The 70,932-nt window shown below is 51.9% G+C and overlaps 1 protein-coding gene across 1 annotated transcript; it reads right to left on the bottom strand.

The window, feature by feature from the left end:
• Positions 1-38,604: 38,604 nt before the first annotated feature.
• Positions 38,605-67,269, bottom strand: RND2 (Rho family GTPase 2). The gene is made up of 5 exons (XM_073325772.1): positions 67,072-67,269; positions 66,247-66,334; positions 48,289-48,398; positions 43,160-43,294; positions 38,605-40,123 (listed from the first exon to the last, which is right to left on the bottom strand). The coding sequence occupies exons 1-5, from the start codon at positions 67,168-67,170 to the stop codon at positions 39,875-39,877; spliced, it is 681 nt and encodes a 226-aa protein (XP_073181873.1). The 5' UTR covers positions 67,171-67,269; the 3' UTR covers positions 38,605-39,874.
• Between the last annotated feature and the right edge of the window lie 3,663 nt (positions 67,270-70,932).

Genomic DNA, 70,932 nt, shown 5'->3' with positions numbered 1-70,932 from the left:
CTTTCAGTTAAAGAACAAAGGTGTGTTTCTAGCCCTCTGAATTGTGGAACAAAGCTTGAAACTGTGAATGAAGTGAACCCTAAAGGCTCAGACACTAGACAGCAAATCAAAATAGCACAAACTGAGTGTGTTTGTTTCCAGTATCTCCTGGGCTTTAAGCTGGTCTCCTGAGTTTCGGGGGCCTGACTTGTGATTGCTGAGTGCTGCTGATGGCGACACTGCGTTACGGCGTGTGCAAGTGGGGTGTGAGGAGGGTTCTTTGGTGTTTGTCCTTGTGCAGTTTATTGATGTTGGGTACCCAGGACTGGAGCCCCTGGAACATGGGCTGGGTGGGAGTGTGTCTGACAGGCCTCTGAGCCATTAGGATACCAGCTGCACCTTTTGCTCCCCTTAATGGACCATGAGACAATTATGGTTAGATTTATGGAAGCTGCTGAAGCAGGAGACTCCCAGCAATAGTGCTGAGCAGCTCTCACTTCGGAGCCAGCCAGGTCATCGCTCTCTGCTCCCCCACCACGGAAGAAGCCATTCTTGTGTGGGGCTGATACTCATTCAGTCACTTTGAAGACCGTCTCTCTGCATGGTTCTGTGCTAGCCCACATGAGTAGGGCAGACTGACTGCTAGGCAAAGTCAGGAGGCTGTGAGCCCTATGGGGGCCAACCCCAGAGAGAGTCAGCTGAATATCAGGCTCCCTGCAGCAAGCACACGCCTCACAGCTAACGGGCGGTTCTGCAGTACCCCTCCATGCCTGCAGACGATAGCGGAAGTTGCATCTCCGGTCCTAGTAGACACTATTCTCTGTGGGTGGACAGCACTGACTGCCAGAAGTAAAGGCTAAACCATTGGTCAAAACTGCAGTGACACAGAAAGACTCCTTGGCACCCAACATGAGCACGAAACAAGCTGTGAGAAAGGCATGAAGCCCTAAAATGCAAATCCTTTCCTGGTGAGCTGTCCCACTGCTAGAGAAAGGACGAGAATCTGACATTTTTAATATAAATGTCACATGACTGTTCATTAGAAAAACCCAACATTAAGTTCTGCGGTGGCCTGGTGTGAGTGGTCAGAACCCAGCTTGGGAAGCTGCATAATAAGTTAGGAACGAAACAGAGGAAGCAAAGAGCAGTGTTGGCGTGACTCTGGCAATCTCATAGACAAATATACAGGTAGACACACCAATACATAGGTAAACACTGCTCTGTTCAGTGTACTCAGTAATTATTTTGGGGATCACCTAATCTGTGCCAGAATTCTCTCCAATTTAGCTCAGTTCCCAACTGTTCCATAAAAACATTCACCAGGTTATTTCTGATCATCAGATCCAATACTTGGCCTCTCGGATGAATAAATGACCCCATGCCTGTGAGCATGCTCCTTCAACCGCGAGATTGTGGGTGGACGTTCCACATGTGCCTGGCTGGAGCCACGCACCAGTGGTGCTGCCTGCTAGATGTTCTAAGACCAGGGGATTTGCTGCCAAACGTACCCGCTATGTCCAGATAGAATGCACCTGCTCTGCTGCCTGCTACGTATTCCAAATAGGTACAGGCAGAAGGTTTATATGGTGCTGACTGTACCAGCTGTGCCCAGGTACATCCCCCCTGATGCTCTGATACTGAACAGACTCTTTAGAATGACAGCAAGGTTGGTTTGTGGATAGGACGTTGGGCAGGGACTCTGGAGATTCTACGTCACCCTCCTCACCGTAGTATCTGACGGGATTGCCTATCGCTGGCATTTGTCAGGTGTGATTCTTTCTTTCTCCTTCCTCGCCCCAGGAAGAAACTGTCTGGGGCTGTGTTTTTAAATGCATTCTATGTCTCCTGTGAGGCGTGATTATATTAGAAAAGACAGGTCAGAGAAATGTGCCTCACACCAAGAGCAGAAGGGTCGGAGGTTTGTGATGGTTCTGAGATCCTGCAGGTGTTCCTTCCACAGTCTCACACGAGCCACCGAGAAAGCTCCGTCTCCTGCAAAGACCAGCTTTACTCCTGCAGTGGGCAGTTCAATTTTCCAGTCTTCAGGAGATCTGGGTTCTGTCTCTGGCAATGCCACAGACTGCATGTGTGATCCTGGGTTCATCACCTCATCTCTCTTTGCCTCCATGCCTATCAGTAAAGAGGTGAGAATGACACTTCCTTAACCCCAGGAGGATATGAGGATACATTAATTCCTGTTTGTGAGGCACTCAGATCCGAAGGTGACAGGGGTCACAGAAATAAAGTCAGTAATTTGGGTATGTCCAGATAGAACCAGGCTGTCACACTGCAAAATGTACCCGATGCATTTCACACCTTATGATTTCCATAGCGTTTAGCCATCTCCTCCTTGCTTGAGTGCTCCAGCATTATTCATGATGGCACTCTTATAGCTAATACTGACCACTGATGCAGAGGAGTATATGCTGGCTTAATGATGTCAGCTCCGTCCGTTAATTATCCCCCCAACAGGCTTTAAGGTTGACTATAAAGACTGATGATTTTAATTTCCTTACAGTCCACTTGGCTGAAGGAGGTTCCTCCTGTTACACACGAAATGAGTTAAGCCACTTCTGACAGCAATTACACAGCAGCTCATACTTATGTTCCCTCTTCAGACAAAGACCAAGGTCAATACAGTAATTAAACCTTATCAGGGAGCCCATATGAGAGAGAGCCAGAGAGAGGGCTGCTCTCACTTATGCTGTAGATGCATTTCCACTCAGACACCTTATTGATGTGTGTAACACTCAGAAATTGCTAAGCAGTCTGTTCTGTTATGAACTAAAGAGATAATGCAAACAAATCACAGGGAAATAATTCAGAGAGTCCACACTCTGTGGTTCTTGCACTTTGACCTCTTCTAATACTTTGCTGTGCTAATGAACTGGGAAGAAATATTCTCCCTTAGAGTCAATAACATGTTTCCAAAAGCGTGCAGCGCAGTGCAGAAAGGTTACTTTGTGCTGTCTGATTAGCTTGCACTTGTTCTGCATTGCATCATCATCTAGTGGCAGCAGGTGGCTCCGCTGTGCAGATACATCTGAACTGTAGATGTCTGCCCTCGGATCCATGGAAGCCAAAAGGACACCATTCTATAGTGGCAAAGGGAACAGGTTAGATGTGACCTTACAGAGGACAGATTTGCATTTACACTATGGCTCCTTTTCAGAGTAATGGGTGCTTTAGAATCAGCATAAATGTAATTTAATGCCAGAGTAGTGTAAACAGGCCTTAGTGTACATGAGAATCAAGCCCTAGGTTTTTTCCATCTCTGATTCCTGTGATCCTCTGATTAGATAGATATACTGACCGCTAATATGTTAATGTGTTACACTGAGAACGGGACAAGTTCCATATTAAGGTACCAAGCTAGCGCCAAGTGTCTGCAGAGTCTGATGTAATGGTGGCAGGAAATTATCCAGTAAGTTGTACCCCAATCCACCTGGCAGCGGTACCCAAATGAGAACTTTGGCATACAGAGAAATGTCTGCTTTGGATACTGCACAGCTGGGCTTTCTCTGAGACCTGTTCTTTTGCTGCACTGAAATGTCATTGTGAAATTATGGCATTGTTGGGATTTTTTCAGAGCTTAGCTGTAATTCGGTATAAGATTATTGTTAAAGTCCTTCAGAAACACTGCTGTGCATCTGACGCAGGCAGAGAACAGCATGAATTGTACTCGTTTTGAAGAACTATGAATTTCTCCCATTGGTTTCAGTTTTTGTTGCTGCCTCTGTAGCAAAAAGTTGTCAGCAAGGATGGCCCATCTCCAGGGCTGTGTCTACACTATCCATTTCCCCTTCTGTTGCTGGCGGTGCCATATATACACTACATCTTCTAACAATGGAGCTGCACTGGGATTAGCAGGGTCCAGAACAGCAACTGAAAATTTTAGGGGTGGGAAGGAAAGGCCTAGGAAATATAGTGGTATGTTCCTGCAGAGCCAGCAGGGGGCGCTCTCACATTGGTTTTGCGGGCATCATAAAGCGATGGGTGTGGCTGCTGCTTCCCTCTCAGCTTCTCAGCAAAGGAGTAGGGGTTTGGCGTGTGGAGGTAGATGTTCACTGTGGGCCAATTCGCAAGCTCAAGGTGCTTCCGAGGCTGCTGTGCCTTCCCTGCACCTGCCTGCTAAGCATCCCGTGGCTGATAAAAACTGCAGGAAACTTTTAAAAGCACAATCACACCTTGTATCGAGGTTCCATTTCCAAAGGGTGAATGGATTGTTAAGATGTGTTGAAAGCATGTTACAAACCGGAGTAGTGTGTGTTAGAGATGGTTATAAGCACATTGCTAGAAGGCATTGCCGATATAAGCTGCCCGTTGGACTCTGATGAGCTATTCATTAAAACATCGGTTGATAATTTATTAGCCCTTTACAACCTTAGTATAAAGTGTGGCCCAGAAGGTTTAGTGATAATGTACCTGCTGCTGCTGAAGTCAGTGGATACCAGCCCTTGCCAGGTGAGAGGGATATAACAAGTTGTCACTATGCCCATGTCAGGTGGAAAGGCTATGGGATAAAAAGCAGCCCCTTGCCAGCGCTTCTGTGTGTCACACTCTTCTTGCAAATAACTCCACTGTTCTGTCCGCCTTCCCTTTCCTCCCCACAGAGTGAAAGACACTAATGGAAAATATTCATTGCTCCGCATGGGATGTTATTGATGGCCCAGTGGCTGCTGAAATGGCACACGCAAACTCTCTCTGCAGGTATTCAGCTCACTGATGAATAATATGCTTGGGGACCCAGGCTGTAAAAGATGCAGTAGAAATGTCAATGAAACACAAACCAGGAGATGGACAGGGCGGTAGTGACAGACGCATGCACTCAAATCAAAGCTGAGGAAAGGGTTAGCATATGACTATGCATCGTTTCTGCATACAGGGGTGTGTATCAGTGCAGAGGGGGCTATTGTGTATCTGTGCATGTCTTTGGGTGGCAGTAGGCATTATGTGAAGTAGAGTGTGGATATTTGTGTATTGCGTACATACAAACTATGAGATGTTTCACTTGGTCCTGGTCCAGAGAACATGGCCAAAGGTAAAAACCATATCCAATTTGGGAACCAACTTTTATTCTTTCTCTGCAAAGGTGGAACAATGGGGCTGTGTATTCTCAGAAAGGGAAAAGGGGGTTGGCTTGTTGGTTGTTTCTCAGGTGTCTTGCCTGTTTGACTTCACTTCCTCCACTGGAAGAAAATCAGACCCCAAGGCAAAGCAGAAGCTTGGCAAAAGCTTCCTATCCCTCCCTGTCCCTGATCATCCTGGGGTTCACATTTCAATCAAGTTCAAACAACAGCCACTGAGTAAGCCACTGAGTGGCATTGATTGAGGTAAAATTCCCAGGGGCCAGTGCCCGGCCCCCATGGCCCAAGCAGAGGCTCCTGCCCTCGGGGCTGGCCAGACTCTGACTCAGGCTGTGGGGGCTCAGCCCGTCAGCCCAACTAGACCACAGCGCCGGCACCCAGCGAGGTCAGAGAGGTGATGTGCTTGGCAGGGGAAGGGCAGGAATGAAGCAAGGGCCTCAGTGGGACTTAGCACAAGCTGTGCTGACAAGCTCGCCAGCACTGGGGCTGTGATTTGTTGGGAGCCTTCGAGTGCATTCACATGCTCGTCATGGGGTCTGTAAACCAGCCCGAGTCTGCTGCTGACCTGGACAGTCCTCTATTGCTCTTCAAGCTGAACAGAGCAGCCTGACTGCCGCTGTTCCCAATGCCGGCTGTTTACTGCCAAGTCACACGGGAAGTGGGTGGCATCTGATATGTCTGTGGAAAGAGACTTACTAACGCATGTGATGCTGACTCACCTGGCGTGAGAGACCTGCCAGAAATTCTTCCCTCTAGCAAACCTGTCAAAGCAGAGCCTGATTGGCAGAGACCTGGGACCTCAGGGCCTCTGTGTGTGAAATATTTCACATTGAGTGGCGGGGGGAGGCCTGGAAAGGGCATTGCTATAATTATGGAAACTTCCTTTCTGCCCCCCTGATACCACTGGGGAATGTGAGGGCACTCTGGCCATCCTGCTTCCTTGCCCGCTAACAGGGCAGTCTGCCCCTGTAAGGGCCTGCAGAGCCAGGGAGCAGCAAGCTCTGGCCCAGGGAGAAGCCCAGGAGGCCAGGCAGGTGTAGGGAACCAGCTGATCCAGATAAGCAGCAGCTAGTGATTGGCTCGAATTCCCAGCTGGAAGAGATAAGTAAGGACCCAGCTGTAAGCAAGAGGGTGAATGTTTTCACAAGTAGTAGTGGAAGGTTGCAACAGGGCAGGCAGGGCTTGTGGTCCCCAGAAGGCAAAGGGAGGGTTGTGACCCTTGAGCTATTGGGGTGTAGAGGATCCGGTCGTACCAGTCCAGGCCATTTTTGTTTCTTTTAATTATTTCTTGAGTTTGTGTGGCAGAGCACTAAGAGAGCCTGCCTGTACTGTAGCTAAGGTGGAGTTGGGAGTGGCTGACTGTCCTGTTCCCAAGCTGGTGGACAGGACTGCTAGACTACCCACTCCTCCAGTCCCCTCGAGTCCTCTGAAGGCTCCTGGAATCCCTAGTGGGATGCCCTGGGGTTTCTGTTGGTGTGTAGAATACTCAGGTGGCGTTTTTACATTCATTTCTAGCAGCCAGTTTAAACACAGACTGACCATCTTGGAAAAGGATCTTGTTAAATATGTTTAAAGCAAATATTTATTAAACAAAATTAAAAAAATCACAGAAAGTGGCTTCCAATTGTGTGATAACTTGTATTAAAAGATGTTAAAATAAGCATTGCTAACATCCACCAACGCAAGAAGAGTGAATGGAAACTGCCTAATGTTAATTGCTTGGTTCAGTTCCAAAGACAGCTTATAAAATGTACAGACATTTTCCATATATGTGAATATCGGCTGCCTTTTTTCTCCCATTTTAAAACACACCAGACTGCATGTTTATTTGCATGCATGGTACTAAATATCAGAGTAATGCTAGGCCCCAGTGCTTTCAAATGCTACAAACTTAAGTGCTCTGACTTCTTCACATTAACTCCTCACAGTGACAAGAAACACAGAAAAAAAGATTAGAAAAAAATGAGAAGGATAAAAATTAAGTAACTGCAACTACAAAACACAGCCCCTGCTTTTTGTTCGCTTAAAACCTGTTTGCACTTTTGGGTAATCTACTTTATCAAAGATAGGAGAGCACCCTGCTTTCTCCTGCATTTTCACAATTTGGCCTTCAAATTAAATTTCTCTTGGAATGAATACATATCTCTGCGAACTTAGAGATCAGTTGAATATATTTTGGCAAAATTCTGTTTACCTAAAATGTATGATTAGATGCATTGGGATCTATTTCAGCCCCTCTTTATGCTGAATTCTTTCCCTAAGAAGCCAGCTCTGAGAGAAGATCTCTCCTCTTTGACTCAGCTGCTCCTTGCTGCTATGTATTCCTCTGCACATTAGGGTTCCCATCTGTGGAGCCTTCTTTGTTCCTTTGTTTCGATGGCTGGAGAAGGTGTGAGGTTTGTTTTGGTTTTTTGTTCCAGAACTGAAATGACTCAGCCCTGGCCCATCCTTCCCCATCCCCTAGCAAGTGTTGACTCTTATGGGAAATTTTCTAGGAGAGAAGGGCTCCTAAGAACTGCTCCAAAGAACAGAAAATACTTCCCAAGAAAAACAGGTCCATCTTTTGCAGTGGCTCCAGTTTAGTAGTTGGAGCAGCCAAGTCTGCAGAAGAATTTACCTCCCTCCAGCAGATTAGGGCAATGGGAGACAGAGAGGTGGGAGGAGGGCAGAGAGGCTCACAAAAGAAAAGTGGATTTAAAATTACAATGAAATTTTCTAGCTTTATTATTTGTATTAGGGTAGCACCTGGACAACCCAGCCAACATCAGGGCTCCATTGTGCTGGGTGCTATACAAACACACAGCGAAAGACAGTCCCTGGCATGAAGAGCTTCAATTCTGAATTGACAAAGGCTAGGAGAGGAAACAGAGAAGAGAAGTGACTTGCCTACGGTCAGGCAGCTAGTTAGTATCAGAGCCAGAAGCAGAACCCAGGTCTCCTGACCCCCAGCCTACTGCTCTGTCCACAGGGCCATGTTGGCTTCTTTCTGTCCTGTTAGAAATTCCCCAACACTGTCAGGTCCCTTCACGGCTGACTCTGAGAAGTATCTTTAGCACATGAGTATATCAGGGCTCCTCTGGCCTCTTTCCAAAGGAAACAGAACGGAAAGGCTACACTTGAGGAAAGCAGGAATTACTATGTGTGCTAAGGGGAAGGACCATAGAATCATAGAAGATTAGGGCTGGAAGAGACCTCAGGAGGTCATCTAGTCCAACCTCCTGCTCAAAGCAGGACCAACCCCAGCTAAATCATCCCAGCCAGGGCTTTGTCAAGCTGGGCTTTTGTCAAGCCAGGACCAGTAGAAACAGACTTTGGATGGGCTGTGGCGATTAGCATGCTGCCTGGGGATAAAGACAGAAAAAGATATTTTGGCCAGTGAAGCACCTTCCCTAAGTCAGGGAAGCAAAGTGACAGATTGTATTTTTGTCTGGTACTGGGAGTGCCTTCAGGCTGGGAATGTTTGTCAGGTTTGAATTACGCTGACTCCATCCCTGGGCCACATAGTCCCTTCATGGCTCCGTCATTGGAGAAATACTCTGATAATGCTCCATCACCCTAGTCTACTACATCACCAAGAGTGACTGGTGGTTAGACTGATGAATTAGTGTAATACATCATCCCAGTTAGGCACCCTGGGCACGTACCTATCACCAGCAGCTTTCCCCAGGGAAGCAAACGTCCATAAATAATCTGTTTAATCACAGAGTCGCAGTCAGTCCCCACACTGCAAGCTGGGCACTGCTTCGCTAGTGCCAGCTAAAAATCTTGGCATGCAACCAGCTTTCTCCTGGGTACGAGTTGGGCATCATATTTGCAGCCTTTTCACAAGCCTTATGTTCCCCTGTAGATAGGATTTCTTTTTCCTCATCTGAAGTTTACAGGAGACATAATTCAGGTGGCCATTGCTATTAAATCCAAGCACTCTGTGAATAGTAATGAGATTAATAAATAATGGGCTTTATGTGTCATGCGTTCTGCCTCTGCAGCCCCACAGGTTGGCAGAGAAAATCCATCCTACTGGGAACAGATTTGCAAAGGAGATTGGGGGAAAAAGGAACCAGGGTCTTTGCTATTTATGAACTTAGGAATTATTTGCAATGTGGTAGCATATCCTATTTCCTGTCATACCAGAGCAGGCCAGTGGTCCTGATATCCCATTTCTTACTACGCTGCAAACCAGAGCCCCACTGGACTCTGTAGCCTCATATCCTGCCTCCAGCAATTACCAGCAGCCAGTGCTTCGAAGGAAAGCAAACCTCTTACAAAGGCACAGAGTGCAGTTCGAGTGAAGGGAAAGGGAAAACTCTCTTGACCTCACCTGACACATTGAACCATGAGGGCTGGAAGCTCTGCTACATTTCGTACCTACCTTTTGAGTCCTGTGCAGCTGCCAGCATGACACTTGGTCATGTCAACATCCCATCTCCTCTTCAATCATTCTCATTAAGCTGTTTGTCTCACCAATTTCCCAGGCAACAGATGCGACAGATTTACTGCACTCTGCTTAAAGAGCCATCAGCCTGGATACAGGAAACAGTACGCTCTACCTGTGGCAGCTAGCCTGCTTCCTAGAACAAGACAGCACCCATAGCCAGTGCAGGGTTAGGAACCCATTCCAGTAAGTCCCTGCACGCCCTGGTACCCACAGCCTGGGCTAGGGTCAGTCACCCCTTGCAACTGTCCATCGTAAAAAGAAGCACAAACCTCCGAGGGCTGAGTGCCTGTAGCCAGTGAGTGGCAATCCAGAAGCAGGGCAGCAAAGGTTCAGACTGGGTGAAGAAAATGACCTGCCTCACATGAATGGGCTGCAAGGGTTGGTTGGATAATGTTGGTAAAGCATTTTGAGTTTCCGTGAGGTGGAAGGAGCCACCAGAGATGGGCAAGGCTCTGAAGTAATCTCTGTCTGACTAACTCCTGAAATGTCCTTGCTCCGTGGGAGAAGCTGCCTGTGCTGAAGATCTGACAAGGCCCCAGTCACATCCATCACTGACTTTTTCCCTCTCCATAATCACCGTTTCCTCATTAGCACTTTGGATGCTTGCAGGCATCAGTGTCAGAACGCAGAATGTGAGAGAGGAGGTCACTGATTTCAGAGGAGAAACGCCATCAGAATAAGCAGGGCAGGGCTGGTCAGAGACAATTCTCTCCTGTAATTTGTGGAAATTTTTGTTAGAGACAAAGGATGTCTGTAATGATCCGTTTCTCACTCCTGAGGAGGTGGGCAGCTGAGCAGGAGGCATGTCCAAGTTCCACGATAGACAACTGCCTTGCATGGCATGAGTTTGTTTTCCTGCCTCTCTGTACTGATTCTCTGAACTGTTGTGGAAATTTGACATTTCCAGTCTATTTACCCATTGCAGGAGCCCTGCCTGGATGTCTGCTACACTAAGTAGCCAGTTTGTACAAGACAAGATAATGCCCCCACCCTGAGGAAATCAAATCATCCAGTGAGTTAGCAAAGGGCAGAGCTAACTGCAGACTCTCCCAGCAGAACCCCTGTGCAAGGCATTGAGGAGCACATCCACCGTTGAACCAAATCTTTGAATTGCTGGGAGATGGAGCCAGCGGTCAGTGAGGAAAGATGTTCCCCCAGAGTTCTTAATGTAAGAGAAATAAACCATTCACAGAGGCGTAACCGTGGCAATCTGTAATTCACAAGTGAATTGTTCTAACAGCCAGGGGTGGCCACCATCAGAGGGCTTAGACGGACGCTTAGCACATTCAGAGCCAGCCAAAGCAACAATAAGAGCTATGTCAGAGTGTCGTGCCCAGAGCATCTCAGACATTCCCGCAAGAGTGAGCACCTTAGACTATCCAGTCCCACCTTTCTGGACTATGATGTGTGGTCCAGAGGACATCAGAAGGCCTGCAGCTTATTCCAGCATAGCTGTGCTCCCGGGTGAATGCCTGGAGAGAGATGCCCACGGTCCCCTTGCTTCTCAAACAGTGGCAACACATTTAGCAAGTCTCCCCCAGGAAACCTGGCTAACAAGCCTGGAGCTGAGCAGGTGCACTGGGTCTCCTTATCATTCGAAATCCCGCACTGACCGGCTAGATTCCTCCTCTTAACCAGGGCATTTTGTAAATCAGTTTTAACACACAGTAAGTGTGGTGAGCCATGGTCAAATCTCCCTTTAGATGGTCCATTTGAAGGGCCTTTGATGTAAGTTCCAGTTCAATATCAAGAAGTGAAAGGCTGTTTTATATTCAGGTAGGTGTTATGCGCAACGAGCATCACCAGTCTCTCTGCAGCCCAGCCTGTCTATGCAGCATGACCCTGACTCCGTGGTGAAATCTAGCTGTACAGGAAGACTCTAATGATCCTCCTGCACTTTGCTCACTTGAAAGTAAACTAAAAGAGAAGAAAATAATTTGCTAATTCCTTTGGCTTGTTTATATTTGCGCCTCGGTTCTATTCCCTTTCCTCTCGGCCTTCCTGCTAGTTAATTTTACAGATTAAGGAGCTTTATTAAAGTAATACACCAGGAAGATGCTATTAATGATTAATAAAGGCTTCATATAGTTCATATTAATAATTTAGGCTCATTATGGTCAGTGCTATTACACTAAATCCCAGATTAATTAATAATGATGGAATTGCGCTGACAGGAAATTGTCACTGACGTGTCTTGGAAGGTGCCCATTAATTAACACTTTAAAAACAATTTGGAATCATAATGGAGCTTTTATTAAGGTTCCTGCCATTCTTGCATGCAGCAATGATTTGCCTATGATCAGCAAAGTTACTGGAAAGACAGTCACGCAGCCGAGGGTGATTCGGTACCGCGGTGTGGAAGGCCAGATTCCGCCCCACCTACCCTGGCACAACTGTTCAATCCGCTCAGATAGGAAATGCCAGGACCAGAGAGGGCATTCTGAATTGAGATCTTTATTAAGGAAGGTGAGGGGAGACTAACTCTAGCATATTGCTCGTTATTAACAACCCTAACTCGTTTAGGTTCATTCGTACTGCCTGGGACTCGCCAATTAGGCATTGCTGACCTCAACTGTTCCGGAATCATGAGCCAGGCCTCAGAAACTCCTGAGATGTCTAGAAAGAATAAATGTTGGGTTCTTCTTAAGGGCCTTCTGGTTTCTGAGACTTTGGGGGGGTCACATTTTCAAGCTACCCCAGTGTTCCATGGAAGAGGGCGAGACGCTGGCTATGGTTCCCAGGGCGCAGCTGCCAATGGCATGGCAGATGCAGTTCACCTGGCCTCATGTGACCAGGCTAGATGGTGAGAACTGTGATGTTATAAGCCCAGTGTTGCTGTTACTGCCCCATCCCGGGGCTCTAATCCGAACAGGTGTTACCCGTGCTTTGAGTTCAGGTCTGATCCCATCACCTTATCTTCAGGCCTCAGCAGGGCCAGAGGAGAGGCCAAAAGGAAGGCCGACCGCCTGCGATGCCATCCTCCAGGCCAGCATACCACTGTTATTCCCGATCGAAGAGACAGGTTCTGCTTGTGTACTGGCTCCAAGGGGCCATATTTTCAGGTTGTAAAGTCAATCCAGGCCAGGAAAGGGTTAGCATAAGCACATCCACTGACTCAGATCTTTGGCTGGGAATCCTACACGCACACATGGGCTTCCCAGGACCTCATGGCTCCCTCGAGACCCAGGGCCCTTACGTTAGGGTGGCAAAATTCTCATTCTGCCCCTCTCTCTCTCTCTCATCCCAGTGCTGCAGGGCGCCATGCATTGGCCCTCTCTGCCATCCCTCCAACAATGCAGGGAACCTGGTGCTCTGGGAGAGCCTGGAAACCACAAAGGCATAAACAATTAACATTCTGATTTCCCTGCCCCCACCCCAAGAAGTGACATTTCCAGTGAATGAGTGGGGGAGGGGCCCCGGCGAGGTGTTGAAATGGCATGCGAAGTATGATCCCAGGGAGTCCCGGCGAGAGCTTTTGTGTCTTTTAATAGTATATGCAGTTCTCTCCTAGCCCTGGAACAAGATGTCACCGAGTCTCTTTATTCCTGCCCTTTTCCCCAAGGGATATTAACATATAAACCATGTGGCAATGACTCAGAGAGCAGAAGGGAGTGCCTCCCCAGCCCTGGGTGTAAAGGGCACCTCTCCATCCCCACACTGAGACACCCCCCAGTCCCCGGACAGCATCTTGGGTGACACATACTCGCCAGCGCTGCTAGGCATGCACGGTACATGCAGAGAGCCTGCGCTTGTTTTAGTGTCAGGGCTTGCTCTCGCCAGGTTGGGCTGCAAGATCTGGAAAACGTAAGGCCTGGGTAAGACTTCTGTTCCAAGGTCAAACAGAACCAGAACCTGTATGACAAGAGGCTTGGAAGAATCCAAGAACCTTTCCCCAGTGCTGGCTGTCCTAGATTTAATGCCCCTGCATTTTCTAGCTTCAGCCATAAGCAGAAATCCTGGGATATCATGAAAGAGATTATTTTCCAACCTTTATGAAACCTGGGACTGGTGGAAATCTCACAACAGAGCCTGATTTGGGTCTCATACTAAGGTGATGGGCATGGTCTAAGAACTAGAATAGATGTCATGGGGGTTTCCAGACTGAAGAACCTGGGAAATGTATCAATTTCTTTGGGTTCTTAGCTGAACTGAACATGTTGGATCTGTCTTGTCAACAGTTTTTAAAGAGCCTTAACATCATATCAGGGCACTCATTAGGAATGTGTTCTCATCTCCAGCGTTCATATTGGATAATTCAGTAAGCATACTGAAAATGCAAAGCTTTTGTGGCCGTATTTAGGTATGGGTATGTGGCAGCTCTAAGCCATTCTGGAGGTTTGTATTCACATTTAGACATAAGCCAAAAAATGTTGCCATACAAGAAATTATCAAGCATTTGGGGCCCTTCAAATACAACACATAACTACTGTGGAATGTGCTTATTCATTAACTGCACTTCACTGTGACGTCAAAGAACTCATTATATTTATTATTTCTTTCAACAAGCTTCCAGCACTGTTAAAAATAGGTAACATAGCTGCAAGAGGGGGGAAAAAACTTCCTTTAATCAGTCTACATTGTTGAATCAGTGTCTTTACGACATCTCCTTTCCAAAGGCTACAGGGACTGTAAAAACTAATCTGAGACAATATTTCCAGTATGATAGGGTCCTGAGAAATTTTTAAAGCTGTGTTTTAAATGCTGTCCTCAAACAGGGGCAGATGTTAACGTAATGATACTCTGCTTGGAGAAATTAGGGTTTCATTCATGTGAGACCTGGAGGGGCAGCAAGGGGCTCAGTCTGTACCATTCTTGGAATGCAGCATTGACTGGGATCTGGGATTGAAGAAGCCACATCTTGGATGCATAGGGTGAAAGGCTGGCCCCATTGAAGTCAACGGCAAAACTCCCACTGACCTCAGCGGGGGTCAAGATTTCACCCATAGACACACAAGAAGGTTCTGATTCCGTAGCGAGAGAGGAGGGAGCAGCACATGCTGGGCTGACATCTGCATTGTGATTCAGTGACAGCAGGAATGTGCCAGCTAAATCAGCCATTATTTTCCGTTGAGATTTACAATGTACTATTTCCATTCTCCTAATTCAAGCAATGTTTGGTCAAATCACAAACAGTCTCTCAAGGAAGAAGGAAAAATTACCCCCTTAATCATAATGCTTAGCACTTACATGTTCAGAGCACTTTCCAAACATTAACCATTAGTTCTCCCAGCACTCAGGTGAGGCAGTTAAGCCTGACTATTCCTCTTTGACCAATGGGGAGTTGTGGCAGTGGTTAAGAGCCACATTTTTAGAAGTGGTCTCTAAGTTTGGAGGTTCAACTTGAGATATCAGGGGCCAGCTGTTCAAAAGTGCTACACACCTACAATGTGAGGGGAAGTTAGTGGGAGCCACTGTATCCTCAGCACCTTTGGAAATCAAGCTGAAGATGGCTCAAGTCTGACATTTTAAATTTGAGGCACCCAAAATTAGAGGGCACTTTTGAAAAATTAGCCCTTGTGTTCAGTGTTGCCAGTTCCCACAGTTTTATAGCAAGTCTCTGGATAGGAAAAGGCATGTGATGATGTGACAATCCCTGCTTTATTGATTTATTCTTAAAGTATGTTTCTGGCCGTCATGGTTGTGGAGAAAAGTTTGAAAATATAACCCAAGTGCAGTGTAAAGGCTCAGAAACGAGGATGCAAAGAAAAAGAACCCAACATTTAAGGATTTATTTGTTTTAATCTCATGATTTTAAAACCACTCACAAGTTTTTTAGGCCTGAATCGTTGGGGCTGGCAATTTTGCTGCCCCTTCTGCAGAGGGGAGAATTGTTCAGGTCATTTAAGTGGTAAGCTCTCTGCACAGGAGTGACTTTACTGCCATCTGCAGAATTCAATTTGGGGGGCTAACATGACTGCTAGCATAGCTCATGCAGTATAGCATGCGGACACTGGTTATACACACAGATGTCTCTCCACTCAGTCACCAGCACCTTTCCTGCATAGACCAGCCAAGCTGATAGTCCAATGTGAACACCTCAGCTCTTGCAGCAAATAAAACTAAGAAACTGCAGAATCTCATCAGCAAGTCTTATGAGGAAATTTATGCGCAAGCAAATCAGATAATAAAATTTGTAACCCAGACAAATCAGCCCAATAGACCAGGGACATATGATACATAATTCACCTTTACCATGAATAGTGTTTCACTGGCTTTCCACAGAATTCATGGTTATAATATCACTCGCCCAAGGCAATATTAAAATACTGTAATGAAAAGGGAGTGCGAATGATCAGGCTGTGCTTAAAGGGAATTTTTTGCTTTTCTTGTAGAAATCAGAGCAAAGTGGCCAAAGCATGGACTGTTCACATCTAATTTTTAAGTGAACGTCTTGCAGGTAAAAGGTGCCAGATTAGCAGCCCAGGAACCAAAATCCTGGTTTAATCCATGTGGCAGGAACAGCCTGGGATCGGGCAGGTCAAGCTTTCTACATACATGCATGGCCGCTCACGCATGCATACTGCCCCTGCCATCTGATCCTGGTGATTTAGTGGGATCTTTAGGGGTGAAATGGAATTCAGTCTCCGGCTCCTACACCCCTGGCTCTGAACAGACTGCCGGCAAAGAAGCTGATAACTGCTCCTTTGGCAGTTCTTGGCGTGGGGATGCCTTATCTCTGAACGACTCAAGATACCTGCAGCCAGTGGTGTGTGGATTAGCAGTTGATCCCTAGCTGGCACTGCTTCCGAACCAGAGACCCAGGAGTGAGGGAAGTGAGCCACCCAGCCTTATAACCAGCTTTCTGGGGGGATTCCCAAATTGTAGCTTTCAAGGGAAACCACAACGGGTGGAGTCAGGTCGCACCTACAGCTCCATTCAGTGTCAATGGGAGATGGGGGTGCTCGGCACTTGCCTCTGAAAATCAAGCCCTCAACCCACTCTCCACATTCTCAGGAATCAGAGACAGCAAAGTGGCAACCAGCTGGCAACTGCCTCTGACAAATAATGATTGTTTATTAATGAATAACAGTCTTACATTGACATGGTGCCTTTTGTTTCAAAGGGTCCCTGATGGCGTCACACACTTAACAAGTTGATACACAGGGATCACTTCACCTCTCCCTTCAGTGAAATGCAGCCACCTCTGGGGTGCAACGTATCTGCTCATTGACTGTGTCCAGCAGGACTGCACCACTGGTTAGAGCAGAAAGTGAAGGAGGAAACTGGGTGGGATCTTGGGCAGAAGACTATAATCACCTAAGACAGGATTCAACCAGGACATTGAAGCTAATGACCCTGCATTTACAGAAGTGCCAAGGGACCCTTAATTAGCGCAATTGATCAGGACCCCTTGCCTGACAGTTAGCACCTTCGGCCACACAGGAGCCCCAACATCAAGTTGAAGCATCAGTTCAAGCCTCCTTCAAAGAGAAAAGTGACCCCTACAGAACCACCAACCCCACCTCCTGTACCTCTTGCCATATGTGTTCCACGGAGGCCTCCTACCCTTGCTCTGGCCCATCGGCATCCTGTATTGCTTGTGAGATCGGATGAAACCACAGCACAAGATGGTCTGGCTGGCAAATATGGGCGAACGTGCCTGGACTCACCCCGAGCCTGGGGTCTGGTGCTGATAGCTGTGCCCTGGGGCTCGGCCCTCAGACACACTGTGCTCACTCACTGCCACTGAGACGGTTTGGGTTCAATAATGTACATTTTTATTTTGCCAATATTGTACATTCTTTTCTAAAGAAAAGACAGTGAGATGGCTCTGGAGCTGAAATAATGGCAGGATTATTCAAATGAATGTGGGGGAACAGTCACTCCCCCCCCTTTTGTTTTTAATGCTAAAGTCTCTGCAGAGATTGATTCCCGAGTGTGAATATCCCATGCTGGCCTGAGCATCAGCCAAATGTTGCATGGAAGGGATCTGAATTACATCAAGAAGCAGTGTGATGTTTTGTACATCAGAAATAAGTTGTGTATCATACTGTCACTCTCTAATGGACCGAGCCTTGTATGAAGGCTCTTACTTTTCGGTTGTCCTCATGCTGATTCCTTTAGAAGACCCCTGATGAGATCAGATTATATTAAAGTGGAATTATTCTTCCTTAACTATGATCCTCCTCAGAAATCCCAGGCCATGTTGGCCGTGGGGTTCCATTTGGTCAGCAGCTGATCTACCATGTGGGGTTGCTTTTCACTGTTTTACACCAGCCAGGAGAGGGGGAGAAGAAGTGGAGCTATGCTGTGACAAAGTCAGGAAAACGCCCACTGCACTCGCTGTCGCACTGGCTCAGAGAGGAGGCTACTTGCTGCTCCCACCACCCGTCGGCCATTTTGTGCCTGAGAAGCATCAGGAGTGGGGGGCTGGGAAGAGAGGGTGCGGGGGAGTGTGTCATGACCCAAACCAGGCTGCAGTGTGGAAGGAATAAAGAGACACTCAACCCGTGAGTGGAAAACCCTAGAATCATCAGTATGGGGCATCCCGAATCTCGAGGTCGTGTAGTCTCCTCCCCAGACCACAGGTGGGAGTCTGGTGGCCAGGGGAGGCTGTGAGATGTTTAATTTTTGCCCCATTGGTTTTGGCTGAAGACTCATTTCAATGTGCTAGGCCATGCAGCACGTGCACAGACTTAAGGCCCTCCAGGAGCCGGTTGTTGGAAGCTGGAACGTCTTTTTTGCAAAACCAAAACACAACATTTCACACATCTTGCTGTGAGGGTGCAGGCATTTTTACTGCCTAGGGAGCGAATGAGCCAAGCAGGCGCATAACAGTTTCAGATGTATCCTTACACTTCAATAGCAGCCTCATTACCGGAGTGACCTGAAGGCAACTGCAGAGATTAACAACCACCTCCAGTTTACCCAATTCGACTCTAAAGAAAACCTGCCTACCTCACGTGGTGACACTCAGGCCAGTGTCCGTGCACCGGGGACACAGCCTCACTTCACCACCAGGACCGGAGTTTAACACTAGATCAGCAGATCTGTGGCCGCCTGGCGCTGGCAGTTTTCTTGGTTTCCATAACCAGCCCAGCGCCGGCAGCCACTGCCAGGAAGTGCTTCCTTGTGTATTTTAGTTTAAACTATAATTAAAGTATTGTATTGGAAAATTGGAACAAAAAGGAGTGATTAGTAGAGAAAGCCCCTTCGTGAAGTTCAAGGGCGGAACGTTGGATATCGCAGTCTCCTCCGGAAGACTCCAGTAATTCGCCAAAGCGATGGAGCCCCTGCCATTTATTCCAGTTTTCCTGGAGTATCTCTCCTGGTGACTCATGCATTGTGTTTTCATAATCCAGTAATTGTTTCAATTTCCACATTACATCCAACTTAATTATATCTCCAATGTTTAATCTAGCAGTTTAACTCTTTCTCTGTGGCTTCTCTGCCTTGCTTATTACTCAAAAGCAGTTGTGCATTGTTCATAATGGGACTTTAATACAAGGAGAAGTAACCATAATTTCTGACTCAAGCCTTTCCTGATAAACAGTAGGGTGATAGCTGTAATTCTGGGTGACTTCTTTCTCCTTAAGAACATAAGAATGGCCATACTGGGTCAGACCAAAGGTCCATCCAGCCCAGCATCCCACCTACCAACAGTGGCCAATGCCAGGTACCCCAGAAGGAGTGAACCTAACAGGTAATGATCTAGTGATCTCTCTCCTGCCATCCATCTCCATCCTCTGACAAACAGAGGCTAGGGACACCATTTCTTACCCATCCTGGCTAACAGTCATTAATGGACTTAACCTCCATGAATTTATCCGGTTCTCTTTTAAACCCTGTTATAGTCCTTATCAGACAGCGTGTCTCAGACAAGCCTCTTTCTTGTCTTGGGGGATCCCTTATAATTGCCCTTACGACCTTTTATTTACCAGCTCAGTCCCAATGGATTTAAAAATCTCTTTCTTAATGGGTCACAGCATCACATCTTTCATGCGCAGGTTTTCTGCAACATACAGGATAATTTTGCTGCATTCTGAGCTACACTTGCAACCCCTCAGGAGCCAGCCTCTAGTGAAAGAGGGAGATTTTGAGAGCCTGGGACTTAAATGTTTGTGGAAAGCAGAGAAGGTGCAGCTGGAAAAGGCCTTCTGTTTACGTATATGTAATTGGATCGGATGCATCTAGCTAATGCTGAAACTGGTGGTCAAAGGCACAAATGGCAGTTAGGTGCCAATTTCCACTGACTTTCAAGGGGGCGTTAGGCACCTGCTTTGGAAAATCTCCCCCAGCAGCTCTCTGCTTTGGATACAAACTCCAGACTAGCCCAGCCTCATTTGACACTCAGCCCTGATGCACTGAAAGGTTTGCAAGTGCCCATGAAACTCACTCTTGTGCAGGGTGACCAGATGTCCCCATTTTATAGGGACAGTCCTGATTTTTGGGTCTTTTTCTTAGGTAGGCTCCTATTGCCCCCCACCCCCGTCTCGATTTCTCACACTTGCTGTCTGGTCACCCTGCTCTTGTGGGTTTCTAAGCAAATCAGTTTAACCTAGTTTCACACATGAAATTTTCTCGTAGCTTAGTGGGATAGTTAGATGGACGGCGCCTGCTCTGAGCCACCTTGGAACCCTTGTCAAAAGCACCGAGGGCTTGGCAAGGCTCCCTTGGGAAGAGGTGGCTCAGTGTAGGGGGCCATGGAAATCTGCCATAAACAGAGATGCGCAAACTGAAGTAGTCGCAATATAAACCTGCGGAACCTTAACCCAACATTCAAACGGAGCGATACATTTCTTGGCGGTTCCAGGAGGTTTGGAAGCTTTGGTCCATTTCTTTGAATTTTACTGTGTCTCTGCACTTGCCAGGACAGGGACACAGGGAAGGGCTGTTTTCATGAGCTTGCCAGTTTCCCAGTCAAATGGGAAACCCACACTGGTGCTTTCCTAACCTTCTGGGTCCTTGTTCATCCCCCGTAGAGATTCAAAGCACCAGACTGAAATGGGTATAAAAAAGAAGCAGGTGAGAGCTGTCTTTCCAAGGCACTGTCACAGCACAGACATCACCCTCCCTGTGTTGTTCTGAAGGCACTGGTCAGCTTGCTATCTTAGCAGTCATTCTCTGGAATGCAAGTCCAAGAAACCCTTGTATGAGTGCATGGGGCAAAGTCCCCCAAACCCTGCTGCGGGCAGGCATGTAGTTTGGGAAGCCCATTTGGCAGCTTGTCCCGCTTCCCCAGCTGACGCTAGGGGTGAAGAAGGAATGCTGATTTCTGCATGCTGATTAGCTGCAGCAGCCTCGGCTTATTGGCTGCAGACAATAGCGCCATTGTGAATAAATCCAGCACACACACAAATACGCTTTTCTCAGCGTGCAAGATAACTTAGCAGCCTTTGCTAATCAGCATCCCAATATCCTTCTCAGCCTGGGAAGCCGCATTATCAGCGTGAAGGGGGCAGTGCGCACAGCTCTGTGTGAAGCAGGAACCAAGGCAGCCCTGTGCTGTCAGCTTCTCACATCAGCCCTTTGCAGAACTGAACATTTTTACACTACTTATAACTGCAGGATGGGAAACTTGTTCTCGTCTGCCTCTGTCCCAATGCTCTGTGTGTGAAATCCAGCCAAGTGACAAGGCCTGGAACTTAAAGTGTTCAAAGGGTTAGTACTAGCTCTCTGCACCCTGGGTGAACTACAGCCCGTGGGGTCTCGTGCCAAGGGAGGAGCGCAGTAACACCTCAGACACATGGCTGCCGAAGCTGTGGGAGAAACATCTGGAGAGGATCATGCATCGGGGACAGCTTAGATCCCCTGGCCACGGACAATTACATCTCTTTGGAGACATTAATGATTGAGTGCCCGGATGATCTTCTCAGGTTGGCTCATCTAGCATGGATATTTATGTCTATTGAAGGGCAGCAGATGTTGTCAGGGGCCTTGAACCATGGGCAGAGAGGAAAAGGCCCCACGCAGCCCACAGGATTCCAAGTGCCTTGACTGATCTACTGACCTCTACTGTGTCTGCCTCTGGACTGGAGATGGGCACCACAGGAGGCCGGCAAATCTGGTGAGGCAGGTAGCACGGTGTAACAGTTCAAGCAAAGCTCAGCACGCCTCAGTTCTTCTTCCCGTGCCGGGAGGCAGTGTGTGCTGTTGGGTGCTATTTTCCTGCCAGCATGAAGGGTGTGCTCACTCTGCCCTCTCAGAGTCGGAGGTTCTCATCAGGAGAGACTAGAACCTGCAGGATGCAGCTGGCGCCTCACCCAGGCCCTGCTCCTGGGGCAATAACCTCGGGTTCATGGGAAGTGGCTGTAACTCGGCTCCTGGCTGGCAAGGAGAAGCACATTGCTGCGGGGAAAGGCCTATTTCCATATACACAATGCACACCAATCATTCATTCACAGCCCTGAGGCTCTGCAAATCCCAAAGATCAATATTGATGCTCAGTAATAGAAGATAATGAAACATAATGAGGAGTGAGAAATCCATTTACCTTTCAGGTTTTCTTAATTGCTGTCTGGATATTAATAGTTATGAGATACTAATTTGTAAAGATTTCTCCCTTCACCTCTCTCCTATAGTCAGCATCTCGCCCTTTCCTCTGCTCACACTAATTGGCCCTAATTCCCCAACTGAGATGACATATCCCTTTCCTGCAGGAGGGATCCTGAAGCCAGGAACAGAGGGATAGACACGCTGATGCAAGGCTTGTGTTAGAAGCAGGGAGGAGTTGGGGAGGGGATGGGGAGAGATTTTTTGTACACACTGTAATCATGAATAATTAGGTGGTTAGGGTAAAATCCTGCCCTAGGCCTAGGCCCCTCAACACGAGGCATGTGTGGAGTGTAAGTGGCACACAGGCCCCTGCACTGGGATGGATTTCACCTTTGGGGATGGAAACCCCACACCTTGCCTGCCCCCCATTGTGAAATGTCTTGGGCACTGCTGGGAACAATTCCCAGCTCCTCTGCCCCATCCAAGGTGGCTGAGATGCAGGAGTGCAGGGTGAATTGGTGAGGTCTGACCCCGGTCTGTTCTTCCGATCTCCAGCACCCAGGCCTCTGCTCCAGCCCGGGAGGGCCTCTGTGTTCCGGGCACTACCAAATCACGGTCTCTGGGAAAGGTTGAGCCCAGCCTCCAGCCTTACTGATACGACAGAAGGATACTTGCTGTGGGTGAGTTCAGCCTTGTGAGGGGGCCAGCACAAGGTCTAGGCAATGCTTATGCTCCGTGTCAGCCCCCACGGTGCTGGCCCACTGCACTGGGGTGATTTTCATGATCTCTCCCAGGCTGAAGTGGCTCCCAAGCTCTTAGGCTGCATCGCAGCAGCCTGGGTGCTTGAAACAATCAATCTGGAGTGAGTCCAAGTGCAACGTGGCAAATTTCCCAGTTCACCAACAGATGAGACTCGAGAGAGGTTGACATGTCTCCTCAGCAGACACCATAGTCCAGAACTGACAGACAGTCCAGAGAGAAGCATCAATCACACATGGTTAATGGACTAGACCCTTCCAGCAATGAAGATGATGCATGGGCAATGCTGAAGTAATGGAAGCAAAGAGCCTGGATTTCTCACCCTAAATCACAACTGTTTTCAAAGTGCTCCCAGAGATGAGATCTGGGCTGCAGCTCATCACAACACCTACACAGGGAGATTAAAGGGTTGCATTACCCAACAGTGCCCAACTGCAGCCACTTCCTAGCTAATGATGCAGCAGAATCGATAAGGACATAATGCAGTGGTGTGCTTCTTTAGCCTCCCCGTCCCACTATCTGAGTGTACTTGCTGGAGAATATTGTCTAGAAACATCCAGGAATGTGTCCCCATAAGTGTGGGTGCCTGGAGAGGGGACAATGGGGAAATTGAGCCTGCAGGCTTTCTACGCTGCTAGAACTAGGGCAGGACATTTTGCAATGTAAGACTCCAGGCTAGATTCTGATTTCATTTACATGGTTTAAATCCAGAGCCATTCCACAGACGGAATCCTGTCGGAACAGACCAAGGCAAACCCAGAGTGACCAAGAGCAGAATATGGCCCTTGGTGGGCTTGGTTTAGGGTTGGTTTGTACCTGCTCCAAAATGTTTTGCCAAAAGGAAAATGGGAACTTGCCCAGCAAGAATTCTGTGGCTGCAAGCTTCCAAGCTGGAGCTGCTACCGGCAGAGAAACGTCCTCAGTTTGCCTTGGTCACATGGTCTGAAACTCATAGGCAAGTTGAAAAGGGAACATTTGATAAAAAGAGCAATTTACTGGGAAGTATTTGTGCATTTTCCCTCAGTAACTATTAGTTTAGAAACGTGTTGAGTAAAGACCCCGGGCCACGTTCTGTTCTGCATCAGCAGGGCAGCCACATTGACCTCAGCGTAACTGGGTGAACTTCAGCCGTGGGGAGAGGAGCCTGTACAAAACCTAGGCACTGTTTAAGGGGCAACTGTCGGCACAGAGCGAATCTCACCTCCTGAGAGCTGGTTTTGGTTCCTTCTCATTATCCCAGTCCATCTTCTCCTCACGAAGTCAGTCCTGCTAGCCAGGGTGTCAGCCTGGATTTGCCTCATCAAACTCATAAAATTTGCTTCTGCTATCACTGGCCAGGTGGGGTGGGTCCTTGCTGACACAAAGCATCTCTGTTAAGTTGCAAAAGTGTCAGAGGAAATATATAAAAAGACATGAAGTGGAAAAGCAGTAAAATGATAAACACAAGGTGACCTGCTCTCTGCATGAAGGACACCACTTCCAAAAGGCAGCCCTTAAACGACCACTTCAGAGTTTCCAGGACACTGTTCACTGACCTCTGCTAGGCACCCAGTCTTTGTGGCCCCTTGGTTTGGATGATCCAGAATCAAGGTGGGTGAGTTTGATATCTGGATCCTACCTCATCTAATCCATGCCTAGGGAGGTGGTGGAATCTCCTTCCTTAGAGGTTTTTAAGATCAGGCTTGACAAAGCCCTGTCTGGGAGGATTTAGTTGGGGTTGGTCCTGCTCTGAGCAGGGGGTTGGACTAGATGACCTCCTGAGGTCCCTTCCAACCCTGATATTTTATGATTCTATGATTCTGTGCACCCATCCGTCTAACACAGGTGCCAGTCACCATGGCAGATAGGGGCTGGGTCCACCACCTTTACCTCATAGCAGGCACCTCACCAAGCACCTTTGCTGCGACCAGTGCTGGAAAGTTCTGTTGGGCTGGTTCGTATCGTCAGATCTTCACAGTGTCTCCAGGGTCCTGCTGAACTTCTATGGTGTGAAATATCCCAGGGATTATTTCTGTCTTCCTGCTTCTTTCCCAGGTGCCCTGCTGCTGAGCTGGGCTTTAGGCCCCCATCATTCCACTGCTTTTCCTGTGCTCAGTAGCATGCCGAGTACCAAGGCTGATGCACCTTCTGCTCCTTCAGCAGGACAAGGAAGGAAGCGGGAACTCCAGCAGCACCTGAGCCTGTTCTCCCCAAGCACTGTTCAGAGAACAAATCACCCATCCTAGACACTGCACAGGGGCTCCCCTCCTGTGAAGTGCTTGCTAAACAGCTCCTGTGGCCGATGAGCAATTCCTCAGCACACACCAGTCTGTGGGAAGGTGGTGCTAAGTTACTCTCCGAACAGTGAGCTCCTGCAAACGGAATTAACTTTGTCCATTTGCAAGGAAGCTCCTCTCCTGAAATGGTAGTTTAACTCCCCGTCCTGCTGTCTGGCCAGCCCCTGTTGGAGAGGTGAGTAAAGGAAGATATACAAACTGCTCTTCTGGGTTTGTAGGATCTCTGCCCTTATGAGTTTAATGACTTGAGCTTGGAATTAAAGTGGGTAATAACTCATCCGCTCGCTGGCCTTGTCACTTGGCTGTGGTCCTGGCTGGGGACTGTCTGAGGGGATCCGTGGAACAAACCTGGCACTCAGAAAATTCTGGTTCACACATCTTTGCCTTGGAGAAAAGGAAGCCTGGGGTTTCTCCCTCTGCCAGCCTCAGCTCAACTCCCGCCAGCCCAGTGTGAGCCGCACCCCGGGCTGTGCTGTTTGCTGACCCGTGTAACGCCCCGAGGAGCTGACCTGTGCGTTCCTTTCCAGAGGGATTGATGGGGCTCTCGGAACCCGCTCAAAGATGGCATCATTTACCAGGACTCCTTGCAGCCAGGCCCCTTTCACATACCACAGCCATGGGCTATAAAAATATTTTGTCAGGCGGCTGATTTACTACCAGCTGGAGATCTTGATTGTCATGAGGCAGGTCTGTCTACCTCCCAGGGAGCTAAGGAACCAGCCTGGGTCACAGAGAAGTAACAGGGGCCTTATAATTAGCACACTGAGGGTGGAAGCGAAGGAGATGATGCACAGGGTGTGATCCATGAGAGATTTGCACCCCGGAGCTCTGGAGTCACCAAGCTGCCCGGATTCAGCAGCGTTGGGTCTTGAAGTCTGGCCAGCTGTTCGAACAGCTAGAGTGCTGGGGAGAGGAGCTCAGCGCTCTGGCTGGAGGTGGGAGCGCTGCGGAGGCACCTTGTTGCAATCCTGGGCCTCGTGTAGTTCTGCAAAGACCCCCTGGATCAGATGCAGCGAGAGCAGTGAGAAGAGACACAGAGCAGCCCGACGCTAGGCCAGAGAGGGAGGATTAAATGGGGCAAGAATGGAAGAGCCGCTGAACCCTCCCCCTCAGCCTGGGGTTCCAAAGCAGCTTCACGGGCGATGGAGCCGCCAGAGCAGTGATACTTGGACTGAGGCTCGCGAGCCGCAAATGGCTCTTTACTGTGTCTCCTGCAGCTCTGTGCAGAGTAAAACACCGCGGGAGTGACTATATGGTGCTAGAGTGACACAGTGAATTCACACGCCTGGGGCTTTTCCGGGCAATGCTGATCCCAGGGCTCCTGCGCCCCTGAGGTCACTGCCCTAGAGGGAAGGATGGCAGGAAAGGCCCCAGGGAGCTGGAGGCAGAGAAGGGAACAGCAGCAGCTGCATTTCCTTGTACTATGCTGACCTGGCACATGCTCCAAACCCTGCCCCCACCTCCCCCCACCAGTGTTGCCAACTCTCCTGAGTCGCATGATAATGATTGTTTTCCTTAAAGCCCCAGCTTCTGGAGTCAGGTGGGTCTGGGTGGATTTTAGCTTAATGCTTAAAGAAAAAGTAAGTTTCTCGCCCTGATGGCTATGGAGAAAGCTTCCAAATGTGACCCCAGTGCCCTGTAAAGGCTCAAAGAGCAGAAGGCAAATAAACAGAGCCCACCTCTATTGTTGTTACAGAATCTCAGGATTTTAAAGCCAGTCTCATGATTGTTGGTGAGCCTGACTCACGATTTTTGACCACTTGCAGTTGGCAATGCTGCCCATTCTGTGTTCCCTTTGAGCCTTGGATGAGGGGCACACGGAAATGGGTGAGATGGGGGCACAGGGTCTCCTGTGATGCTGGAGGGCACGGCACAGCCCATGGGTGCAATGGGTCACACAGCAGATTAACACTCTCTCTCCTTCCCTCATGATTTCCATTAACCTGGCTTGCAGTCTGTGTGTGTTCTTTATTCCCTGTAAGCAGCACTGTCATTCACCTCTGTACGTGCCTCTGGACACAGATTTACAGTGCTGCAGGCATGCCGAATGCAGCGGGAACCCAGCGTTGCAGAGGCAGGGCCACTGCTGGTGACTCTGTGACAGGCCTTCGGAGGATGGGGGAAGGGCTCTGAATCTCCTGACACATCCGTACAAATAGAAGGAGGGAGTTAGGAAGGAAAAATCCAAACCCCCCATGTCGATCCCACTGTCCTTTTAGCTGTGATGAAAAGGGGCCAGTTACATCAGGGATGCAGCTCAGAACCTGGTTTCCAGTCTCTCTTTCCCTGGCCTGGGCCTAGATACCTACAGACCCTGTGGACCCCCAAAGGAAGGGGAGCTCAAGGGGGTGCAATGGGTGTGATGGTCCCACAAGAGCCCAAGTCCGCGCCAGGCCTGCCTGAGTCCACAGGAACTGGGAACCGTGCTGGACAAAGCAGCATGTTGTTGTCAGTTGCGCTGAGCTCTGCTAAGGAACCAGTTTCTCCCGTTTCCCTGTGCACTGCCGTAGGGCAGGATGCACTCTTGCTTTTGCACACAGCCTGCACTCCTTCCCCCAGCTTCCCCTTGCGATGTGCACTGCTTCCCCTGGGGGGTGCTCTGCCAGGAGTCTGCACCTACACTTCACTGCCAGTTCTGATCGCTGACCCATGACTCTGTGCAGTATTCGTTCCCCTGGGCCATTTCCCTGAGCCCACCGGAGTGTTCCCTGCTTGGTGTATGGATGTCTAGGGCTGGCACAGGGTTAGTGCTTGGCTTCTGGGGGCAGCCCCGGAGGGGCAGCTGTAGCTGCACTAGTCTAGAATGCCAGAGAGGGGAGAGATTTTACATTTCTCCTTAAGTTGCAGCTCAAGAGTCGAGCAAATGGTTCTTCCAGACCCCTATTGCAGGGGCTGTTTGTCCCAGTCGGCTGGGTCGCTGCTCACCATATCCCATCTTGCTGAAATGCTTTTGAGGAGGGACACCTGCACTTGCTGCTTTGCGCATTAATTTTTCCGCAAGCCCTAATTAGCGGCTTTGTGTCTCCCTCAGCTGCAGCCTCTTTCAGGTGTTGGTTCCATTGATCCCATCTGCTTGGTTTTGTTTTTCCCTTACCCGACTCCTTTGCTGAGAGCACCAGGCAGATTTTTGGGATATTTCTGGGGAGCCTCTGGGGACCCCTCTCCTGGGGCAGACTGCAGAGGAGATCATGCCTTTCCCTTCCGGGGAGCGTTTCCTTGCAGTCTAGCGCACTGTTTCTCAGGGCTGTAACTTCTGTGTGGGTGCTTTGCCCTGGCAGGCAGCCTGGCCCAGGGGACCCAGCTCCAATTCCCACCTCTGCCACTGCCCTGCTGTGTGACCTCAGGCAAGTCCCGAAGTAACTGCACAGCACACGGCAGCCACTGGCTAGAGCGCCTGGTCTCAAGCCCAGGGAATGAGGTTCTGTGCTGGGTGGCCCAGGGTAGGGTGGATGTAGGATCCATCAGATTTTGGGTTGTGCAGCATCGTGCACCTTGCCAAATTTGCAAAGAGGGAAAAAAATCCCAGCCGGTGCTTGCAGAGATGCAGCCTATAATCTAGATCAGTGTTTCCCAAATTTGGGACACTGCTTGTGCAGGAGGACTTGTGGCACCTTAGAGACTAACCAATTTATTTGAGCATGAGCTTTCGTGAGCTACAGCTCACTTCCTCAGATGCATATCGTGGAAACTGCAGCAGGCTTTATATATACACAGAGAATATGAAACAATACCTATTCCCACCCCATTGTCCTGCTGGTAATAGCTTATCTAAAGTGATTTCCAGCACAAATCCAGGTTTTCTCACCCTCCACCCCCCCACACAAATTCACTCTCCTGCTGGTGATAGCCCATCCAAAGTGACAACTCTTTACACAATGTGCATGACAATCAAGCTGGGCTATTTCCTGCATAAATCCAGGTTCTCACATCCCCCCCACCCCCATACACACACAAACTCACTCTCCTGCTGGTAATAGCTCATCCAAACTGACCACTCTTCAAGTTAAAATCCAAGTTAAACCAGAACATCTGGGGGGGGGGGGTAGGAAAAAACAAGAGGAAACAGGCTACCTTGCATAATGACTTAGCCACTCCAAGTCTCTATTTAAGCCTAAATTAATAGTATCCAATTTGCAAATGAATTCCAATTCAGCAGTTTCTCGCTGGAGTCTGGATTTGAAGTTTTTTTGTTTTAAGATAGCGACCTTCATGTCTGTGATCGCGTGACCAGAGAGATTGAAGTGTTCTCCGACTGGTTTATGAATGTTATAATTCTTGACATCTGATTTGTGTCCATTTATTCTTTTACGTAGAGACTGTCCAGTTTGACCAATGTACATGGCAGAGGGGCATTGCTGGCACATGATGGCATATATCACATTGGTGGATGTGCAGGTGAACGAGCCTCTGATAGTGTGGCTGATGTTATTAGGCCCTGTGATGGTGTCCCCTGAATAGATATGTGGGCACAGTTGGCAACGGGCTTTGTTGCAAGGATAAGTTCCTGGGTTAGTGGTTCTGTTGTGTGGTATGTGGTTGTTGGTGAGTATTTGCTTCAGGTTGCGGGGCTGTCTGTAGGCAAGGACTGGCCTGTCTCCCAAGATTTGTGAGAGTGTTGGGTCATCCTTTAGGATAGGTTGTAGATCCTTAATAATGCGTTGGAGGGGTTTTAGTTGGGGGCTGAAGGTGACGGCTAGTGGCGTTCTGTTATTTTCTTTGTTAGGTCTGTCCTGTAGTAGGTAACTTCTGGGAACTCTTCTGGCTCTATCAATCTGTTTCTTTACTTCTGCAGGTGGGTATTGTAGTTGTAAGAAAGCTTGACAGAGATCTTGTAGGTGTTTGTCTCTGTCTGAGGGGTTGGAGCAAATGCGGTTGTATCGCAGAGCTTGGCTGTAGACGATGGATCGTGTGGTGTGGTCAGGGTGAAAGCTGGAGGCATGCAGGTAGGAATAGCGGTCAGTAGGTTTCCGGTATAGGGTGGTGTTTATGTGACCATTGTTTATTAGCACTGTAGTGTCCAGGAAGTGGATCTCTTGTGTGGACTGGACCAGGCTGAGGTTGGTGGTGGGATGGAAATTGTTGAAATCATGGTGGAATTCCTCAAGGGCTTCTTTTCCATGGGTCCAGATGATGAAGATGTCATCAATATAGCGCAAGTAGAGTAGGGGCTTTAGGGGACGAGAGCTGAGGAAGCGTTGTTCTAAATCAGCCATAAAAATGTTGGCATACTGTGGGGCCATGCGGGTACCCATAGCAGTGCCGCTGATCTGAAGGTATACATTGTCCCCAAATGTGAAGTAGTTATGGGTAAGGACAAAGTCACAAAGTTCAGCCACCAGGTTAGCCGTGACATTATCGGGGATAGTGTTCTTGACGGCTTGTAGTCCATCTTTGTGTGGAATGTTGGTGTAGAGGGCTTCTACATATTCTCTGTGTATATATAAAGCCTGCTGCAGTTTCCACGATATGCATCTGAGGAAGTGAGCTGTAGCTCACGAAAGCTTATGCTCTAATAAATTGGTTAGTCTCTAAGGTGCCACAAGTCCTCCTTTTCTTTTTGCGAATACAGACTAACACGGCTGTTACTCTGAAACCTGCTTGTGCAGGGAAAGCCCCTGGCGGGCCAGGCTGGTTTGTTTACCTGTCGTGTCCGCAGGTTCGACCAATCGCGGCTCCCACTGGCCGCGGTTCGCCGCTCCAGGCCAATGGGGGCTGCAGGAAGCAGCAGCCGGTATGTCCCTTGGCCCGCACTGCTTCCCGCAGCCCCCATTGGCCTGCAGCGGCGAACCACGACCAGTGGGAGCCATGATCGGCCGAACCTGCGGACGCGGCAGGTAAACAAACCGGCCTGGCCTGCCAGGGGTTTTCCCTGAATAATCAGCGTCCCAAGTTTGGGAAACACTGATCTAGAACATGAGCGCGTCTGCAGGTCTGCATCTGTCTGTCCATCCCATACACCCATCAATGAGGCATCGAAGCCCTGCTTGTTGTTATTGTATCATGTCATCACTGGTCATAAAATCATCTGGTGCTTGTTAAAATGCAGCCAGAGAGCTTGACTTCTTGACCCTGGGCTGGGGACGCAACAGGCTGCCTGTTACCTGTTGTGCGTGGACGTATTGTTGTCTTTTATTTGTTCTAAATTTATCTGGCATTAATGCCAAGGGGTGCCTTGGAGCTGCTCCTCTGTGAAAGAAGCGCTCTCCCCTTCTGTTTTTCCCTGACACTGTTTCTTATGTAAAACATCCTACATCTTTTGAGGCAGGCAGCTGGCATTGTTTGGAGGAGTAAGACCACGTTTCATATGGTCTGTAGTGTCTGTCTCTCTCCTTCCCTCCATCAGATGTTTGAGGTTTGGTTTGCTTTTTTTCCTTTCTCTGCTTCTCTTAATTTTACTTCCTGTTTTATGTCCTTTGTTTATTCCTGTTTAGAGAGAGAGGGAGGTTCCTTTGAAAAGCCTGGCTAAATGAACCATTGTGCGAGTCCTGAGACTCTTTATAGTCAAGCAGGCTGGTGGAGAAGTGAGTGCCAGAATATTAAGCTGCATGCTGGAATGAGAGGACTGAAGCGAGCTCCCCATACAGGCCCTATTTATTATGCGGAACGAAAGGTTGATCACTTTAGCAGGTTTAGAACCCACCCAGATGTCACAGGCTGTGGATTTCAAAACAGGACTCCCAGCAGCTGAGATTTGGGTCCCATTGGGCTCGGATGGGAGGCATGTTTTCTAGCTGTTGCATGCTTTTCACTTTAGTCCTTTTCCAGCTGTCCTAGAAGCAACTGGTCACAAATCACTTTCAGTGCAGACTGGTTGTTGTTTTCCTACCACAGGCTTCCAGTTAGTTAGAACAACACTGCAAAGGGAGACAGGCATAGAAATTACAGTTCCCTCCCTTTTCAGCAATGGGAGAAATAGTTTCAGGAAACTCCAAAAAGTTTTGCAAAACTATCCAATAAAAGGTCCCGGAAGTTTCATGAAACCAGGCCAGCAACTTCCCTGCTTTCTGCTGTTTAAGGACCTGTGGACAGTACCGAGCATGCCAAGTACATGTCACACTGACAGGTTTCAGAGGAACAGCCGTGTTAGTCTGTATTCGCAAAAAGAAAAGGAGTACTTGTGGCACCTTAGAGACTAACCAATTTATTTGAGCATAAATACACTGAGTTTACTTTCGAGGAGGTGGAGCTAAGCCCTATAAATACAGGTTCTCTGTGGTGTTCCAGACTAATTTCCTGGTGAGGGGAGATGGCAGAGCAGGGCAGTGCTGATTTTGGAGATTAGATTGGGTGGAGGTACATTGTCATTTGATTTGCTTAGCAGTTTAGGGGTGTCTCTCTGAGTTCCCAAGCCGTGCACACCTGGTTTTTAATTGCAACTAAAGCCAGCTTGTTTGGGGGTTTGCACAACAGACAGCTGTCCTGGTTTTGCCCTGGTGTCTGCAGGTTGCTTGTGGGCCCTGTGACTCAGCTGAGCCTCCATGGAGGGGTGGGAGAGGAGGGGGTTTGGGGGTTTCACCATTCCTTGGTTTATGCTTTTTTTGTGACCTTGCAGGGGAGAAGGTATTGTGGGTTCCAGCTGCCATAAAGGGATTTCATTCCCTTGCTCTTTAGCCACAGGGCTCCTCAGCCAACGGCTCCCAGTTTCTCTGGCTTTAGCAGCACTGCATGGCCACCTGGACCTACAGCAGAAGGGCTCCCCCAAAGCTGGTCCCGCCAGTCACAGGCCAGTTCTTCCCTCCCAGGCAATGTGGCCAATAGTGCCAGAAAAACTCCACTCCCAGTGTGGCCAGTCCACCCGCGTCCGCTCCCCGTTCCACAGGCAGAGCGGGCGTCACTCAGCCCGCACCCCCTTAGAGCCTGCAGGAGCGGTCTGCTCTCCCAGCAGCAGTACGGAGGATCCTTGTGCAATGGCTGACCGGGCGCACGGAGTTTCACCCTGAAGTGGCTGCATTATTAACCCCTTCAGCCCTGCCTGATGTACCTGGTATGTCAGGTACTTGCTTCACCTTGGCCTTCCGGGTTTGGAGACTGTGTCCTGGCTGCTGTGCAGTCGAGACTGGCACTGAAGGAGTTAACTGATGGCCCAGGCTCCAAGACAAATTCCCTCTTGCCGGTCAAGCCCTTGGGGTGCAGCTAAACTCACCCCCTTCTGGGCACGATGCACTCGGTGAAGGAAGGTGGCTGTGGAGGGCGAGCTGCCTGCCAGGCTGTCAGCAGGCCCCTCTGCCCTTCCAGCCCCAGTGATGCTAAAATAAAACAGCTGCTCAAAAGGCCTATTGCCATGGCCCTCCCTGCCCCTGCTCCCCGCCGCCCGCCCAGCCCCACCGCTGGCTCACAGAGATCAGACCTTCCCCTGCCTTCTTCTGATCTCCAAAGCTCTGTTTGTCAGATGTGACCCAGCCCACCTCTCTGCGCTTTCAATCCGTCCGGGGGGGAGCCCTTAATGAATGTCACTTTGACTCTAGTTCTGTGGCTGCGGCCCCTGCCCTCTGACCCCCGGTGCTGCAGAATTGCAGAGGTCTGGCCGTCAAACCAGACAGCCCGGTCGTTCCTCGCCCACGCAGATTGCTTCTGCGCTGTCCAGCGCGTTTGCTGCTGTCTCTCACGGTGGGGCAGGCCTGGGAGGGAAGTGGGTTTGTGCTGGGAAGACAGTTACTGCCTCACTGAGAAAAACCATTAAGAAAACAAGTTCAGGGAAAAGTCTGTGTGACCTTCTGGGAATCTCACCCCAGCTCAGAGGTCAGTTGGAACTGCCAGTTCGGATTAGATTCACCCAGATGGCTCTGTGTGCTGAACCAGGTCTTGGGAAGAAACATGCCCTCCCAGCCCCATTCGGCTGCAGTATCCATCTGCTTCACCTGTCCTAGTCAGAGCTTTTTCCCAGCGGCCTGACTTCTTAGCAGGGAACGTGCCTTCTCAGCCGTAGCAGCTAGGAGCCCCAGTCATGGACCAGGGCCCCATTGTGCTAGGCGCTGTACAAACACAGAACAGAGCTTGCAGTTGAGCTTCTGCGTGGGGGAAATGCAGCCAATGCACCCGGGGCTGGGCCCTAAATTTTAATTTGTCATAAACTCTTCAATATTAATAAAGACACAACATTTTATGAAGTATTAAAGATCAAATTAATTAACTCATTAGTGGCAAACTCCTAGATTTAGCTGCCAGACCATGTCAGGGGCCAACAAGGGAGAAACTCCAGCCGAGAATGAGTCACCTGATGCTCGCACTGGACACAAGCTGCAGGAGGGTGGGGGGTCAGTAGGTGGCTGCTGGAAAGAATAAGACCTAGTTCCTGCTGTTGCCAAAAGCAAATGCCACCGGTAAACATCCTGCTGCATCAGGAGAGGCGAGGCCCAATGGAGCTGGCTGCACCATAACCCAGCAATAGAGCGAGAGCGCATTCATTCAGCTGGCAAAACCCGAGCACACAATCCTGCTGGGAGCAGAGCCACCTTGTCCCCTGTTAAGCTCATAGATGATGCAGTAGGTGCATGGCTGGGCACCAGTGCGGGCTGCGCATGGATAGCACCTTGGAGGAGGGCACAGCACCTAGCAGGATTGTGCAGCTGGGGGGTGGCACTGGATGTCTGCCAGCGTGACGTGGGGCTGTGGCATTCCTCTAGGAGCAGGCAGGTGCTGTAGGTAAGAGGGGCTGGTGCTGCTGCACCCCTTGCCCAGGGGGCTGGGGTTCATTGTTCATGTTCAGTCCAACGCCTCACTGCAAATTAAAGGGGTGTGAGAAACAGGGAGGCTGCTGCATGGAGACAAAGTAAATCCCACCCTCCTTGGCTGAGCAGCAGTTCAGTGGCCACATGCTGGGGAGCCCTGCCCTGTGCAGGCAGGTCACAGGCCTCTCTTCCCCTCCACAAACACGTCCAAGTCTCCAAGCATGCATGCAGCTCATTCTCTCCTTCATCATGCAGGTGTCATGGGCACCCCACACATGCAGGTGCCATGGGAGCCCCCCAAATGCAGGGGTACCACAAGTGGCACACCCCAGCAGCAGACACGTGACCCAGGCTGATGATCCGTGCACACCCCAGCTCCATCATCCTGGAAATTGCTTCCTTAGCTGCCAGTGCTAGCCATGCTGAACCCCACTGTCCTCATGCAGCTGATCACCTGCAGTGGAAGAGTCATTTCCTCAGGCAGGGAGCCTGGCGCCTGCTGCTGAGAATTAGCGAGGACACCAGAGGCCTCCCTTTGGTGGGCTTTAACATCTCTTTGCTTCCCCTTCTGGGGAGCCAGCTCAGCTGCTTGCTGATAAATGGTTGTGGAGACTGCCTCACTGGCCCTTAATACTGGTATTTTCTTGCACTCTCCCACCCAAAGCTTCTGGGATGAATGTCCCTTCGTCAGTCACGCTCCTTCCCCGAGGGCCAGTTAAGCAGCAAGAGCCTGGAAAGTTACTTTTTTTATAAAACACACACCAGCAGGAAACGAAGGTCACAGCTACGCTAAATGCCAGCACCGCTAAGGGCCAAGTTGTCTTTCTGCACCAGTGACCTGAGACAATGGGAAAGGATCGCCAGTCACTTGGGGACCTGCCGGATAGTGCTCACGCCTCTTTCTGATAGATTAATGGCTCTGCGCCAGCCACAGCACAATCCAGATTCTGCATTTTCTCATTAACTGAAGGGAAAGCGAAGAGTGCTGAGTCTACTGCAGGTGCCTGAGGGTCAGTGGGCAACAACTAGACCTGGGCACTGGGAGTTCTGCTTCTGACATTGTCACCCACTCATTGTGCAACCTCTGGTCACTTTTAAATGAGTTGCCTTTTAATTTCACTGACTATCCCTTGGCTCCTCTGTACCGAGAGAGGATGGCTAGGAGAGCCTGCTCTGTGTCCTACAGTCCATTCACTATCTTATATGCCCTGGGCATGGTCCCCACTCTGTAAACCAGGGTTTTTTCCTCCCTCCTCATGCAGAAGTTGCCTAAAGGTTTTTGTTGCTCATCTATGTTTACCTGAGATGGGTGTGACCAGCCCTTCCTAGGTGAGAACATGCCATTGAGGATTATCATGGCTTTTAAACCCTTTGTTATACAAGATACTTAGTACAACTTGTGTTCATACAATGCCCAGGAACAGAGATTTATTTCCAGGTTGTGTTCATAACAGTGTGTTAGAGAACAACAGCTAGTGGCTTTATGAATCACTCACTTGACTGGAAGTTGCTGGTTGCCTAGGGACTGGGAAATGTGATCTGAGTGCATTCAATATGGACAAAAAAGAGTCCCAACCAATAATAGAGACATTTGGTGCTTCAGAAGAGCTAACTTCCCAAAGCCAAGAAAATTATGACAATAAACATGAATGAAAGTTGGGAGTTCTTAAAAAAAAAAAAAAATGTATGAGATGGCCAAAAAGCCACAATTCCACAATCGAAAAAGAGAGCAACTTTGGCTGAAAGCCCATCCTGGTTCAATGGTGACATGAAGGCAGCAATTAGAAATTGAAAAGCAACATATAACACCATGGAAAAAGGGGCAGTGGATTGCAAGCAATACAAATTAGAAGTTACGTAGGCAATTTATATGGGAAGCTAAAGACATCAAGAAAAAGAAATCCATGGCTGACAGGGCTAAGGACAGTAAGATAGAGTTTTTAAAGTATATTAGGAACAAAAGAAATCTTAGCAATGGTATAGGCCCATTACTAGCTGGAGATGGCAAAATTATTAATAATGCTGCAGAAAAGGCAGAAATGTTCAGTAAATATCTCGTCTGTATTTTGAAAGAAGCAGGATGATGTACTCACATCACATGAGGATAGCAGCCCATTAGTAACTAAGGAGGATGTTAGACAACATCAGCTAGGGATAAATATTTTTAAATCATCAGGCCCAGATGACATGTACCCAAGAGTCCTAAAAGAGCTGGCTGAGGAGTGCACTAGCCTGCTAATGTTAATTTTTAATAAATTGCGTAACACTAGAGAAATGCCAGAAGACTGGAAAGGTGCTAATGTTGCAACACTATTTAAAAAGGGCAAGCAGGATGAGTCAGGTAACTGTAGGATGCTTAACATGACATCAATCCTAGGCAAAATAATGGAAAAGCTCATAAGGAATTCAATTACTATAGAGTTAAAGGACAGGGATATAATTAATGCCAGTCAACATGATTTAATGGAAAATCGGTCATTCTTTGATGAGACAGCAAGTTTGGCTGATAAGGTTCATAGACTCTAAGGTCAGACAGGACCAATGTGATCATCTATTCTCATTTGACCTCTTGCATAACATAGACCATGAGACTTCCCTGTATTAATTCCTGTTTCAAGTCCAATAGTTGTGCTTGAACTAGAGAATATATTTTAGAAAAATCTCTAATCTTGACTTTAAAATTTCCAGTGATAGAGAATCCAGCACAAAGCGAACTGCGTAGATGTAATACACTCAGACTTTTATAAAGTGTTTGATTTAGTACCATGACATTCCGATTAAAAAATTAGCACTATACGCTACCAGGAAAGCACGTGTGAAATTGATTAATTGCTGGCTAACTGACAGACCTCAAAAAGTAGCCAGCAGTGGGGAACTGGTGTCAAATGGGCGAGTTTCTATCAGAGCAGAGCAGGGATCAGTGCTAGGTTTGATGCTATTAAACGTTTTCAGCAATGAGCTGGAAGCAATTATAAAAAAATCACTGCTGATAAAATTGGCGGGTGACCCAAAGCTTAGTAACTTGGGCCTGTTCAGATGAAATGCATGTTACTCCAGCCAAATGCAAAGCTAGAGCCTGGAAAGCAGCGATGGCTGAAAATGATTTAAGGGTCAAGGTGGACAAGGCACTCAGCACAAGCTCCCAGTGTGATGCTGTGGCACAAAGGACTATGCGATGCTGGGCTGTATAAACAGCAGAGCGGGTAGGCGGTTTTACCTCTTTGTGCAGCATTGGTGAGCCCAATTCTGGACTAATTTATACAGTTCCAGTGTCCACATATTAAAAAGGTTGTTGAAAAATTGGAGTGGGTGCTAAACAGAGCCACAATGATTGAGGGGCTGGAGGAAAAGCCTGATAGTGAGAGACTGCAAAAAGCGTATTCTGTTTATCTAAAAGCTTGCGAGGTGCCGTGATAACAGTGTCTAAGTACCTCCGTAGGGAGCTGATACCAGGTACTAGCCAGTGCTTTAATCTCATGGAGGACAGCAGAATGAGACCCAAGGGCTAGAATCTGGCACCCAGGAAAATTCCTGTTAGAAATAAGGCAGGTGATTAACCATTGTGCCACACTACTGAGGGCAGAGGTGGATTCTCCATTGCTTCAAAACAAGACTGGCTGCCACTGAAATCAGGAGCCAATCATTATTGCCACTTGCCAAGGGCGATACAGCGAAGTCTGGGGCAGCCTACACTGGCCTGCATTGCCCCAGTGCTAACAGGGCGGAGGAGCATGCTGCAAACCTAGGGAATGGTTTAGAGACATAGGACGGAATGCATGTCGACTTAGACAAGTATCGAGCTGCCAGAGTGACTGCGTGCAGTCTAACATGCTGCTTCTCTCACCTGTGCCAGGCCCGTGTGTGTGTGACCCGCAGTGACACCACCAGGAATGAGATGATGAACCCGTTTTGAGGGGCAGGGGCCCAGTTCTGCTGCATTCATTAAAAAGAAACAGCCGAGCACCTTCTGTTTTCCAATGACATTGTTTATTAGATTCCTGCAGCCCATCAACACAGATGGGCCCAGGCAATGAGGTTGGTGTTTTCCCTTAAAGTGTCTGTGTGACATCAAGTCAAAGTTAAGCTTGTAGTCCAAGGCATTAGAGGACATTAGAAGCCATGAGAGGTGGTAGTAGCAGGCCGATTACAGGGGGCTAGCAAGATAGGATGTTCCATCCCTCCCACTGGTATAGTGGAGATGGGAGGCAGGGGGGGCGAGGATTCAAACCAAATAAACACGGGCACCATGCAACATGATCTGCAGCTGGGAAGGGCTGGAGAACAGGATTTGGTTAGTTATTGTGGATTGCTTTGTCGGATGCTGCATGCTTCAGGGTGCAGCTGCCCATGGCAGGGAGCAATACGGTTACTCACCCGGCTATCAGCTGCTCTACACATTCTCTCAAATAGCACCTGCTTGCTAAAGGGAACCACAGTTCACAGGGTGCATCGGCTGGGACTGACCTCTCCTCTGGGGCCAGGTCTCCCCATGGGTAGATCACAATCATTTAAACAGAGTTTGATGTAATTCAAAATGCCTCAGAAGGGGCAAATTATCTGTCCTCCACTAGGGGCTGACTAAAAACCCCACTGGGTTATAGTCCACCCCCGGGAGCCTTCCCCTCCCAGCTCACTGACCCAGATCTCCTACTTCCTACAGTGACCCTGCCTTACAGCCGGAGCCAGGCCCTTCCAGTGGTGAGTCACCAGCTGGGCACCACTGACTCACCTGCTGCTTTTAGTCCTAAAAGGTTATTGTGATATTATTTCTTTGGCCCAGGAACACTGTCACTGACAGTTCCCCCCACTTCCCCGGCCTCCGTTCCAGACCCCAGCACCTGTCCCGCGCGGGCTGTGTGCGTGTGGGTACAGCCGCACATACACAGGGAGACGTGTGTACAGGAGATTCTCACACATGCTTTTTCCCCCCCCCCCCCTTTCACTTCAGCACAGACTTTCCAGCACCTGAATATTCCTCTGCTGAGTGGTTCCTTTACCCCAAGCAGTCAGCACAGCAACAGCCAATCCAGAAGTCTCCATGGTGGGGGGGGGGGTGACACATGCACCCTGATTTGCAGCTAGCGTCTCTCAGACCTAGAGAGACTAAAAGAAAAGCCTTGGGAAGGCAGCTGGCGCCTTTGTCTAGGCCCGTTACCGTACAAAACGAACACCACACACACGCACACACACACACACACACACACACACACACACACACTATTTACAGCCCATTTGTCACATGATGGAGCAGCTCTTGGCTCGGTCTTTCCTGATCTCTGTGTCATTCAACAAGTCCGTCCTGCTGGGCATCTGAGATGCCCGCTTCAGTCCCCGCTTGGAGTTGCTGCGCTTGAGATTCTTGTGCATCCTGTTCACGGAGGCCAGCGTGGTTACGTGGAAGACATCCCGCACGCTGTTCTCAGAGACCTTGGAGGAGCATTCCACGTAGGCCACTGCCCCCACCTGCCGTGCCAGCGTGCTGCCCTAGGAGTTGGGGAAGGGAGAGAAGCGTTTGGATGGCAGCCACTGGCAGCATCTGTTCACACGGCATCAGCCTGCGTGTGCTGGCAGCTGCGGGCAGTAAGTGCAGCTCAGCGGGAAGCTGCTCTCACACAACGTTAATTCATCCCCTCTCCAAACAGGGAGAGCGCTGGGTACAGACAAGCCTCCTGAGCAGCCGGCACTGTAGGTGCCAATGGGACGGCAGTGCCAGGAACGCTGGTGTCAGGTGCCGGTTCACTAATATCCCAGCTGTGGGCAGAATCAGCCTGTGACAGGCAGGAGGGCCCATTCTCAGATGGCGGGAGGGCAAGGCGGCCTTTCCTCCTGCCTCTCGCTTGGCGTCCGAGGCGCGAGAGGGCTGGGGTGCATTTCCTCCCCCGAACTAGGCATTCGATTACAGGTTCTTCACATTCCCAGCCCCTGGGCAGGCAGCGTGGCCTGGGATTAAGAACACGCAATGGCTTGACTCCACCACCCCTGCCTCTGACAGCTCCACATGCCGGAGCTCTGCCACGCTAGATGCTCATGCTTCGGCAGGGCTCCAGGAGCTCATGCAGGGCTGTACCGTTTCCACAGGCCAGCCTGAACAAGCAGTAGGGCTGGGACCACGTTACCCACAGAGACACCAGCAAGGGAGAGGGGCAGGGCCTTTTTGTGCTCCTAGCAGAAGTTAGAGCCGCTCAGCCATTGTGGGGAGACGAGGGACAGTAACTGCAGTGCTCACCGCGGTTCGATAATCGAGATAAATGGCACCAACTCCCAATGGGCAGTTAGAGAACAGGGGGGTTGGGTCTCGTCACCTGCTTCTAACTACAAGAACATTTACCCCACAGAACAGCTTCTTTCTTTTCTCCTATCCTTTGCTCCCAGCTTGTCCTGGTGCAAGGGCCCCAGAGTTACCAGGCACTGGCTGCCCAGGCAGCTTCCCATCTATTAGACCCTTCTCTTGTGATTGGCACATTATTACCGTGAATTACTGGAGATTGGGGTCCCATTGTGCTGGGTGCTGTGTATACACTGAGACCATCCCTGGCCTGTCAAATAGACAGACAAAGGCTGGATTATTGTCCCCATTTTACAGGCAAGGAACTGAGGCCCAGAGAGATGTAGAGACTTTTCCAAGGTCACATGTTGAACCAAGAGCTCCCCAGGCCAGTGCCTTAACCCCACACAGGTCCCATGGCAGACGGAATCCCTCCCCTCCACTTCTGGATAGTGGACCCTGAACCCATGCTGCCTAAAAGTGGGAATTTGTTCACTCAGCCAGACACCTGCTCCTTAAATGACTGCAGCCCTGGCACCTAGAAGAGGCAATGGGAGGACTTGTGAGCTCTGTGTCTCCAACGCATGTTTGTGACACCATCTCAGCTGCCCGACCTGCACTGACACCCTAGTAGTGAACCCGGAGGGGAAATCATCCCCTTGTCCCAGTGAGCAACCTTGAACAAGCAAAACCACAGCATCATTTATCCCTCCCCTGCAAGCTGACGCCGTGGTGCCATAAACAGAGAACAGGTTTCAGCCCACAGGAAGCAAGGACAGCCTGACAGTTCTAAAGAGGATGCCAGGAGGCTGCAGCTGGGTGACGGATGCAGCCGGGGCAACATGTGTCTCCCCCCTTACCCCCCAGCAATGCCAAAGAGATGAGGCTGAGCACTCAGCTCAGGGGCAAAGCGCTGCTGTCTCAGGCCTTGGCTGCACACAGTTGTGCCATTTAACCAAAGGCAGGATGTTAAACCATGCAAACCGCTGTGTGGATGTGCTGATTTCAGTTTAAACCACGTTAACTGATGTAAACTAATCTGAAGTTAAGAACTGGTTTAAGACAAACTGAAATAAAACTGCTCTTGCACCAAAACACGCGTCCATGCCATGCGCCAGTTTGCATCAATTTGATTAAACAGATTGGAAAGGGCTTCAGCTTCAGTGGGCCTTGCACTGGCCCCCTGCACAGGGTGAATTTCTCCTTTGGAGCTTTCACCCCAGTTCACTCCCTTGAAATCTGGCAGGTAAAACTTCTCCCTGCCCCCCCCAATCAAAGACTGTGCAGCAATTCCCATGCATCTGGCGGAATTGGCATCAGTGCCCTGGAGAGGTTATTGGGTACCGGGCAGCATGTGCCAAAGCAGCAGAAGGCAGGACTGAATCCATCTGTGATCGCAACTCCTGCATGCTCTGCAGGAACGTGCCACACTCAGGGATGTGTTAACCCACCTGACAGCGAATGGATCATCATGTGGCTTGCACTGGGGCACCCAACCTAAGGGCCAGTCTCGGGGTAATTGAGTAGTGGCTTCCTTGGAGGGGTGGACTAATGCAGCAGGACAGAATGAAGCTCAACCCTGGTGCCAGATGAACCCACAGACAGCAGCATCCTCCGTCTTACTCTGTCTTACTCACAGCTTCCTCCAAGCTGAGGTCTCATGATCAGAAGCAGTAACAGCCTCCAACGGCCCATGATCTGCTCAGATAAGCGACATTCAGCACTAGGGCTCTGCCCCCAACTGCAGTCACCGAACACTGGCCTGGGGCTTTCACTCCACCTAGTCTGCAGCAGCCAGCCCCGCAAGTCACCCTGGTCACCGAGTGGAGAAAGAGCTTCCTGCTGGAGCCCAGGGAGCCCTCCCACCTCAGAGCAGCCCCACCCCCTCTGCCGTTACCACCCACTCTATAGGTGAGACCAAGTGTCTTCATCACCTTCTAGGAAAGTAATTTTAGCTGCTAGGTGCGAACCAGAATAACGGCTCCTGGGAGGCGCCCGCAACCTGAATATTCAGCGAGAGGGCTAAGAATATACCCAGCTCACACTGAGGGTGGAGAGAAGAGCGTCTGCGAGCCAGAGCTGCCTGCTCCATCAAGCCTGGGCAACACCTGCTCTGGAGCAGGCAGAGAGGCCTGGCTGCTGGTCCCAGCACAACAGAGGGCATGCAGCCCAGCTCCTGTCCATCAGCAGGGCTTCCTGTAGCTAGCAGGACTTGGGGCATACCCCACCCCCTGGAGTCTCCTGGAGAAGCTCACCTGCTCGTGTGTGACGGGGATGAGGCGCTGCTTGGAGAGCTCCCGGAGGGTGTTCAGATCTGTCCGCATGTCCAGCTTGCAGCCAACCAGCACGATCTTCGCGTTGGGGCAGAACTCCTGGGTCTCCCCTTGCCACTGCGGGAGAGAGCAACACAGGGGCGGGGTTCAATGGCACCTCGCAGGGCTCTCACCGAGAGGGGCTAGGGCTCTCCCCGCCCCGCACCTGCATCCTGGCAGCAAGACAGCCACCCAGGGCACAGCAGGAGCCAGCAAGGGGCATTAGCAGACTCTAGCCCTTTGGGCACAGCCCCTTGCTGCCAGCAGGGGGGCCTAATGGGGGCACCTCAGGAAAGCAGGCAAGGGCAATTGTAATAGTACTGTGTGTCGGACACGTCTTCCAGCTCCTCTCCCCGGCTCTGGGCAGGGAGTGAACACAGGAGTCCTGGCTCCCTGTCCGCCCCGCCCGCTCTAACCCACTAGGACCTACTCCCCTCTCCAAGCTGGGGAGAGAACCCAGGAGTCCTGGCTCCCCATCCGTGCCCACCCCTTCCACCAGAACACAGTGCTCCATGCTGGCTGGCAGGCAGTGTATCAGAGGACCCCACCTGGCCCAGTCAGCACAGAACGGAGCAAGAACCCCAAGGCCCCGTCGCTGGAGCTGTGCTCCACAGGGGTGGGGCGCTGCTTTCAGCAGGTTACCTGCAGCCGGCTGGCAGGGGGCTCCCCAGAGACTCCAGGCAGCTGCAGCTGACAGGCTCCCATTTTTCCCCCTGCCCACCCTGGTCTTCAGTTAGCGGCAGCTGGCCCCCAGCCCAGGCAAGTTTCCCTCAGGGAAAAATCTCTCTGATCCACCAGCTCCACCCTCACTCTCAGCTCCCTGGCTTGGCTCAGTGTCAGCCAGCCTGCAATTTACGGACTGGCATTGGGCTCCCAGTGAGGGAGAGGCCTCAGCCTTCTCCAGGCTGCACGCCAGGGCCCTGGCCCATGCCGCCCCCACCCCACGAGTTTGCGTGGGCGCTCGCTTCGGAACAGGCGTCCCTAACCAGATGCTGCTGACGTGGATTTACCCTGCCAGGGTAGGAGCCCCAGCAACCCCAAATCAGGGGGACTGATGTCAAAGAAGCCCGGGGTCCATGAGACACAGGGGTGGGAGGGAAAGGGGTATGCAAGATCGCACCTGGATTCGCTGAAGCTAGACACGCCAGAGGGGACTTTGCCGTATCCCATTACAAAACACTCAGCCAGCGCACATGCAGGGAGTGGCTGGGTACCTGGAGGCCAGGATGGGAAAACACAGGGACAGTCGCCTTTTGAAGCTAACATGAGGCTTTAATGGGATGAGGCTGGAAAAAGCTGCAAAACCCTCCAGTGCAGATGCCCTTTCCAAGCTGGGGGCACAGCTGTTCGAAGGGCGATTAGCTCACTAGGGCACGTTATTGATGGTCACAGGCAGGGAATTAGCAGAGTGTCTCTTGAATAGGGGGCTTTCTGCTCACTTGTTCCAGATGTGCCTTGCAGACCTGCTAAGCCTAAGCTCCCATCCCCCACTGTGGGCCCCCAGGAAGCCTCTTCTGGGCTCAACTAAGGAAGAGTAATGACCACACAGTCTGGTGCACAGATCTGGCACTTCAAAGGGTGCCCCAGCTGAGCCCTCTGCACAACTGTTTCCAAGACACCCCAGTCAGCAGGGAGCTATTTACACAGCAAACACGGAATTGGTTTGCCTGTCAGACTTCAGAACACAGCCGTGGCCAGTGGCCTTAGGAACTGGGAGCCCTGGAAGGAATAGGCTAGGGCATCAAACGGCCATTTCCTCTGCTCTAACTGGCAGCTTCTGAAGCTCCAGCATGCAGCTCAGTGGCTGCAGCAGAAAATAAAACCATCCCCTGTGACCTCTCCGCCCTCTACCCCTCCCCAAAGAAGATTTGTCTAGGTCGCCCTTGCTGTGATCTGGAGTCAGCTACCTGGCTTCGGTGCTCAGTGCTGGGAGGTGCAGGCAGACAGTGAGCAGAAACTCCCAGCATCTCAACTCATCCAGCCTTCACTCAGAACTAGCAATATCCTACTAGAGGAGCCGATGGGAAAATATTCCAGGCAATTAAAAGACGACCTGGTGCCCACGGTCTGATGGAAAAATACATGGCTCAGAATAGCACCGGTTTCATTCTGCAAACATCAGGGCAGAGCAGCCACAGCTGGACTTAGAGGGAGAGAAACCATCTATTCCACCAGGAGGGTGGGCCTCAGTGTTTGCTTCCCCACAGACTGTCCACACCTGTGGCCAGGGACACAGGCAGCCTCTGTGCTGCTCAGCAATTCCGCTGCCCCAGCAGCTGATTGCACAGCTCACGGGAGATTCCACGGTCTTGGACATCACTGCCAGTTGCCATGACTCAGAGGCTTTGGATGGCAGGTGCCTAAAATTCCTTTGTAGCTTGAACATAAACATCAGCATTCATCCAAGGGATAGAGATCCCGATCCTGGAGAAGGTGGAGCAGCAGGGTCACCCGAACTAGGCTCCAAACTATTGCAGCCCCAAAATGACAGTCCCCTACACTGGGAGAGAGGGGCCTGATTCTGGTCTGTAACCAGGCAGAAGTTAATCTGCATGAGGCAGATGCTGGAGGGGGACACTGGGACTGGAGTTTGCCGTGGGTCCCAGACACAGGGCTGCACTACCAAGACCTGTCAGGATTAAGGCACTGCACCACGAAAGCCCAGGCTGTATATACTAGCAAGCTGTTTGTTTGGATTCTCTCAGGTGGCTCCTTCCCCCTCAGTGTGACATGCTGTGACAAACTAGGGCTCCACGAATCAAATGCTCGTTCAGGTTTTGCATCCCAGGCATCAGACGGGCTGTGATAGTAAAAAGATTCCTCTGCTGAATTAGCATCTTGGCCCAGGGCTTTATTAGGCAGCTTTATTATCCTTACTAATTTGATATCAAAAGCTAAACCCTATTTCCACTTCATGGTGTCTTAGGCATTCTCCTCACCTCTGAAGGCTGCAAAACCTGCGCCAAAGGAAACAAGGCATCTACTCAGAGGTACTTAAGAAATCCCTGGTGTTTTAGGGTTTATTTTAAGTTGCCATATCAAAAAGGCATTGCCTAATAGTATTTGAGGCATCTGGGAAGGCTGTGCAGGGAACATCTTGCATTTAACAGCACAGAAGTGTATGCAAACAGGGCCATAAATAAATGCCGGCTCAGGATAATTAGTGGGTTTCTTGCTCATTAAGGTAGACATGATTTGCTGTTGCTATTATTCTGCAGATCCTTAAACTGGGCAATGAGTCTCCTTACCGTCCACATGCAGCCTGCCGCCCTCTAAACAGCGAGAGCCAGATCCAGGGAGCTGATTTGGATTCAAACACTGAGCGAGTTGTTAAGGGTCTTTGTCCCCTTTGCCAGGATTTTGCAGTCCCAGCCCCACCTCCCAGTGCTCCCTATCAGCAGGAACAGCTGAACAAGAGGCATTTGCTTCAGCTCAGCAGTTGGCAAAACTTTGTGGGGGTCACCAGGCCAGACACCACAACGTGACTTATTCAGAAGCCAGTGTCTGGGCCAGTCCAGTAACTTGGGGCTTGTTAGCGGGAGCAACAATAGCGATCTCTTAGATTTCTGCAGGGCCTTTCGCTCCACGGGACTCCAAAGTGCTTTTCAAAGCAGATATCAGCCATGGCGCCGCTCCGGAGAGGGATAGAGCAGCTATTTCACAGAGCACAGCAATGGTGCACCGCAGTGAGAACTGCAGGAAACTGCAGGAGGAATCTCAGCCGAGGGAATGTAATGGCCCATCCGAGTTTGGCCAGGATGCTAGGGTAACAGGAAGTGCTATCGGGTCACAGATGTGGGTTTTGCAGCTCACCAAAAAGGATGCTGCTCCGACAGCATGATACCCATAGGCAAAATTCTGGGACGTTGGGTCACTCAGTGCTAACTCAGAGGGAAGTGCTTCCCCGGCACCGTTCCTTGCAGTGCTGCAGGTTGTCCCTGGTAGCCTCCCATCTCTGTACCACATAGTGCATGCAGGTCTGCTGAAGTTCTACCCAAAATCTGTTATCCCTGGGTAGCTCTAAAGATCTGACATACTATTACCAGCCACACAGAACAGCTTTGCTGGAAGGTGCTAAACTTTCACTAGACAAACCTCTAGCTGCTAGTGGAGAAGCTTGACCGGTCAGCTCAGATTTATGCTGCCAGTGGCCCGTGGCAGGCAGCGTCCAAGTGCCCATGGACTAACCATGGCCCTCTGCCTCCCTGCCTGGCCAACAACCTCATGCCAATTCATCTTATTCTCAGACAGGTCTGAGATTCAGCGGCACAGCTGGTTATTTTTGTTGTCAGTCTGTGGGGAGTTGACCGCCACCCTCTCCACGGTGCATACGCTGACCTGAGGGGGACTGAGCCAGCTAATGAACTCTCCAGTCACAAGAAAATAAGCACCAGGCCCACTTCTCGACTCTCGTGAACTAATTCCTAGCACGCCGGCTGCTGGGGGTGCTAACCAGGCCTTTGAGATGCACAGTACTTTCCGAGGGCTTCATTAAAAACAGAACACCCACCAAGCCACCCCACTCCTATGCACACACTCCCTTCTCCAGCCATCCAGGAGCTGCACTATTCATATGGGTGCCTTTCAGTTTGAAATGTGTCACTTTCTGCTGCAGCCCAGGTGGGGGGAGGCAGCAGCCGCTGTCAAGGGTAGGGATGAGAAAAGTGACCTCTGACCTGGCTCACGGCAGAGGACTGGCCCCTCCAGAAGGGCTCAGGTATCAAGAGCCTCACTGCAGGAAAGAGCTGGTCCTTTCCCAGGCAGTATGAGCACCCTGGGGGAGGGGGAAAGCGCACCAGGTGAGCAAGTGTGCACAGGCCATCTTGCCCCACCACTCAGGGCCCCGTCCCTGTGAGCGGAGAGCCCGACACCATTCCGAGCTGGGTGTTAGACAATGGCCAGGACACACAGTCGGACCTAGAGGGTCGACGGGGCATTCACCTGGCCCATGGCAATGCCCTGACCTCATTTCCACAGGCCTTGGGCTACAAATTCCCAGAGTGGCACCCTGGGCTGTAATGACACAGCCTGCTTCATGGGACAGCGGCCACGACGGAGCACCAGACACTGACCTTCTTGAGTACACTGTCCAGCGTCTCTGGGCGGCTGATGTCAAAGCAGAGGAGCACGGCGTCCGAATCAGGGTAGGCCAAGGGGCGGACGTTGTCATAATACGCTGAGCCTGCAACAGAGAGAGGGAGGTGAGCTGTTAGACATGCTCCACACCCCTGGATTGTGCCAGACAGCAGCGAGGCGGTCAGTTATTCCTGGAGCCTGGTGAGGGCAAGCCAGGCAGGTAGACCTGTTCGCTCTCCCAGGTGCCAAATTGTTAATTCCAGGCACATCTGGTGGTGGTGATGTTGCTACAGAACTGCCCAGGTAATGTAAGTAATGCCACTCTGTCTGGGTTTATGGACAATAGAACCTGTCAAACTAATCTGATATTTTTTGTATGAGATTACAAGTTCGGTTGATAAAGGTGATTGTGTTGATGTAATATACTAAAATTCCTGTAAGGTGTTTGATTGGTACCACATGACATTCTGATTAAAAACTAGAATGATATAAAATTAACATGGCCCATTAAATGGATTAAAAGCCAGCTAACAGATAGATCTGAAAATGTAACTATAAACAGGGAATCATCACTGAGCAGGTGTGTTTCTAGTGGGATCCTGCAGGGATCTGTTCTTGGCTTTGCCCTATTTAACATTTTTATCAATGACCTGGAGGAAAACATAAAATCGTCAGTCAGCCAGATTCCCTTTTTTGGTACATAAAAATGGGCCGTGTTTGGAGACTGGGCCATAAATAGAGTAACTCCGACTCTGGATTCCGCAGGGTTTCTGGTGGAGCTGGCAGGATGCCTGCACTGCTCCCCACCCAGCCAGCCCTCAAATGCAAATGTCAGCCATTAAAGTCAGCATCCCATCACGTTTTTATTTGAAGTGCATTCTGTGTGCGATTGTAAATGCCTCAGTAAACAGTAATGGAGCAATCAGCTCACTGCTACTTAAAACCACTGTTACAGTTTTATATTTGGCTTTACAATGGCTTAAGCTTCCGGGAGGGATGAGCAGCAGCTGTTCATTTATGAAACGGAGAAGCAGAGACACCCGAGTCCTTGTTGAATTCACTATTCTTTTTCCCTCTTTTGCCAAAAGAATCCCCCACCCCGAGGGTGCGGAAACAGGACACACTTCCTGTCGGCAGCCCCTTGGGAATACTCTTGGCCGGCACTTTCCCACTGCGAGGGAGGGAGTCAGAGCACCCAGGCCGGGTGTCAAATGGCCCCTTGATGGAGCGCAGCATCTGATGAATTATGGATGACAGTTCACATTTCCGGAAGGGCGAGAGGAGAATAGGCTAATTCTCTGCTGGAGTTTCTAGTCATGAGAATCTAGCTCTCCTCCCCTGTTGCTGGCTAAGAGAAGGCTCTGCCACATGAGCCGGGACGCATAGCACCTACTGGGAGCTTGGCAGATAAGAGGACAAGGCCCTGACCCAAACTGTCTCCCATTGAAATATCCTTCTCCTCCATGGCGGGAGGGGGAAATAAGCCACTTGGAGCAGGGTTTCCTCGTCTGCGCAGACAAGCTGAGCACAGAGCCCTATTGATTCCCGGTTCAGCCCCGGAGAGGGAGAACATTCTGATCTCCCCATTCCACAGCAGAGCAGGCAGCCCTTTAGGGCTTTAGGGGAATCCTAACGGAGCACATGTGCTAACCTCACAGAGCCCTCCCACTATCAGAGAAGGATACATCAACTCTGCCCAGCCAAGGGCCATGCCAGAACCCTAAGACCAGTCCCACAGGTGCTGTGCATGGCTGCCATCTGCTCTCTGGTGGAGTGCTGAATGCCGAGGCCTGGTACTGAAACACAGCGGAGTCATGGGCTGCATGTTAGAATCCCCCGAACCATGGAGAGGAGGTCAACAGATCACGGGTCTGATAGTGTGGTGCCACAAGTGAGCGTTCAGGAAACCTAGAGGGCTGGGGATGGGGAGCCAGACAGGAATCAGCCCACCACTCACTGCAGAGACGAGGTGGGTGAGGTAACAAGTTTTATTGGACCAACTTCCGCTAGTTAAAGAGACGTGCTTTCCTCACCCACCTTGTCTCTCTCAAGCCTGGGACCCAAACACAGCCACAGGAACACTGCAAACTGTACGAATCAATCAACACTTTACCAGGCATGTCTTATCCAGAGCCAAAGCCGCAGGGATAGGACATGAGGGAGCAGCTCCTGACAGCTCCACAGTGCATCTGTTAATCCCAGATGTCCGCCGTTCATTAGGGTCACATCTCTCCTAGAGTGATCCCCATCTGGGGAGGCGTCTCCCATTCTGGGAGCCCAAAATGCCTTGAGCCGGATTTTCCAGAAGTGCTGAGCACTCAGGACTCCTGGGGACTGGAGAAGTTCAGACTCACTGCAAAATGAGGGTGGCCCCAGCCTACGACAGCTCCAGCACAGGGCACCTGCTTTTGAGTGATCTGACTCAGATGCTCCAGTCTGGGCCAGTTAAGGCTCCAGGCCCAAGAGGGAGAGTCACCACCAGCCTGCACGAGAGAGCCCCCTGCACATCGCACTAGAAGCTAGAGGATGCCCAGCCAGCACCCTAGTTGCAGGGCAAGCCAGCTGCCTGTGCTCCCACCTGCCATAACTGCCCGACAGCCTGGCCCGCCCCTGGGGTTCCCCGTGGGAACACTCTGGTCTGGTCTGTGGAGGCAGCAGCCAGCAGGCTGAGAGAGCAGCTGAAGGAGCCCCGGGAATGCTGCACCCTGCGGATCCATCTGGAGAGTCCCGACCCAACCTTAGGCCTGAATCACCTTGTCTGTGGCTGGCAGGTCTGGCACCAGCCATCCCTCCCCTTCCCAGCTGTCCCCGGAGCACAGAGTGGCCCCTACTCCCACAGAATCGGAGGCTGCTGGTTAAGGTGGCCAGAACCCTGCAGGGCTGAGCTCCACTAGGCAGCTGGTTTCCAGGCCCCTCTTCCAAAGCCAGTTGGGCAGCTTGAGCTCTGTTACAGTCTGGGCAATGATAGACACGGGCTCTGCTGTTGGAACCGGTCACGGGGCCCTCCCGGCTGCACTGGGACCCAGCTAACGGACATGGGACCCAACACAGATCTCTGCGTGCTCAGAAAGGAACTTGGACAGAGTCGGTATAGAGCCTTTATCCCCCTGTGTGGGCAGGACTGCACCCTCACCCCCCCTGGGCAGGAGGCCCCCCATCCTCCCCCGACACCCTGCCCCACACACCCTCTTGTTAGAGTTCAAGTTTTAAAGAAAGGTCTCTGGATGCCTCCTCCTCTCTTCCAGTCTGGGCAACTTTCCCTTTTGTGCAGGAGATTTCGGCTCCTCTGAGCACAGTCATTGCTACAGCCAACTGTATCCTAGCAACATGCCATTTCCTGCAGCGCATCCTGCGGGGCTGCTGACTAATGGAGCACGGCCCTTGATTTAGTCACTACCCTCCTGAGTCACACACACACACTTCAGCAGCTTCTCCCACCGCGTGAGCATGCGCTCGCTGTTCAGGGGCTGCCAGGGCAGCGGGGGCCTCCCGCTGACGGGGAGGAGGCTCCAGGCCAGAATGGCCTTTGCACCCCCTGACAGGCTGCTCCCAACTCAGGAGCTTGGCAGAGGCACAGAAGCAGAGGTTGAAGTCACACTCATGTCACTCCTGGCTGGTCCAGAAACCCGCCCGCTTTCCAGAGTCTGTTCCAGCCATGAACAGCAAAGGCCGGAGCAGTCTCTGCCTGCCCTAAGGGCCCCAAAGCCAGAGGGGTTTGGAGGCGGAGGAAGGCTTGGTTTCACATCTCCCTAAGACCCAGGCTTTCCAATGGTCTTTCAGGGAAATGACTTTCAAATTCGCCTGAGGGGCCATTTTAGAATTTCTGCAGCCAACACTTTGACAATCAAAGACCCTGGTCCCCCCAACAGACTCTGGCTTGCTGACCACTCTACGCCTTTCAAGGATTCCAGCGAGACGCCCTGGAGACCTACGGTTTAGCGCTTTCCAAGGTGTGCATGGGCTCATGGGTCCATGGAGCCAGCCTGCCAGGACTGCCTAGGACATGCTCCCTTTTGGATCCAGGTCTGCAGGAAATAAGATTCATGGACATCTGTCCATGATTAAAGAGAGAAAACTAGACAGTCACCAAAGTCACTGTCAAAAATAAAACAAAGCGTCTGAAATTCAGAGGTGACTAGCTCCTCTCCCTTAGCAGCACCATGCTGGGGGTTGTGACTCAGCCAGGGAGTCTCCTGTTGTTGGGCAAGGGACTGCAATGTGCTGTTGCCTTTACACCAAAACAGTGCTAATCTCAGTTTGCTGCTTCTCAGCTGTTCTGAATGATGAGACTCGGAGCACGGGGCCCCTCCAGCCAACACTAGCATGTTCCAAGCTGGGACAGCGAATATGGATCCAGAGCCCCAGCAGGCTGGGCAGGAGGTCCCCACCAGCCCTAGCTTATGCAGCACAGAAAGCTGCCGAGGGGCCTGAATCTTTGAGCCTCACACTCTACCCAGAGGATTTGCTGTAAAAACCTCTTCCTCCAGAACCCACAGATGCTGCAGTGCATCGTGGAGTCCTGCCAAGAACGTCCTTCACAGAGCAAGCCAGCAGCTCCAGCCAGCTCGCTGAAGTGCTGGATGCCAAGCACAAGGCGCAAAGCCAGCCCACAGATTGCAGAGCCTGCCGAGAACGCTCCCCCTGCACCAGAAGAATCCCAGCTCCCAGGCATATGGCGAACAAGCCCATTAGCTGAGCACCCTCAGCCTCTGCTTTGTGCGGGGAGGGTGCTCGGCTCGTTTTCCTCGCCTGGTGCTGACAGAAGGCCCCAGCTCTGTGCAGAGGGTTCACACCATTTCTGCCAGTCCTGGCATGGCAGCAGGCTATCTAACGCACCATTTCCACTCCAAGGCCCACTCCCAGCTCAGATCACACACACGGGAGGCCATGTGGCCATAGCTGTAAATAACACACATCTTCCCAGCACCTTGCACTGCAGGATCTCCAGCACATCAGGAACATGTAACAGGGGGACATAGCAACCCCTGCAGCCCCCACCCCTCTGGCCTTAGGTCAGCATTCTCGCCCTTCTTGGCTATATGAAGTGGATGGGAGATACTGCTTGGCAGTTAGCTGGACAGAGGATTCATTTTCTAGCCGCAAAGGCTGTGAATACACAGGAGTGACTCTGATACACACCCTTCCCAGCAAACATCCCCCCCAGGCTGGCTGGGAAACCCTGGGCGGTTGGGGGATGGATGAGGACTAGCGTGAGAACAAAGCTCAGCTTTGGAACAAGCACAGCATTCAATCACACGCAGCCTCGCCAATCCAGCCGATTTACAATTTTGAGTGCTACAATCCCTGAGTTAATATTACATGAAGTGCCAGCTAAATGCAACTGCTTTCCCGATTAGTCACTGCCCCAGCAGGTCCAGCGAGGATGGAGGTGTTAATAAATAATAATAATAGGAGATTTTATTCATCCTGTGAAAATCCCAACATGCTTTACAAACGCATGGGATAAAGGAATACTTCACCCAGCCTCCCTCAGGCTGGAAGACAGTGGACAGCAAATCTACAGTCATTTGGGACGGGGAATAAAGAAGGACAACACTGAGGAAGGATGGTCAGAGCACCAGTCTGGGGCTTAGGAGACATGGGTTCAGTTCTCTCCTGCACCACAGACTCCCTGTGACCTCAGGCCAGTCACCGAGTCTCTCTGCCTCGCCACTGGGATAATAGCCCTGCTTTCCCAAAGAGTGAGGACAGATGTATGAAAGATTGTGAGGGGTCAGATACTACAGTGACAGGGGCCAGGTAAGTGCCTTGGACACGGAGGACGGCCGACTGTGATTACCCCAGCAGGACCGACCAGGAAAGCAGAGCCCCGCCGGGGCAGCCATGGGATCTGTGACATCCACATGTGGGTCACAGCTCACCAGCACAATGCCCCCCTAGCATCACCCCAGGGCAGTCGTCCACACCTAGTCAGAGGGAAGTGCGCCCCCTCCTGGGGAAAAGACCACTTCCTGCAGCACCCAAGTTTCCCCCTGGAGGTCTCCCAACCACCTGTGCTCGGCACATAGCCCTACTCATGAGCTCTGACAAGGGTCTAGCCCAAGGTGAAGGGCTGCACCGAGGCAGTGACATAGGAAGAGCGAATGGGTGGATGAGCACTGGGCTCACAGCCTTTGCCTGCCAGGCCAGAGGCAGCACAGATGGGGGCTTGGAGTGAATCTACAGACGCCAGTCAGGTGGCATCCAGCTTCCTGCCACGGCAGCAGCCTGGGAACACCTCTGCCAGGTACAGAGCTGCACAAGGGAGCAGAACTGGGCTCTGCGGGCTCTGGGTGCCAGGGGCTGAAGATGCAGCCTCCTCTGTGACACAGCCATGCACTGGGGAGCAGCGAGTCATCTCCCTGCTGCATCAGGACAGGATGTTCTTCCGGCTGCAACAAGTGGCCCCCAGATGGGATAAGAGCAGAACAGGGGAGGGAACATGATGCTCCAAGGCAAGCCAGAGGGAAGTGGGCTTCATGCATACAAACTATTTTTTTGTGGACTGCTGGCCCCTCCTCACTCTGCTAGCACTCCTCAGCTTGGTCTTAGAAGGAGGAGAACTCAGAGACATGCCTGAACCCAGTGTAAACAGTTAGCGGGGCCGGGATCAAAGCAAGTTACAGACTTTTCGGCAGGCCACAAAAGGCCGCACTGCCACAGCTCTGCACAGCTCCATCCCCCAAAAGAGACACTCCCTCTTTGCTGCAGATGCCACCGCCTGTCTGGCCCTTCCTTGCTCCCTTTCTGCCCTCTGCAAAGTCCTGCAATTCACAGGCCTGAGCAAAGCCCTTCTGAGCGATAAATGCAGTTGGGTTTCTCTCTCCCGCATCCACCTTTGTGCTTTGAGGTGTCCTTGAATGGAGCCTCCTGCAGCAGGCAGCTTATTTGCATGAGAAAGGCACAGATCGTATATAACAGCCCTGCTATTGTCCCCCTCCCAGGACCTGTCCAAGGGGAAGTAAAGAAATGTAAAAGACCCTGGACTGAAAACCTGACAGTGAATGAAAGGGACAGAAGTGGCAGCCTTCCCAGAAGTCTTTGGTAAATAACAGCCAGGCCAGTCCCCATGGGGAGCTGGGAACCGGCCAGCTGATTTTCTAAGAAATGTTTGGTGCCATTTTCTCTGCAGATGCACTGAGAGGGGATGCTCTCCCACGTCTCCTGGCAGCTACCGAGGGCCAGCTGAACACCGCGAGAGTGCAGGGAAAAGCAGCCCAGCCTTGAAGAGCTGGTTAAACAGCCTTGCGAGGACACGCCTCGTCCCAAGTGTGGGGCGGTTTGGGGGTTTGCATGCTCTTTACTATTTGTCTGGAAAAAGCCAGCTGGCATTTACAGGAAGCGAGCATGTCATGGGAATCCAGCCACTAGCCTTGCCAGCTCGGGATAGGCCCAGCCCTGGAGAGATCCCTTCATTGTGATGTGTGTGTGTGCAGTGCCCAGCAATAGCTACAGGAATCCATGTGCACCAACTGCAGACACATCCCCCCAGATCCTTTACTCGGGGGCTGGCCTGAAAACAAAGCACTCAGCTGCTGGCGATGCCAGCCATCTGGACTGGGAGCTTTTTCTGTCCCACTCTCTGTAATTCCTTCTGATGCATCTTCCCATCTTGCAGAAACTCTCAGGAATACACCTGCTTCCAAGCTGCGCATCCAGTGGAAAAGCCATCCAGCCAGATCCATAGGAAGGGCACTTTGTGCCCTCGGAACCAATGCAGGCCCACTTTTAACAGGGGCATTGTAGATGGCATTTAATAAAAGCTTCACAAGAGAACGGCTGGTATTTATATAGCCCCAGCAATCTGACAGACTCTTTGCAGATGTGCAGGAAGGCAGGGTCCCTGCCCTAACGACATGACAATCCTTAAACTACAAAGAAAAGGTAGCATTTAAAGAGAACTGGCTGGATGTCTCTGGAATACAACAGAGCAGACTATTTAAATGTCCCACCTCTTTATAGCTAGAACTGATGGTCAATATAAGCAGGGGGCCAAGGAATTAGCTACTGCGGCTTTTTATAGAGCAGTACATGTCAAGTCAGCTTTCTTTCATTGGCTCAGAGATCAGCTTCGTTCTCCTAATCTGAAACAAGCCCCGTTCCCCCTGAACAAAAGTCAGAGGAATTTCTTGTCAATTGATCCGCAGGCAGCAGCGATATTCCAGAGCAGATTGCTGAGTGTCCTCCTGACCCCAACTCAGCTGGGCACAAAGAGAGGTCAAGGATCCAATACCCCAGCCTCGCTGCTCATGGTGTGCAGTGGGTTGATAATGCAGTCCGTGCTGACACAAGGAGCATATTTCAAGCAGTGGCATGGTGTACATCCCAGTTCAAGCCAGGAATCATGACAGGTGGCAGAGGCAGGAAGCGAAGAATTCTGGTGACAAACCCAGGCAAGCCAGCAACCAGGGCCCTGCTAATTGGGATGGCATGACAGCTGAGCAGCCAGGAAGCCCAAAAGCAGCCAGGAAACCCAAAAGCATGTACCAGATTCCAGAGTAGGGATGTTAGCAGCACAAGTGGCAAAATGCAGCAAGGAGCAACTATTATTATTATCATCAAAAATAAAGGTCAGTGGCACCAAAAGTGAAATGGATCTAGTGAAACAAGGGAGAAGAGAAGCAGGGACACTCCAACCTCCACCCTGCTCCCCAGCTGCAGCTGGAGGCGGTTCCATGTCTGCAGTGCAATGCTTGTACCTGGCCCTTCTCTAGCCTTTTTCACCCAGAGATCTCAAAGCCCTTCACAAAGTCTTATCCCCATTTTGTTTATTTCTTGCCACGTAAAACAAGCAGGAAGACATCTATCTGCTGCTCTGGGCACCCTGACGTTATGAAAACCACCAATGCAACATAGAGAAACCCAGCTGCAGCCAACCCCCTCATCAAAACGCCATCCCCAACACAACCAAACAAGCAGGACTTTCCCAACATGCACCTGCTGAAGCATCTCTCGACTCCTCCATGAATGGCATTGATCACAGGGACACAAGACGCCCAGGGACTTCAGAAGGAGCTCTGGCCAAGGACGCTCTGAATTGCTCTGCAGAAGTTACAGCTTAACGTGATCAATTCAGCCACCTTTAGGCCAGTCCTCGGTGGGGACCTAGGGGAGGCGATTGAACGGCCTAATCCCACAAGAGTCGGAGTGGAGATTTGCGCCTGGCCGGACACTGCTGCTGCTCCTGCGAAGTTGCTCTAACCCCGAGGTCTGTGAACACCAGGCAGAAGAAGCAATCGTCTGGAAAGTGCATGACCAAGACAATAGCTAATCAACTCAGACACTTTGGGGGGCCATTTCTGGGCCTCTCGCCAGGCCTCGTTACTGAGCAGTTCTCACTCACAGGAAGTCCAGCTTGCGCAGTTCTTGGCAGAGGAATCCCCCAGTCGAGGCGAGGGTCAGGGAGCTGGGGCCAAATTCTCACCATGGATGTGGCAGCTCATGGAGGGAGAGAACCGCAGTGGTTCACACCCCCACTCTTGTTGTATGTCTTCAGCCCCCAGCAAGCCCAGGCACGCCAGGAAGGAGTGGCTCCAGAAGGTCCATCAGGCGAGCTTTGCTGCACACCACACTGAGAGCCCAGCCCCTTCCCTTCTCCTGGGGAGCACTGGGACTGGGAGGGGTTGGGCAGAGGGCGTTTCCAGACGTTCAGCACACTCCGCTTTGCACATTTCGTTTAGGGAAGCCAGGACCAGAGCCATCAATGAAAGCCCCAGGCCCCCTCTGCAGCCTGTGCAGTTTGCTCTGCAGGGTTTCAGTGGAGCAGGCGGGTCTCCACCCCGGATGGCAGCTGTCTCAAGGAGTCCCAGGGAGCAGTTTTAAAGGCCTCAGAGCATGTTGTGTTATGCAGATGGCCTGGCTTGGGAAAGGAATGGAGATTGGCTCCCCAGGCCAGTGAGAATGGATACGTGAACACGCAGGGCTTGGTGGTCTCTGGTTGCCTGGCTGGCGACGCTCTGGCAGCCAGTTCTCAGAGTGACTGGCACTGGCTCCAGCTCAGGCAGTTTCTCCAGCCAGATGCTAGAATCACGCTGGTGGCAGCTGATTAAGTAGATGAATGAGAAAAGTCTCTGGACGTGACTGTGACACATCCAGAGGCCAGGGGCTTTACGCACCGCAAGGACATTCCAGATTCTCCCTGGTGCCTCCTAATCCAGTCCCTGGATTACAGCAAGGAATGGGAGTGGCAAACCCACAGGTTCCCTCAGCATAGCTTGGTCCAGGCACCACGCCACTGTGCTTCACAGGGAAATGTCTCTGGGGCCGACCGAGCTCATGCAATTATCTCCCAAAGAGCGGAGATGCTCCACGCTTCAAGTTCCACGTGTGTAAGTGGCAAATGGCTGGCAGCCTGGGTAAGAGCACGGGGGCTTCTGCCTGCACTAAAGGCTGGAGCTCATAAACTTGTGCACTTTATTTCTCTGGAAAGCCTGGCATTAAAGGAATGCTGCATCCTCACCATTCCCAAATGGAGCAGAGTCCTGGAATGCATGTCTTTCCGGCTCATTCACAGTGAGTTTTACCTTGTGCGATCTGCCCCCCCAACCCCCTTAAATCAGGACTCTGGTATTCCCCCGCAGCTCCCGCCCCCATGGACGAGACAGAAGTTTATTTGCATTTCTGGAAGGGAAAAGACGTGGGATTCTCGTTACCAGTCTGGCTGCCTCTGCCCCTTTGCTATTATAAAGATAAGCTACCGCAGGGCCCAGAGTCCTAGGGGACTTGCTGCTCCAGGGGGCTTTCTGCAGTTCTGTTTATGTCACCTGCCATGATAGGAAACCGCCCCTCACCCTTACAGTTATTTGTATTGCTGTGTATTGCTCTAGCAACCCCAGTCAGGCCCATTCAGCCGGGTGCTGCAGATGTGCTGAGGAAGAGACAGTCCCTGCCCCAAAGCGCTTACAGCCCAACTACAAGAGGGACAGAGCTGGGGAAGGGGAGCATTATTCTTCCCATTGTACAGAAGGGGAAGCATGGTCCGGAGAGAGCAAGTGACTGGGCCAAGGTCCCCCGGGGGCGGGTGTCAGAGCAGGGAATGAACCTATCGCTCTTAAGCTGCGGCACAGCCCCTTAACACCCGCCTCTAACTCCTAAACCAGGTCACACTCCCATCACTACGGTCTCTCCAGCCCCGTCCACCAGCAAATCTCCGCATGCTTTATAAGCCTGTAGGAAGGTTAGCCTGCCAGCCCGCCTGTGAGATGGAGAAAGGCCTGTCACTGCAGAGAGCCACGCCCTGCCCCTGCCATGTGGGGGCCAGAACCGCACTGCTAGGCAGAAAACCTTCACTGTTGTGCCATGCAGCACCCCAACATCCCCTCGCTTCACTGCTGCATGGAGCTGCTCCAATCCCATTTACCCTCTGTCCTGCTAAATGGCCCCTGGGCCATCCCTTTGCAGGGAAATCAGCCTCTGCTAGCATCTTCCCAGACACACAGGAAATCTATTTCAAGCATCAGCATTTCTGCTGCTAGCCCTGCGACTCCTTAAACTGCTTGTCCGATTGGTTATTGACCTGCATGAGAATGTGAGCCAGCTGCACATATTTTTAGGCTTAACTACTTATTTGTTCAGAGGCAGGACACAAGTATGTTAATGGGGGGCATTTGGGGAGTTATTCTGGGATGAAAGAGCAGCTCCGCATTTCTCCTCTGCCTCGGAGAGCGAGTGGCACTGAACTCTCTTGTCCTTTCCCTTGCACTAAAAGAACCCGCAGTGGTGATCTTGCAGGCACTTGCACTGGGACTTTGGGAATGAGAAAGCTCCAAGAATCCATGGCGAGGTCACCCTTAGACCCCAGCCCTATTCAGCTCCTTAATCTCATCAACATTCCTCAAGAGCTCCCACTGAAGAGGGATTTGTTATCAGAAGCTGTGGGTTCCCACACTCCAGACCACAGCAAGTCAGCCTGCTTGCTGAACGCCAGAAGGAAGGCGGGAGAATTCCAGATTCACTGTGTTATTCTTGTCCTGAAAGCACAACCACTGAGGCAAAACCACGACCTGCAATCCTGTGCCTAAGCAGCCCCGCTGCTGCAAGCGACGGAGTTCTAGCTACACTACAACTCCCATTGTCCCTCCTACGGGGGGTGAATTCTGGGGCCCATTATTTTCAGCCTAACTGCCTTTAGGGGGGCCGAATCGGAGCCAGTGTAAAGCACAGAGTCAGGCCAGGATCCACACGAATGACACCGTTGGTGTAGCTACCCCTAGCATCAACAGGCAGCGCGCGATGTGCGTCAGCAAGGCGTACCCGGGGTCCAAGCAAGGATAAGCTGCCCCAGTGCAAACTGCAGCTTTGCGGTCTGCCCGAGGGGCGCCGTAGGGCATGAATGCAGCTCTACCGATGTCAAGGGGTGCTGGCTGTTTGCACCAGCAGAGGCTTTGACTGCAGGGGTCTGAACGCCACAGCACAAAGGAGGCCTCGGATTACTTGGCTCACTTCCTGCCCTTTAAGAGGAGAGAACACAGGGATTAAATCCCAGCCCGACCAAACCCCATTGACTTGCTGCTTGTCCCACAGCCTCGGAAAGGGGTTCCTCACCCATGTGTCATCTGAGGCCGTTTCTCCAAATCCAGTAACCAGGGCAAAGGAGGGCGTGCTGGGGAAGGAACACTACTGCCAGAGCCATGGAGGAGAAAGGGAGGTGGATGAGAGAAAGTCACTCTGGTGCGAGCTGGCTGCAGTAACCACACGGGAGATACACGGGGGCAGCAGGGACTGTTGGCAGGGAGTGGGCAGAAGGAGCGTTCAGTTTGCAAACTCTGAGTCGCCCCCTTTCAGGATTCAGCTGGAGAGCTAGGTCACCGGGAAGAGGGCAAGCGCTTTCAGCCACTGCACTACTGGAGAGAGAAAGGGACTTGCTGACCCACCAGCCACTGGCATAGAGAGCAAGATTTTCCATAGCCAATCAGACCACTGGGCCAGCAAGGCCAGTGACCAATACCTGGAGCTTCACAGAAGGCAATCCCCCACCCCATCACCAAAAAAAACCCAACCTGCCTAGCCCTGTCACCTGGCCAGCTATCAGTCCACGCAGTGGAGACCCGCTCAGAGGCCTGGAAATGTCACAGCCTCACCTCAGCAAAAATGTCCTGAGGGGTCACTAACTTCCCCAGCCCTTTTAACAGCTGGCTGCAGGTTTTCTCGCTACGCTTGGCAGGGGAGGGGGAAAAACCCTTTCCCACATCAGATTTCAGGCACCACTCCTGAGATCCGCGGAGGGAGCAAGGCCCGATGGGGGAGATTATTTACCAGGGTCACAAGACAAACATGAGAGTTTCCCAGCGCAACCGGTACTTCCGGACTGTGCAGAGCCAGCTGCACATGCACCTCAGTGAGCAGAGAGGTCAGAATGCAGGCGCCGTGAGGCCGAAGGGCAGCAAAGCACTCTCTCCTCTGCAATGAGAGCACTGCAGCTCCCCACTGGAGTCCTGGGTCCAGCAAAGCTGTTCCCAACGCCACAGGTCCCCCTCCCTCCAGCGAAATGCTCCTCTTCTCCAGACTGACAGGTGGGCTGTCCCCGCTTCCCCGTCTCCTTTCATGTAAAGGCATCAAACTGTTTCTTCATGGTTTCAAAAATACAGAGGTGGGGGGAGGAACGGCCATCCCTCCGGTGCTGTAAAATGGCACCTAACACTATTTCACTCTCATGCCGTGGCTGGGTGTAGGACTGACGCACAAAGAAACAAACACTGAACACGACTGACGTCTGCGGGGGGGACCTGAACCAATCTCCTTTTCTCTTCATTGTTGAATGTATGTTTGAGTTCTCAGGATCTGGGGTGAAATTCCTGCAGACGGGGTGCACTGGCCTCACCTGCACAGGAGGCTTTACGCTCGCTGAAGGCTTTTCAGGGCCAAGAATTCTATTCTAGGCCAGGGTCACCTTCCAACTATGAAAAACTGAATGGAGAGTTAAGGGTTAAAAGATTTTCAAGAGAAAATCCAAGTCCGCAGTATGATTTGGGATTAATTTGATTCCTCATCGCTGCCATTCACCCTCCAATAACGTTTCCCTAACTAGATTTACCTGTTCCCTTGCCAGCTGCTAATGTCAGAGCCTGGATTTGCCACTTAGTAAGAGGGGCAAATTCAGCCTGATAGGCCTACATTAGCCAGCCTCCTCCACACGTCACCTGGCTCTGTTAGCCTCAGGCAAGCTACTCCCAGGAGCTGCACACAATATCCTAGTTTAGAACACAATCATCAACAGGCATCTTGGACAGTTCGATAAGCCGTGGCTTCATTTAGCTCCAGTAGAGGGAGTTTTCTAACAAGAGTGCTCTTGCGGTAGGGCCTGTTACGGGACCACCCCTGGCGGCTCTACACACTTTCACAACTACCTAATTGCAAAGGAAAAAAAACTGACAGACAGCTCCCCAGCTCAGGTCTCTACAAATCCCAGGAGGGTGGAAGCCCAGGGCTTCAGCTTCAGTCACCAGGAGTTGGCGAGTGAGAAAACTATAAACCATCGTCTCAAAAGGAAGAGATACCCAGCAGCACCCTTCCCTCCTGCGGAGGATGGAATTTAGCAGGAACAATACTCCCTGCTTGGAAGCCGGTTAAAAGTGGCAGTGGGTAGCCCCCAGTCTAGAGAAAGAGCATCCTGCGGACAGTCACTCTGCACCAGCGGGGCAATTAGCTGCTCCAGATCCCATCAGCTCAGCTGCTTCCATTTGCTATTGTGTGAAACTTATTTTACCAAAAGCTTCTGTTGACAAGTGTCTCCAAAGGGAAGTGGAAATTCCACAGCAGTTCACAGTCTACAGCTAAAAATATCAGTTTGATTATGGGGGGAAATTGGTGCGTGCTGTTTTGCAGGACCATTTATTGAAGAACTAGCTCTTGTATATTTCAAATTCAAGTTGCAAAGGAAGGGAATTTATCTGGGAAGCTATCTAGTGACTCTCTCCACAATAACCCATTTTAAAAGGGTTTACATGTTTCTGAAGGAGAGAGAACGAATCAAAATCCATTCACAGCAAAGAAGAAAGGGAGATAAATGTTGGATAAAACTCACTTCTTTTGTTAAAAAGGAAAAAAGGGTAGAACTGAGTGTGTCACAGAGCGTGATGCAGGCGTACAATACATGTACACACCTCTAAAGCCATTTCATCACATCATTTAATTTTAACATTTGTAAGATCAAAGCAAATGTTCTGGAAAATTCCTAAAAAACACCGAGTGCGTCAAACATGCTGCCGTGTGCTCGAAAGCTGACGTTTTTAATTCTGAGAGGCAGACGCCCACCGCGGAGCCATTGGCCTCTAACAATCGCACACTTTCACAACTGGGGACAGGCCTCAAGGTTTTACAGTTCAGAAACTCCCCCAAGCAAATCCGAGGCAATTATTCTGGATAACAAAACTCAATGCGCACACACAAAAAGCCATAAGAATGACAGGATTTTCTGCTCTCACTTTATTCCCTAGCAAGCCAAGTGTCTGATTCACCGCTGCACTACGCTGGTGTAGCCCAGGTAGTACCCTGCTGTTAACAGGCCCTAAAGCTTTAGCTGAACTTTTGTTACTGGGTGTTCGGAAGGACTTTAATGCAGACACATCAGTTCAGTAATTCCCCAGCTCTGCACCATCGCTTTGTGTATTCAGCCTCCACAGTTTCTGCCTCTAGGTAAACACTGGTAGCTGAAGCTTTTCCACTTCATTATTTCATCCCTTGCTCTGCCACCTCCAACAGCTGCCCTGCCAACCAGTTCGCTGCTGCTGCTGCTCCTGCAAAGGGAAAGACCCTCTTTCTCTCTCTCAAGACAGAGGGACCTTTCGGCAGCACACACTTCTCCCAGGACAGGAAGCCCCCAGTGAGAACTTCACAGCTGCATCTCGCACAGCAGAGCTAGACCAGCTCCCGGGGGTAAACTGCTAAACCCACAGCTATAAATTAAGCTAACATGCAAGAGCAAGGGAATTCTGACTTAAGGTTTCATACAGAACGTAACCTCTCTTCTCATTCTGAATCCAAGAGTCATCAATAGGAAAAAACAAACAAGAGCCTTAATTAACCTTCCCAGAAGGTTTCTAGCACAGGCACCCAGCCACGTCCTGGCTCTCAGCTGCGTCAGTGTCGCCCTGGGAGTCCAGAAAGGTTTTCAAAAGTAAATTTAAAGGTGCACACACATTTTTGTGCTAAATGCCAACATTTTATCAGCACTGCTACAATTAAACCACTTGTGTCGATGCCAGTTTAGTCTCATAAGGCTCTCTGTGGTTTAGGAGGGCTGTATTTGTGGCTTCCTGCATGATCTCAGCCAGACACAGACAAAAAACAAACAAACAAAAACCCAAAACCATTTGTCAAAGGGAAGAGAGTAATGAGAGAAAGGAACCTTCCTGCAGCACATTCCTCACCAAGGTGAGGTCTCCAGTCTTGAGAGCTTTCCCCCCCCTTTCCTTGCTAGCCTCACCTTGCACCTAAGAACTGGTTTTATATCACGCAATTGTATCCATGATACAATCAAAGCAGGAAAGACGCGGAGTACAGTACAGCAACTGAACGTAGCGTAGAGCAGCACTCCTAGGAGACAGTACCAGTGCAAGCTCAAATCCATCTATGTTTTAATAGAAGGATAAGAAGAAGTTATACGAAGGGGTTACTGTGTATTAGTGTTGGGCCAGACGTGGGGAACAACTGGGCTGGTGTGAGGGTGCAGCGAAGCACAGTGCTGTGCAGAGAAGACACAAACTCCAGTATCAGAATGCAGCCAGTGACATTTCTAAAGTTCCAAGGAACAAGTCGGCATTAGTGGGAAAGCCAGCCGTCATGAGGGCACACAGCTTGCAGAGTGGGTCTACAGCCACACACAGGGGTTAACGATAATAGACGTACGTGAAGGGTGCCCACGCCGCTGAGGGAGATTTGTTTGGCCTGGTACGAGGGGTTAGAATAACCAGGAGTCACACATTTCATAAAACAAGGAAAATGCAGGTTAGCTGTCAGGAATGGCTCCTAGAGGAGGTGCTCTTGCTGCCTAGGAACAGTCTCCCCAGGGAAATGGTTCAAGCCCAGGCTCTGGAGACATTTACAACTGAATTAAATAAAAACAGCACGAGTTTGCGGAAAAATCCCACCCCTGCAGGCAGCTGCTCCCTGTTGTTTCAGCTCGGTGGGTTTGGGTTTGGTGAAGTGGGATGAAAATAGAGTCTCTAACCCTCAGGGACTAGCCCCTTATAATACAGTGTAGGGCATAGACCCTGCATTGGTCCTGGGGGGCAAGGAGAGGGAGAAAGGACCCAAGAGACCACCCCATCTCTAGTTTCTGTGGGAACAAAGCTGTTGTCAGTTCAAAGGTCCAACTTTCATAGGTCTTAGAAGAGTCCCAGCAAGGCAAATTGTAGGAAACTATGAAAATACCCACCCTGGCCTCCCCCAGTAACCCATCACTCTGTCCCCTCCTACAGCCTGAGGGGGAGAAGAGTGTTACTAATTCTGCTGTATTACTTTAAAACACCTCACCTATCTGGGCAACGCCACGATTCCCTATGTGGGAGAAAGACACAGATTTGCAGCTGGGTCTGGTGTGTGCCCCACACAGGGAAGATCAGCAGGCAGGCTGCTATCATCACCCCATGCCAGCACATCAAAGCTGGCAGGCTGCCTCCTCCTGGGGGCAGCTGTCATGCCCTAGTTAGGGAACAAGACAGGGTCTGGATGGGGCTGCTGGAGCAGGGGGCTCTGCAAACCTGGGTGGGGAGCAATGGGGGGATGGGACAGAACAGGAGAGGGAATGGAGAGAGTTGGGGGACCCAACAGGAGGAGTGGTGTGAGGTAAAGGGGATTCCAGCAGGCAGGAGGGGAAAATGGGGATCCCAGCCTGGGAGGGAGTCCTGACTACTGAATCCAGGATCCAACATTCTCCTGAACATTTACCAGCCAAGCCACAAAATCTCCCCTCCCGAAATCCCCGGCGCCCCCATCGGGCCTGTCTGCCCCCTCACCTGAGGTGTCCCACATGTTGAGCTCAATGCGCTGCTTGTCGATCTCGAAGCTCGCCGTGTAGTTCTCGAACACGGTGGGGACATAGTTCTGGGGGAGGAGACGGGACACGTCTGGGTCAGCAGTCCCTGCGCTGGCAGCCCCAGGGAGCTGAGCGGATCCTGCCCTGGCGTCAGCACCAGGAGCTGATCGCGCATTGTAACCGTCCCTGACGGACCCCTGCCCACGTCCGGCAGCACCCCCAGCCCAGACACCAGCTCCCCCGGTCACACCTCAAATCTCCCACCCAGACCCCCAACTCCATTCATCCCCCACCGCCCCCCCAGACACTGCCACACACCCAGCCCAGCCCCCCCAGCTGCACCTCAATTCCCCACCCAGACCCCCAACTCTCCCAGCCAGAACCCCAGTCCCCTTCATCCCCCACCACACCCATCAAACCCCCAGCCCATCCTCCCAGCTCCCCTGGCCACACCCCAGCCCCCTCCACCCAGAGCCCCAGCCCCCCCTCATCACTCTCCACACCCCCAGACCAGACTCCCATCTCCCCCAGCCACACCCCCAGCTTGGACCCCCTTCAGCTCCTAAGGGCACCCCTGTCCCCTAAAACTCCCCACCACACCCCCAGCTCATATCAACCCCCAGGCCAGACCCCCTGCTCCCCCAGCCGCACCCCAGCCCCCTTCATCCCCCACCACACCCCCGGGCCCCCTTTCAACCCCCACCACATCCACAGGCCATCCCCCTTGCTCCCCCGGCCGCACCCCCAAATCCCCCAGCAGAGCCCCCCGGCCCCGCAGCTTCCCCCCCAAGTCCCCCGGCCGCACCTCGGGGTAGCTGTCCTTGGCGAAGACATGCAGCAGCGCCGTCTTGCCGCACTGGGTGTCCCCCACCACCACGATCTTGCAGCGGGCCCCGCTCTCCATGGTGCCGCTACGCGCCCCGCATCGCAGCGCCCGGCCCCGCTCCGGACCCTGCGCCCGGCGCCCGGGCCGCTTTAGCCGGGACCAGCCCCGCGCGGCCGCGCCCCCGGCTCCCCCGGCTCCAACCAGGCGCGGAGCCGCCGCCGCCGCCCCGCCCCGAGCCCCGCCTGCGACCGCCTGGCTCGGGAGCCGCGGGCCGGAGCCGGGCGGCCGGAGCTCGGGGGCAGCGCCCGGAGGGGCTCGGTTACGGGGTGGGGGGCGTCGCTCCTCCCCGCCTCTGAGCCCCCAGCCCGAGCCCAGCTTTCCTCCGCCAGTCCCCAATCCATCCCTGCCCCCCAACCCAGCCCGAGCCCCCAGTTCATCCCTGCCCCCCAGTCCCCAATCCATCCCTGCCCCCCAACCCAGCCCGAGCCCCCAATCCATCCCTGCCCCCCAACCCAGCCCGAGCCCCCAGTTCATCCCTGCCCCCAGTCCCCAATCCATCCCTGCCCCCCAACCCAGCCCGAGCCCCCAGTTCATCCCTGCCCCCAGTCCCCAATCCATCCCTGCCCCCCAACCCAGCCCGAGCCCCCAATTCATCCCTGCCCCCCAGACCCCAATCCATCTCTGCCCCCCAACCCAGCCCGAGCCCCCAGTTCATCCCTGCCCCCCAGTCCCCAATCCATCCCTGCCCCCCAACCCAGCCCGAGCCCCCAGTTCATCCCTGCCCCCCAGTCCCCAATCCATCCCTGCCCCCCAACCCAGCCCGAGCCCCCAGTTCATCCCTGCCCCCAGTCCCCAATCCATCCCTGCCCCCCAACCCAGCCCGAGCCCCCAGTTCATCCCTGCCCCCAGTCCCCAATCCATCCCTGCCCCCCAACCCAGCCCGAGCCCCCAGTTCATCCCTGCCCCCAGTCCCCAATCCATCCCTGCCCCCCAACCCAGCCCGAGCCCCCAGTTCATCCCTGCCCCCAGTCCCCAATCCATCCCTGCCCCCCAACCCAGCCCGAGCCCCCAGTTCATCCCTGCCCCCCAGACCCCAATCCATCTCTGCCCGCAACCCAGCCCGAGCCCCCAGTTCATCCCTGCCCCCCAGTCCCCAATTCATCCCTGCCCCCCAACCCAGCCCGAGCCCCCAATCCATCCCTGCCCCCCAACCCAGCCCGAGCCCCCAGTTCATCCCTGCCCCCAGTCCCCAATCCATCCCTGCCCCCCAACCCAGCCCGAGCCCCCAGTTCATCCCTGCCCCCAGTCCCCAATCCATCCCTGCCCCCCAACCCAGCCCGAGCCCCCAATTCATCCCTGCCCCCCAGACCCCAATCCATCTCTGCCCCCCAACCCAGCCCGAGCCCCCAGTTCATCCCTGCCCCCCAGTCCCCAATCCATCCCTGCCCCCCAACCCAGCCCGAGCCCCCAGTTCATCCCTGCCCCCCAGTCCCCAATCCATCCCTGCCCCCCAACCCAGCCCGAGCCCCCAGTTCATCCCTGCCCCCCAGTCCCCAATCCATCCCTGCCCCCCAACCCAGCCCGAGCCCCCAGTTCATCCCTGCCCCCAGTCCCCAATCCATCCCTGCCCCCCAACCCAGCCCGAGCCCCCAATTCATCCCTGCCCCCCAGTCCCCAATTCATCTCTGCCCCCCAACCCAGCCCGAGCCCCCAATTCATCCCTGCCCCCCAGGCCCCAATCCATCTCTGCCCCCCAACCCAGCCCGAGCCCCCAGTTCATCCCTGCCCCCCAGTCCCCAATCCATCCCTGCCCCCCAACCCAGCCCGAGCCCCCAGTTCATCCCTGCCCCCCAGTCCCCAATCCATCCCTGCCCCCCAACCCAGCCCGAGCCCCCAGTTCATCCCTGCCCCCCAGTCCCCAATCCATCTCTGCCCGCAACCCAGCCCGAGCCCCCAGTTCATCCCTGCCCCCCAGTCCCCAATTCATCCCTGCCCCCCAACCCAGCCCGAGCCCCCAGTTCATCCCTGCCCCCCAGTCCCCAATCCATCCCTGCCCCCCAACCCAGCCCGAGCCCCCAATTCATCCCTGCCCCCCAGGCCCCAATCCATCTCTGCCCCCAACCCAGCCCGAGCCCCCAATTCATCCCTGCCCCCCAGGCCCCAATCCATCTCTCCCCCCAACCCAGCCCGAGCCCCCAATTCATCTCTGCCCCCCAGTCCCCAATTCATCTCTGCCCCCCAACCCAGCCCGAGCCCCCAATTCATCCCTGCCCCCCAGTCCCCAATCCATCTCTGCCCGCAACCCAGCCCGAGCCCCCAGTTCATCCCTGCCCCCCAGTCCCCAATCCATCCCTGCCCCCCAACCCAGCCCGAGCCCCCAATTCATCCCTGCCCCCCAGTCCCCAATTCATCTCTGCCCCCAACCCAGCCCGAGCCCCCAATTCATCCCTGCCCCCCAGTCCCCAATCCATCCCTGCCCCCCAACCCAGCCCGAGCCCCCAATTCATCCCTGCCCCCCAGTCCCCAATTCATCTCTGCCCGCAACCCAGCCCGAGCCCCCAGTTCATCCCTGCCCCCCAGTCCCCAATTCATCTCTGCCCCCCAACCCAGCCCGAGCCCCCGACTCATCCCTGCCCCCCAGTCCCCAATTCATCTCTGCCCCCCATCCCCCCAGGTCAGCCTGAGCTCCCAGTTCATCCCTGCCCCCCAGGCCCCAATTCATCTCTGCCCCCCAACCCAGCCCGAGCCCCCAGTTCATCCCTGCCCCCCAGTCCCCAATTCATCTCTGCCCCCCAACCCAGCCCGAGCCCCCAATTCATCCCTGCCCCCCAGTCCCCAATTCATCTCTGCCCACAACCGAGCCCGAGCCCCCAGTTCATCCCTGTCCCCCAGTCCCCAATTCATCTCTGCCCCCCAACCCAGCCCGAGCCCCCAGTTCATCCCTGCCCCCCAGTCCCCAATTCATCTCTGCCCCCAACCCAGCCCGAGCCCCCAATTCATCTCTGCCCCCCAGTCCCCAATTCATCTCTGCCCCCAACCCAGCCCGAGCCCCCAATTCATCTCTGCCCCCCAGTCCCCAATTCATCTCTGCCCCCAACCCATCCCGAGCCCCCAGTTCATCCCTGCCCCCAGTCCCCAATTCATCTCTGCCCCCCATCCCCCCAGCTCAGCCCGAGCCCCCAATTCATCTCTGCCCCCCAGCCCGAGCCCCCAGTTCATCCCTGCCCCCCAGTCCCCAATTCATCTCTGCCCGCAACCCAGCCTGAGCCCCCAGTTCATCCCTGCCCCACAGTCCCCAATTCATCTCTGCCCCCCAACCACCCAGCTCAGCCCGAGCCCCCGATTCATCTCTGCCCCCCAACCCAGCCCGAGTCCCCAATTCATCCCTGCCCCCCAGTCCCCAATTCATCTCTGCCCCCCAGCTCAGCCCAAGCCCCCAATTCATCTCTCTCCCCAACCCAGCCTGAGCCCCCAATTCATCCTTTCCCCCCAGTCCCCAATTCATCTCTGCCCCCCATCCTCCCAGCTCAGCCCAAGCCCCCAATTCATCTCTGCCCCCCATCCCTCCACCTCAGTCCGAGCCCCCGATTCATCCCTCCCCCAGCCCCCAATTAATCTCTCTCCCCAGCCCCCCAGCTCAGCCCGAGCGCCCAATTCATCCCAGCCCCCCAGCCCCCAATTCATCTCTGCCCCCCAACCCAGCCTGAACCCCAATTCATCCCAGCCCCCCAGCTCCCAATTCATCTCTGCCCCCCAACCACCCAGCTCAGCCCAAGCCCCCAATACAACCCTTCCCCCCAGCCCCCAATTCATCTCTGCCCCCATCCCCCCAGCTCAGCC

This window comes from Lepidochelys kempii, chromosome 27 (assembly GCF_965140265.1).
Source record: "Lepidochelys kempii isolate rLepKem1 chromosome 27, rLepKem1.hap2, whole genome shotgun sequence".
Classification (NCBI taxonomy): Eukaryota; Metazoa; Chordata; order Testudines; family Cheloniidae; genus Lepidochelys; species Lepidochelys kempii.
The sequence above is the reverse complement of the archived record's forward strand: the minus strand, read 5'-3'. Positions and strand labels throughout refer to the sequence as shown.

Bases quoted from the DNA above. Each gene is read 5' to 3' on its own strand.
- RND2 (XM_073325772.1), bottom strand. From the start codon at position 67,170: ATGGAGAGCGGGGCCCGCTGCAAGATCGTGGTGGTGGGGGACACCCAG. The intron at 48,399-66,246 runs GTGAGGGGGCAG...TCTCTGTTGCAG, and splicing joins CAACATGTGGGACACCTCAG to GCTCAGCGTATTATGACAAC. The intron at 40,124-43,159 runs GTGAGCTTCTCC...CCCAACTCCTAG, and splicing joins TCCCCGTCACACACGAGCAG to GGCAGCACGCTGGCACGGCA.